We start from the raw sequence: 72,089 nt of genomic DNA, 5'->3' as shown, positions 1-72,089 counted from the left end.
CTATATTGTCTGTTATTGGAAGTATATGGGGTGGAATTTCAATTGTTTACATTGGAACGTTAATGGAAGAAATTAGAACTTCCTTTCTATTTTAGCTGGATCATCTCTGGAATATACAACCAATTGGACATGAAGAAACGGGTTTTTGCTGGAATAGAGTCCATTCAAAATTAAATCCCCAGTGAAGCAATATATAAGTAGAGTCGGAACAACATGATGCAGGATACATAGCACCCTCAATAAGCACAAACAAACAAGAAGAAAAAAATGCAAATACAAGAAATAATGAAAACACAAAAAAAAGCACTACGAAGCTTCACTCAAAACATATGTTAAGGGTGTTTCCTCTTTCGCAGATCAGTCAGCATCTGAAAACTGTCCCAAAATTTATCACTATTTATCATTTTAAAGGTGTTTTCCTTCAATCCCCATGCAGCTCCACATTGCTACCAACATAAAATTTCACAAATCCATGATGTCAGCAACCAGAAACAATGATACATGTTAATGAGACAGTTCTTCAATCATTCTGAACAAAATGCCCTGACCAGAACGGACGACAGGTTGGGGAGGAACAAAAGCAGTGGTGACCTTGGAAACATTAACATTGCATTCTTCAGAAGTAACACATAGGCTGTGTGTCAAAAGAAGTAGTAAAGATGACAACCTTTTGAAGACCCAAAGATTTATAATCCACAGATATACATATTATAGAACAGTAATGAAAAACTTCAACATTTGATATGATCTGGAAGAATGTGGCAGAGCACGAACACAGGAATTCATTGCCGTATTCAGTCTTTCGAGTCTCTCTAGGTTAAATCCATGGCTAATAAATTGTTTTCCATTCAGGGTCTTTAAATGTCAAACGTTTGCCAATAATACAACTTCACAATGCAACAATCTACTGTGATGACAGAATATCTTCTTACTGTACAGAATAATATAGTACTATGACATATTATTCTTCTCCAGCGGGAAGATTTTCTTCAATTCTTTTAATGAATTTCAGTCTGATTTCTGTTACATTGTCACCCTTGAGTGTGTCCTGGACAAATTTCACATCGATTGCCATTTGAACCTGTAAGAAAGAAATGGTTGAGGAAAGAATAATCAGTACTATTGATTCCACTAGCTTCTTGGCTGAAAGTCAGAATTGTTCGTTTCCTTTCAACTCATGGTCAATTAACTTCAGGATATCTCATACTTACAGCATTACAACATCAAAAACACTTGATCATAGTTTCATCCATGATTTAACCGTTCTTTTATATACACATATGTCTTTAAAAGACTCATCCTGATTTAATGACAATTTAAAATATTTGTTACTGAAAAATGAATAGACTATTCTGAAATCAATTCGTGGATATTCAATTTATGTTATACATCACACAAATGTAAACAACCAGCTGAATAAATTGCTTTCATACAGGAACTTAATTTATTGGAATAACTATTCAAATAGGCAGGAGAATTATTTAAAAATAAGAGAAACTTTTAAAATGGTTTTGATTCAAAGTTAATTCATATCACAGTAACTAGCAAGGAGAAAATAATTTGCATGTAAACTTCAATCCTACTGTACAGGGTCAGTGGAAGTGGAATTGTATTAGGCATTTGAGAAACAGGTGTGATCAAAAGAAATTCTGACTGTGGAAATTTTAAACAAAAACAAAAATTGCTGGTGAAACTCAATGTCTGGCAGCATCTGTGTCAGCACAAATTTGTTAGAATAGATTAGATTAGATTAGATTCCCTATAGTATGGAAACAGGCCCTTCGGCCCAACAAATCGACACCGATCCTCCGAAGGACAACTCACCCAGACCCATTCCTCTACCCCATATTTACCCTTGACTAAATGCAGTGATGCATCAGGGATAACCACTGAGCCACCATGCCACCAAAGAGGCAGAAAAAGTGACTCAATAGATTGATGAAGGCAGTGCTGTTGATGTGATTTTCATGGACTTCAATGAGGTCTTTGACAAGGTCCCACAGAAAGCTGGTCCAAAAGGTAAGAGCACATGAGATCCAAGGCAAGTTGGCAAACTGGATCCAAAAACAGGCTTGCAATTAGAAGGCAAAGGTTTTTGCATATGGAAGCCTGGGACTAGCAACATACCATGAGGATAGGTGCTGGGACCCTTGCTGTTTGTTAGATTTGAACATAGAATGTATAATTACTAAGTTTGCAAATGACAAAAATTGGTGATGGTGTGAATAGTTAGGAGGATGGTCTCGGGCTAATCTGATATTGATCAGCTGGTAAATTGGACAGAGCATTAGCAGATGGAATTTAATGCTGGTGTGAGGTGATGCATTGTCAGCAGTTTGATAAGGTAAGGACATGCACAATGAATGGTAGGTTCCAAGGGAGTACTGAGGAGCAAAGGGACTTTTCTGTATAAATCTATTTTTCTTGAAGGTATCAGCACAGACAGACAGGATGCTTGTTTTCATAAACCAAGGACCAGAATATAGGGTAAGGAAATCTTGCTACAACTTTATAAAATATTGATTAGGCCAAAGATGGAACACAGTGTACATTTCTGGTCGCCACATTACCACAAGGAGTGACTATACTGGAGGGGTGCAGAAGAGGTTCACCAGGATAGTTCATTGGAATGAAAAGTCTCAGTTATGAGGAGAGACTGGATAGGCTGGATTTGTTGTCTTTGATGCACAGGATCTGATTAAAATATACAAGAATTACGAGAGGTAGAGGCAGGGTAGAATCTTTTCCTCATATCTAAGAACAGTGGGCACAAGTTTAAGGTGAGGAGTAAGTGGTTTAGAAGAGATTGGAGGTGAAACCTTTTCACCATGAGGGTGATGGAAATATGGAGCACGTTGCCTGACAGGATGGTGGACGCAGGTTCTCTTAACATTTAAGAGGCACTTAAAACACTTAAAATGCCAACACACAGTAGGCTGTGGATCAAATGCACATAAGTAGGATTGGCGTTTGTTGGTCGGTACTGACATAGTGGGCTGAAGGGCCTGTTTCTATGCTGTATTATTCTATGAACATTTCAGGTCCAGTGACTGTTCTTCAGATATGTTCTATTCTGGGCCAAACTACATAAGTGCATGCCAAATTCACTTTATTGAAACGATCGACAACTTTTCATAAGATAGTGCCTCTTGCATTGAAGAAATTCCCAAGGCAATTTGGCATGCCAAATTAGACAAAATAGGATACCAAACCAAAGATGATACTGGATAGTTAAAACCTTATTCAGAGAATTGAGGATTGAAGGATGGCCTTATAAATTGGAAAAAATTCAAGAGGCATTACAACAGCTTCCGGCTGAGGTGGCTGTAGTTATGGCTGCCAGTGGAGAGGGGGAATGTCTAAGCAAGGCCAGTACTTTTTGATCATTCCTGCTTGCCCTTGAACTTCTGGTTCTCCAGACGATTTCAGAGGGCAGTTGAGTTAACCACACCGCCGGAGTCTGGTGTCAAATGTAGACCAGACCAAGTAAAATTGCAAGTTTCATTCCATAAACTAAGTTTTTTTTTAAAACAACAATTGACAATGGTTGCTTGGTGATTAATTTCACTTTTAATTCCAATTTTTTTTTAAAATTGAATTTACATTTCACCATCTATCTTGTCGGATTTCAAGCAATTTCTCCAAAACTTTGGCTTGAGTTGGTGTATTACTAGCCCACTGGCATTAATACAGTGTCAGCACCTCCCCCAGAAGTCAACAAAGCAGCAAGAGTCAGAAAGCATTAAAATGAAGTTAATTATAAGGATAACAATTTTAAGGAGAGGCAAGGACTGATTAGGGATAGTCAGCATGGTTTTGTAGATAGGAATTCAGAATGCCTAGTTTGGAAGAAGGCTATTCGCTTATTGAGACCACCCCACCCCTCTGAAGAACAGCCCAGCCATGACCGCGAACCCCGCGCCCCCCACCACTCCAGATACCTTTGTGCATAATCTAATTTAATGCTACATTGCAGTACTAAAGAGGTGCTGTTTGTCAGAAGTGCTTCCTTCAATTTAGATGCTCAAAGAAGGCCACATTTTCTCCAAGATCCTGTGTACAAATATTGCTTACAAGCAAAAAATAATTATGTGGTCCTTATATACTTGCTGCTGCTTCTAACATCATGCATGTTAATTACCACATACTGTTCTCTAGTTTACAACACCATGAACTACTGAAATGTGATCATTAACTGTGAAATGTTTTAACACACTATATCAATGTAACTCTTTCTTTTGTTCATTAATGCATGAATCAAGTTAAAACACAAGCATGGTCCTACTGCCTAAATAAACTCATATGGAATCAGACTTGGCTAAATGAGCATTAAGTGTTAAACTGTAGATGCACTCACCATTTCCAATGCACCTCTCAGAACTCCGCAGAGAAGATTAGAATAGATCAAACCAGAATGATTATCAGGCAATTCCACAAAGTCAACAAGTGGATTATTTTCCAGAATTAATGAAAATTCATCCCCGGCTGCACTCCAGTTGGTCACACTGGGAGTTATACCCAGGTACATTTTAAAAGCAACCTGTCAGCAAGTTAAAAAATTGCAAGCAATAAATCAACGTGACTACCTGATGACATTTTTTTAATAAAAGGCTACGATTTTACATATATAATAATTGTGAAACAAACAGCTCTCTACATTATGGAGGAAATCAAATTATAACATCTGAAGCACACACTTGCATGGTCAAATATGAAAATCCAGATTTTGCAGTCCAATTGCCATTCTCCTCCAAAGGCTATACTATTACAGTACCTCAGTATCAGAACACATTCAACTGTGTGAAGTTGAAGTACTTGCACATTATTTATCAACTAAAAACATCACACGTTAAGCCTGCTGCAGTAAAGTAGAAGTTAATTATAATTATAGTTTTTTAAAAAAGTGTGGTTAATGATTATACTGTTAAATAACTTCATTGCCCACAAAGCTTAATTTTACAAGATATTTTACAAGATAAAACTCATTTGCTGTATTCATAAGCTATTAGTGAAGAATTTTAAATTTAAAATATATTAATTGAACTTTTCCTATCCACTTAACTTTTACTTTTAATTCAATTTTTCACATCCAATCTTTATTTGCTATCTTAATTTCAATTTTTTTGTTGCACTCCATAACCTTTGACTTCAGTCCAATCAGCCTTGAATATATTAAATGATGCAGCCTCCACTGCTCACTGTGGGAGAGAACTTCAGATATCAACAAACCTCAGGGAATGAGTTCTTCCACATCTCAGTCTTAAATGGGAGACTGCTTATTTTTAAACTGCGCCCTTCATTTTGAATTCCCTTACAATAGGAAATGACATATCAACATCTATCCTGCTGAGTCCAATCAGAACCATATTTCAGTAAGTTCATCACTAATTTTTCTAAAATCCAACTTGTACAGGTCCAACTTACTCAATCTTTCCTCATAAGAAAGTGCCTTCTTTCCAAATATTAGCCAAGCAAGGCCTCTAATGAATGAGATTCTAAATTAGAAAAGATCTCCATTTAACAGCCCATGAAAAATGTACAGGCAGTTGTTTGCTTATGTCTTGCTACAGCTGACTACAAAATAGGCTCAATAATTTTCACAAGGGCATCTTACAAATAGCCATGTAAATAAGTCACCTACATAATAACTTTTGTAAAGTAGATACCCCTGGATATTACCAGACGCAATTTCCAGCCACAGCATCAATTAACATAGTACCAAACATACTAGTTATAGAATTGCATTTGCTACAAAACATAGCAAATTCTAGCCAAGGCTTGGAATTGTGTTATGACTGCAAGGTTTTAAGAAAGGTATTGATTTAGACACTCTCTTTAAAATCGTATCAAGTAATTTAGAGTAAAGAAGAAAAACATGATCTGTTGGCAACATCTGCCCAAAATCAGCCTATTCATAGCTTGCTACCATGGGTTCCAGGGTCCTAGATAAAGTGCTATTGAAATTCATGCCTTGGATTTAAAATCTGAACACAACGGAAGGGACATATGTACTTGCTATTGTAGACTTCTTGTCTCAGATTTTAAAAATGAAAGAGAAAAGCAAAGGGAAAAGGCTGGTTTTATTGTTAGCTATGAGGCAAAGTGTTGGTCATGTGATTTTGCCTGGTCAGAGACAATGTTTGTGGACATAGAAGAACTCAAAAATTCCTTCTAGTATGGCCAGGACAAGAATTATAGGAGTGCACCATGCTGCTGGAGGTCAGTTTGGGACACTGATGGAAAGGACATTCAACAGTCACTGACTCAATATTACAACACAGTCTAACAGAAAAAGGTGAACAGAGAAGTTGGGACTAAGTTTTACCTCTTAAAAACATAAGATGTATGTGAATGTGTATGGGGTTATTATAGTTATGACATTAATAACAGTTATCTTCTTAATACCTCTACTATGTAACATTTAGTTTATGCTGATTTTAGGTTGCATTTTACTGTGTTAATTTGGAAATTTGCCAGAGGATTCTTTTAAGATGGTCACAGGAAATACAATTTTTTTTATAAAAGAAGTTTCTGTCTCAAATGTTATAATGTTGAAACTTTTGATATTGGATTACAGCCTTCACAACATATACTAATATTTAAAAATACATATACTTACTGATTCTGTAAAAACATGATTCTGAAGCGGTTTTAGTTTTGCAAGTTCTAATAATATTGCCCATTTCTAACAGGTTTTGCTTCATAAGATGACCATCAGCATTGAAAGGGTATTTAATTTGAGTTAATTCATGTAAAATTCTAACTCACCTTTGCAATGACATCTGCAGTTTCACGAAAATCATGACATCTTCCAACATTAGAACGAGCCAAAAAATCTTCTATCAGTCTGACTCCAATGTTGTAACCCCTTTGTTGAAACATAAGACAAACCAATATTGTTTATTTAGTAGAAAATAATTATTTTAAAAGAAGTCATATAAAACTCTTCAAACCCGGGTCTCCTTTGTAAAACATTCAAAGTAATCTTTAATTAGAAAATAATTTTTAGATATAAGAGAAAAGAAATTTCCATTGCTACCAAAAGATGCACTTATCAGCTTGTCAAAACTCAGAAACGCACATCATCAACAGAAAGTACACTTAGTAACAGTCAGGTGTTCAGAACACTTGAAGCTTACATTTCTTTTGGAATATGCTTTGTTAATAGGAACAGAATGCAGAATTCCTAACCAATTCACTTTTGTTCAATCTCTTTAAAATTCTAAGCTTAATGCAATCACTGCATTGAAATGTACTTAACTTCCTCATTTAATCTCTTCAAACATTCTGTACTGGAGACCTCTTATCTCAAGAGGGTTGGAATATAAAAGCAGAGATGTACTACTAAGACTTTATAAAACTCTGGTTAGGCCCCATATGGAGTACTGTGTCCAGTTTTGGTCCCCACACCTCAGGAAGGACATACTGGCACTGGAACGTGTCCAGCGGAGATTCACACGGATGATCCCTGGAATGACAGGTCTAACATATGAGGAACGGCTGAGGATACTGGGATTGTATTCGTTGGAGTTTAGAAGATTAAGGGGAGACTTAATAGAGACGTACAAAATAATACATGGCTTGGAAAAGGTGGATGCTAGGAAATTGTTTCCGTTAGACGAGGAGACTAGGACCCGTGGACACAGCCTTAGAATTAGAGGGGGTCATTTCAGAACAGAAATGCGGAGACATTTCTTCAGCCAGAGAGTGGTGGGCCTGTGGAATTCATTGCCACAGAGTGCAGTGGAAGCCGGGACGCTAAATGTCTTCAAGACCGAGATTGATAGATTCTTGTTGTCTAGAGGAATTAAGGGCTACGGGGAGAACGCTGGTAAGTGGAGCTGAAATGCGCATCAGCCATGATTGAATGGCGGAGTGGACTCGATGGGCCGAATGGCCTTACTTCCACTCCTATGTCTTATGGTCTTATGGACCTCAAACTTTCACCTTGGCTTCTCAATCAAGAAATAAAATGTATCAATGTTAAAATCCAAATATTGCATTTCTGATAAATTAAATGCAAGAAGGATACTCCAGATGGTGGGGGCGTTTCAGATACAGGAGTCATAGTTTAAGGAGAAGGGCTAAACCATTTAGAACCGGACTGAGAAGAACTTTTTTTCATCAGAGAGTGATGAGCTGATAAAATTCACTACCACAGAAAGTGGTTGAGGCCAAAACCTTGTGGCTTCAAAGAGGTGGTAGATATAGCTCTTATGGCTAAAGGGGTCAAGGGATATGGGCATTGATTGAGCTCAATGATGAATCATAGTAATATTCAATATCAGAGTAAGCTCAAGGCATTGAATGGCCTACTCCTGCTCCCATATTCTATGTTTCTATGTAACAGGCTGTTGCATTGCTCCAGAAAAGAATGAACCATGGAAACAGACAAATGTACATGCATCATCTTCCTCATGCGTAAGTAGTGAGAAAGTTTAATCCTTCAACTGAAGACTCACACAGCTAGCTAAAGTTTAGTGTAGAATCATTATATCAGACATGGAAATACTACAGCAAATCTGGCAACTACAAAGGGAAGCGCTGGCCTTGCATATATTGACTAAAGCATTCAAATAGACTTACATTTTATCCAACTGCTTATTAACATCTTCATCATTTTCATAATCTTTACACAGTTGTGTAACTAAAGCTCCATAAGTCAGAGTGAATAACTCTGAGTTCTGTTGAGGAAGGGAAAGAAATTTAGCAAAGTATTTGGAAACACCAAGAACTGCATCAAAACATTTTACAATTCTTACCCCCATCTGAAGCTGGTTGTTGATAAAGGAGATCAGAAGTTTGTTTAACAAGTTTGACAACATATTGACTGCATTTTAAAAACATGAACGAGCAACTTGTTCCTTGACCAAATGAAAAAAAAATATTGATTCATATATCAATTATCATTAGATACAGCCACTGCCAAAGAAAATGGCAGCAAGTGAGAAGTGGAAAACAGGTTAAGCAATACAAAATAAACAATTTTAATTTCTAGTTTCATTTTTGAAATTTTAAAGTATCTATTTATGGCACATGCACATCATTGCTTTGGCCAGCATTTGTTGTCCATCCAATTACCCTCGACAAAATGGTTGCAAGCGGGGTTCTTGAACAGGATGTAGACATACCCAGGTTGCTGTTTGAAATGGGTTTGACCTAATATTTTGACACAGCAATCATGAAGGATGGTGAAATAGTTCCATGTCAGGATGGTGTGTGGCCTGGGGGGGAATTTGCATGTGGTGTTCCCACACACCTGCTGCTCTTGTTGGTCTCAGGTGAAGGAGGTTGCAGGTTTGGAAGGTGCTGTTGAAGAAACCTTGGTAAGTCACAGCTGTGCATCTTGTAGTTGGAACAATGTTGAATCCACTGACCAAACGTACTGTCCAATGTTTTCAATGAGATCATGCAAAATAATCATGAGTAAGTCCACAGAAATTTTATTTTCAAGCAACTGATCAGATCAAACCAGTTAATTAAAAATAAATGCACCTTCACTGAACTAGTTACAGTTATTTTAATTAATGTTTTTGACAGGTTATGACACATCTCCTGAGAGCTAGGACTTGAACCCAAACCTTCAGTCACACTAATGTGCTAACTGATATTATTAATAACTTTCAGAGTATCACAAATGAGCCTCATTGACAACTTTCAAGCTTCAGTAAATTGGCACAAAACTGCAGTGTTCATGTGCATTGTCAACTAAACAAATTGAAGAAATGCACTTCAAAACATACTTTATATTCTAAAATGGACCTGTAATTTTTTTTTAAATATTTGATTTATAATTTTTTCTTAGACATTATTTCCATGCAGTATGATTAGATGTTACATCAGACAATTCATGGCCTATTTGACTTCAGCAGTCTTCTGGATATTAGAATAATTCAAATTGATGGGGACAAATTAATGGATAACGATTCCAGTATAGACTGAGACAGAGCAATGGATGACAATATCGGAAATGGAAATATATCTTGGTGACGACAGCCCATGAATAACAGCTCAAGATCAAAGGATTAAAGTAACCCAACTTCAACTCAGCATTTACTGACCATTCCAAACTGCCCAAGAGAAGATGGTAATTAGCCACCTTCTTAAACCACTGCAGTCCATGTGAAGTTGATACACCCAGTGCCATTAGCGAGCAAGTTCCAGGATTTATGCCATCGCCATTGCTAGGTCAAAGATACGGTTCCAAATTAGGATGGTATGTGGTTTGGAGGGGCATATATAGGCAATGTTCCCACACTTCTGCTGCCTTTGTCCTTCGCAGAATTCACTGGTTTGAAAACAACCGTCAAGGAAGCGTCAGTGAGTTGATTCAGTACATCTTGTACATGGCATACATGCTGCATTGATGGTGAGGAGAGTAAATGTTGAAGATGATAGATGAGATGATATATGGGCTTCTTTGTCCTGGGTGGCGTTGCACTTGTAGCACAATCTAATGATGTAGGAGCACCGGTAGACCATTTGGTCCCTCAAACCTGCTCCACCATTCAGGATGATCAAAATAGTCTAAATAAATTGATTAAATATTATTTCCACTTCATGAAACCATGCACAGTCTTCCTCATTACCTCTCACTCCAAGTGTGTAGTTAATCTCTTCAATGATCAATTCTCGCACCTTCCCCACAACAGACGTCATGCTCACTGGCCCACAGTTTTCCAGCTATCTACCTCCCTACCTTCTTGAATAGAGGTGTAATATTTGCTACTTTCCAGCATGATGGAACCTTTCCTAAATGAAGGAACTTTGGAAAATTAAAACCAACACATTTACTACCTCATATATCATACCTTTTTAAGATCCTAGGATGACATCCATCTGCACCTGGGGTCTTGTCAGCCTGTAGCTCCATCAGTGTGCTTTATGCTGCTTTCCTGGTGATTGGAATTTTACTTAGTTCTTCTCTTCCTTCCAACACCTGATTTACAACTAATTTTTTTTGTTGGCTTGCTAGTAAAGAAGAAAAATGTGTTTGTTTCATCTCTCATTTCCTAATTGTCCATTAACCTCCTCTCTCCCTCCAGGGAACCACTTATTCTTTTGCTTTTTAAGTACTATGGAAACTCTTTCCATATGTGTTGACATTTGTAACTAGCTGCCTCTCATACCTCAATTGCTTCATCCAGATTAACCTTTTTGTCCTTTTCTGCCGTCCTTTATATTCTGACCAATCACTTGTCATTCAGCTTTGCGCAAATTTATACTTTTTCCTTAAGTCCGATGCTTTCCCCAACTTCTTCAGTTAACCACAGATGGTGGGTCCTCCTTTATATTTCTAAATTGTCAGATGTTTGCACACTTGTACTCATCCAGGTAAATGGATAGCATATCATCACAATCATGATTGTGCCTTGTAAATGCGAGGCAAGATTTGGGAGAGAGATGAATGATTCACTAAAGAATTCCCCGACTGTGACCTGCTCTTGTAGCTATTGTTTTTACACAGTTCATTAGTTCAGTTTCTGGTCACTGGACCCATGATGCTGATAGAATCACAGAGATATATAACATGGAAACAGAAGCTTTGGTCCAACTCATCTATGCCAATCTTCTTCATTATCCTATCTACTTGCAACTCCACTTTCAAGGAAGTATGAACCTGCAATTCAAGGTCTCTTTGTTCAGCAATATTCCCAGGACATTATCATTAAGTATATAAGTCATGCCCTGATTTGTCGTCCCAAAATGCTGGAGAAAGTGAGGACTGCAGAAGTTGGACAGCAACTTCGAAACGTCAACTCTCCTGCTCCTCGGATGTTGCCTGACAAGCTGTGCTTTTCCAGCACCACACTTTTTGACTCTTTCCAAAATGCAGCACCTCACAATTATGTAAATAGTAGGGATTCAGAACTATTAATGCAATTAAATGTCAAAGAGAGATGGTTAGATTGTCTCTTTTTGGAGGTGGTCATTGATGTAAATAAGTGCCAAGTAAATATGTTAGTTGCCACTTAGCAACCTAAGCCTGAATGCTGTCCACGTCTTGCTGCAAATGGACATGGATGCTTCAATATCTGAGGATTTGCAAATGGCAGTGAGTACTGCGTGCAATTGTTGTGAAACTCGAAAGGGTTTAGACACGATTTACAAGGAAGTTGCCGGGTTGGAGAGTTTGAGCTATAGGAAGAGGTTGAATAGACCAGGACTACTTTCAATCATCAGTGACATCCTCCTTCTGATTTTAATGACAGAGACAGTTTTGTTGAAACAGCTGAAGATGATTGAGCCTAGGTCACTAAAGTTTCCATGCACTCACCTGGAACTCAGTAGCCCTCATTGGAACACATTCCACTAATAATTTGAAGATTTATGCTAGTGGTAAAGTCCAATCTTACAACCTTCATCTGCCTGAGGATGGGCCAGAGAAGATGTGTCCCTTTGCTTCACAAGTGGACGGTGAGCAACAGCTCAAATTGTGACTGATCATTTATTGTCAGGCCATCACCCACATACCAAACATATGCTCATGAGCATTGTTCCTGGTAGTAGCACAACAATTTTGTCAGCTGAAGGCATTGAACGAATTGTTAACCTTGACATCAAACTGAAACTGCTTCCCCAGACATACACGTTTTAAATATTGCCAAAAATTAGACAAACCTCTATACATTTTTCATGAATTTCTACAAAAGGCAAAAAATTCAGGTTGAGCAATTTGAGCCAATGCTTGAATACTCGCACAATATCACTATAGTGATATAAGAGACTGGAGCAGCTCAAGAATATGTAATTGTCATTTTACTAATTTTTATTAACTTTATGAATTTATTTACATATCATTTTAACCCTAGTAGAAAAGTAGTATTTCAGTTTCACGGTAGTTAAAGATACATTGTTCCAGGTTTTATATAACCTCTTGGAAATGTGAGTATAAACCTTCCTATTGCTATTTATGAAACACACATGAGAAACAGAAGCCTTCATCAAGAAAATATTCATTCATTCAAAATAATGGAACAAAGCTAATTAATCCACCTATCCAGAGAACATTTTCAGGAACTGGACTTTGGTAGGCAGAACCCAATTACTAAAAAAACGTTATCCATAGTAAAACTTACTTTGAAATGTAAAGTTCCAGAAACCTTTTAGAACAATAATAATGCTTTAATATCTCCTTCCTAATTGTTAGTTCAAACAAGCAAGAACAATGTCACATGTTACTACTTAAAACCTTACTTTATATTTCAAGAGAATGAATGTGAAAGCTTAGAAGATCAAAATGGTAACAACTTTTTTTAAAATCCATTCAGGGAATGTGGGCTTGCTGGCTAGGGTAACATGCATTGCTCACCCCTAATTGGCCTGGAGAAGGTGGTAATGAGCTACCTTTTTGAACTGTGGTGGTCCATTTTGTGGAGGCACACCCACAATATTGATAGGAAGGGAATTCCAAAATTTTGGCCAGGCAAAAGTGAAGGAATTGTTATTTTTCTTGGGGGTGTGTGGAATTTTGCAGGTCTGGATGCTTCCATGCATCTGCTGCCCTTGTTCCTCTAGATGGTTGCAGTCACAGATTTAGAAGGTGCCAAGGAGCCTTGGTGAATTTCTGCAGTATCTTGGTGAAGGCAGTAATGTTTGTGGATGCGATGTCAATGAAGTGGGCTGCTCTGTCCTGGATGACATCAAGCTTTTTGAGTGTGGCTGAAGCTGCACTCATCGAGTCACGTGAGGAGCATTCCATGATAGTCCTCATTTATGCTTTACAGATGGTTGCACTCTGATCTGCTCTTGCAGCCATGGAGGTCAGTTAGCTCAATTGGCTGGATGGCTGGTTTAGAATGTAGTGTTGCCAACAGCATGGGTTCAATTCCCACATTAGCTGACATTATCATGAAGTCCCCTCTTTCTCAAGCTTGTCCCCCTGTGGTGACCCTCAGGTCAAACTCAGCACCAGCTGTCTCTCTCTCTCCCCCTCTCCCCTATTGAGAGAACATCCAATATCCTCTGGGACTATGACATCCATATTTCTTGGACTATAATATTTATATAGCAAAGACATTTCAGCTTCTGGTCAATGGTTACCTGCGGTGTGTTGATGTTAGAGGATTCAGCAAAGGTAATGTTGAGGGGCAATGTTTAAGTTCTTTCTTGCTAAAGATGGTCACTGCCGGGCAATTATCATTCATGTTACTTGCTACTCGTCAGCCCATACCCAGATATCATCCAGGTATTGACACATGGGACGTAGACTGTTTTGATATTTGAGGAGTTGTAAACAATGCTGAACACTCTGCAATCACGACCAAGCATCGCCACTTCTGCCCTAATGATGCAGGGAAGGTCATTGATGCAGTAGCTGAAGCGGGCTGGACCGAGGATATGCCTAAGGAACTCCTTCAATGATATTCTGGAATATGACACATAAGTGGGTCAGAGGTGAAATCTATGTCCTTGCATCACTCAGGGAAAAAAATCAAACTGGCATATTTTGCTGAAACCAGTGTTTGTTTTCTTTTTCTCTCTCATCTGATTCATGGGTGGAAAAATATTTTCATAGTTGGAATTTTTAAATCCATTTGCATCTTATCTAATAAAGTCATGGATATTAAAATTGAAAGACAAAATCAAATGATTAATACAGACCAATTGCAGGATTTCCACAATATAAACCTAATGTTCACTTTATTCCCATTGCTGAGTGCTTCCAACTAATCTGGTTCTGCAACCATTTTAGATCAATGGGATCATAAAACACAGAACTTTAAATTTTTACTTGTTACAGCATTAGTTAATGAACTGAATGCATTGTATTTTGAATAATTGTCAACAAATGCTGAGGTGCAGCAAGCAAAAGCTAAAAGCAGCATTGTGGTTAATATTTCATTTCACCTTTTCCTCTTTTTATACAGTCTTCTAGAGCAAATGATCAAACAGTACTTCACTCAATGGTCAGTGGTAAGTAAGTCTCAACATTAGATCCTGGCAGACTAATTAATTTGGTGATCTTAATCCAACAGGTATATGTACACAAAAACACACACACAGAAACAGTGTCACATGCCCAATACTTCCCTTTCTAATTCAGTGCCTAATGACTGACATTCATTCAGCACAAACCAGGAATCAAGGATACAACTCCCCTGTTCAATTAACTCAGCCTTGCACTCAATAAACTCACATCTTTTCATCAGCCTTAGATTCTTTCCCAACTTCTTTCCTTATCCCACATACAAAAGGAAAAGATCCTTTCTATTGACTCTCTTCAGTTCCATCAAATTTCGCAGCCAGGTAAAGCATCCCCCATCTACCAGTAATTCTAACCTCTTTGGGAAGCAATACGCAGGGAAAAAAAACTGCAAATATTTTATAATTACTCCAGGAAACCTCTTTGGCGATAGCCCCAAAACAACAAAGCAAACTCCTGAAAATAAGTGATAGTTATTCTATAAAAGCTACTGCACATCCCTTTGCCCTGTTATACTCCACACCAATTACTTTGAGACCATGGGGCTTCACAACATGGCAAATAAAATCGTCAGCTATCAAGAACTGAAGGTGCAAACTCACATTTAGTAGTTCAACACTTGCACTTCCTCCTCTTAACTATTTAACTGGGTGAGAAAGAGTAAAATAGGTGGGGGCGTTGGAGGGCTGTAGACAATCTAAGTCAAAGCCCAACTCAATCTTCCTGCCAATATCTCTACAAATAAAGGCATACTACCATTCCAGTAGAATGTTAACAAGGAGCATGCACTTAATTTTTTTTTAAAAACTCTCCTTCGACCAGAAATGTAGTTTCCATACTGTTATAGATATATTCAGGATAGTTGAAGTATAAATCAGCAATTTTGGTCAAAGTAATTCAAACACATTCCTTTAATGCACAGAACAAACCTTCAAACAATGATTGTCGTCTTCATGAAATAATCTTAAATAGTTTCACAGATACTAGAAATCAGATCATGTTTTGAATTCGGGTTATAAATTTCACCTTCCACTTCATAATCCAAGGAGAAATTTTTCATCACACAGAAATAGCCATGAAGCAAATCAGAAAGCAAAATGAAAACATGCAATGCAGCAAACCAATTTTCAAAGAGATTAGTATTCCTAACACCTACCATGAGATGCAGAGATGCAGAAGGTGAAATGAATGGCAAATACCAGTACTACAGAATGAGTGCGTTAGGCAGAGGAGACAGGAAAAAGACAGAAGTGAAATTTAGTGACATCAGACAATTTGTACATAATGAAGTACACATTGCAAGAATGTATTATTTAGATAAAACATAACAGAACTCAACCCAAGATGCACATACAGCCAACTAGGTAATTCATCAAGCTTAATTCCAATACAATGGAAATTTGTTTCTGAATGTACAATCAAAAAGGTATTGAGAGATGTTTATCAATTTTATCTGGATGAAAATTTCAGCAAAACCAGTTTTGATTTTTTAAATTATTTTTAAAAATCATGCTTGAACTGACAAAGCTGATAGAAAATAATCTGAACTTTGAAGTTTTCAAACCAACATCATGCCAACATACTTGAACCTGTGCCAAGACAGTCCCCTCAATCTCCTGAACCACACAAAATTGACAGGCATTTATGGATTTTAGCAAGAGTAATTTAGCTGCTGTGTGCACAGGGCCACAAAATTCAGAGAAACATGCTCAACAGTAGTAACATAAATAGGACTTGAAACTTATGCATTGATTAATTTGTGCCAAAGAATATCTTGTGCAAAAATGAAACTAATGCTGAAAATTTGAGATGAACTCAAGTCATTCTGAACAGAAGCGCGTCCAGTGGATGCATGTAAGAAATAAGGAGGATCATTATCTAAGTTATCAGATAGCCCTCAAATTGATTTGTAGTGCACTACGATCGAAACCAGATTCTAAATAAGCAATTCAGTGTTTGTCGAACTATGAAAACTCGCAAAGATCAAAATTCAGAATGGAAGTACTTGTACTGGATCTAGCTTAACTCTGAGTGATGTTATGTCTTGCCCACACAGGCATAGATAGATTTGGGATATGAATTCACACATATGGGAAGAAATTTGTCAAAAAATTGTGATAGTAATCTGAGTGTCTATATCTGTCTGGTCACAATCACATGATATGATAACCTAATGGCTGTTTATAAAAATTGTTTTATTTCTGCTATTAGAAATATTAATTTAGCAGACTACAAACTGTGAACCTGAAGAGGTCACAGTGCTTATAATCTTCCTAAATTGGCCTAAGTTTTTAACCATTTATGTCATCAGCCTTCTGCCCTGCATAAAAGCTCAACACTGTGCAACCAATTGTGAGTACTGACCATATGAGAACTGCTCCATAATGTCAAAATTACTTATTAGTTCTAACAAATCCAGTCATTTTCACACATTTGTTAAAAAAAACTCCATTACTAATTTAGTGTTTAAAATATAAGACTGTAAACTATAATGTTCATGATTATGTTTTTAAAGAAAATCCATGAATAAAAATAAAGCAACATGTGATTTGACCAATGATGTATTATGAGTTACAGTCCAATTATATTACTACTGAATGCAATCCAATCTCCAGTAATATCCTTTGTCTTGACAAACAAAAAAGACTACTAGTTTTGAGTATAAGGATGATTTTTATCTTCAAGTAAAGCCATCAGGCTCTTCATTCATTCAAAGTGGACTCAATTCTTATATCAGTTACAATTTTAATTCAATCAATGATAAATACAGCGGATTTGGAATTCTATCCAAGTGTGAAAAATTGAACTTGCAAATATAGCAGTGACAGGTCACTCAATACTTCCTCTGTACATTACATAAATATGACCAAATTACACCCTAAAATACAATATTGCATTGAAGGAAAATTTTTTGACTAATTTTATAATGTACTAAATTCAAAACTAAAAACTGTTTTTTTTCCTCTTACATTTTAAAAATCCAAATCAAAGGACAAATGGTCTTTGGCTTCCAATGCTATGTCTTTTTCTACCTTTGATGTGGAGGTGCCAGTGTTGGACTGGGATGGACAAAGTTAAAAATGACACAACACCAGGTTATAGTCCAACAGGTTTAGGGTGTAGGTTTGCTCGCTGAGCTGTAGGTTTGATATCCAGACGTTTCTTTACCTGGCTAGGTAAAATCATCAGTGGCGACCTCCAAGTGAAGCAAAGCTGTTGTCTCCTGCTTTCTATTTATGTGTTTGTCCTGGATGGGGATCCTGGGGTTTGTGGTGATGCCATTTCCTGTTTGTTTTCTGAGGGGTTGATAGATGGTATCTGGATCTATGTGTTTGTTTATAGCGCTGTGGTTGGAGTGCCAGTGCCAGGAATTCTCTGGCATGTCTTTGCTTAGCCTGTCCCAGGATAGATGTGTTGTCTCAGTCGAAATGGTGGTTTTTTTCATCCGTGTGTAGGGCTACGGGGAGAGAGGGTTGTGACTTTTTTTTTGGAAGTCCAAATAAATCTCTTGGATTATAACCTGGTATTGTGTGATTATTAACTTTTTGTATCTTGCACTGAGCCCCAAACATTGCGGTGGAGTCAGTGCTCGTAGCTATCTCATTTACAAATATAATTCATGCTTGAGACACATTAGATGGGACAAGCTAAAATGCACTTCTTTACATTTAAAATTTAAAATGAACTGAATTTAAGGAACTCAAGGGAAAATGCAAATGATGGCTAAGCATACAAAACCAATACAGATCAAGAACAGACCCTTCAGTACACCAAGCCTGCACTGATTCCTAGTCCTTGTTTAGACCGGCTAAGCATTACCCATACATGGTTTCTATCCCCGTTTACCTTCCATTCATATGTCTATCAAGATATGCCTTAAACATTGTTACTTGCCTGCTTTCATAACCTCTAATGGCAGTGTCCTCCATGCACCCACCACCCTCTATGTGAAACATTTTCCCTGCACTTCTCCTCTGCTCACCTTGAATCTGTGCCCTCGTGCAGTTCACCTTTCCACCCTGGGAAAAAGCCTCTGACTTTCCACCGTGTCTATGACCCTCAATTTTACAGACTGCTATCAGCCTCCGTCTTTCCAGTGAAAACAATCTTGAGTTTATTCAACTTCTCCCATAGCTAAAACCCTCCAAGCAACATTAGAAGTGGGTGGGGGGTTAAATGTTCTCTGCACACCTGTCCAAAGCGTCCATGTTCTTCTGGTAGTGTGGCAAATAGAACTGCACACAATATTCCAAATGTAGCCAAACTAAAGTTTTATACAGCTGTAACATAGCTTGCCAACATTTTTATTCAATGCCCAAGTCGATGAAGGCAAGCATGCTGTATGCCTTCTTGACCACCTTATCCACCTGCATTGCCACTTTCTGAGATGTGAACCTGTATGCCCAGATCCCTCTGCACGTCAATGCTCCTAAGGGTTCTGCCATTTACTGTATAATTTGTACTGGAATTTGATATTCCAAAATGCATTACCTCGTATTTGTCTGGACTAAACTCCATTTGCCATTTCTCTGCCCATATCTGCAACGTACATCCAACTGTATCCTTGGACGATCCTTCTCACTATCTGCAAGTCCGCCAATTTTGGTGTCATCCACAAACTCATTAATTAGATCATCTACATTTTCCTCCACGTCACTTAGATATATATTACAAACAAGGTCCCAACACTGCCCTGTGGAACATCACTGATTACTGATCTCTATTCCAAAAAGCACCCCTCCATCACTGCTCTATGACCAAGCCAAATGCATGTAGCAACAAGATTGGATTAGGCAAATTTTGAGAAAAGTCAGAAACATTAATTGGATCATATTAAAGCTCAATACATTACCACAATACAGCTAGTTTCTATTTGTTTTCTAGTTGTAACATATTGGAATTTAAATGCAAATAAAAAATGCAATCTGTGTAAATGCTTTAATTTCAAAGGAAAATTTGAAAACAAACTTGATTATATTTTCAAATTATAGATACCTTTGGCTTAGGAATTTTGATAGGTGAATGAGCCTTTTCTGTCTAGCAGAATAAATCATAGCTTGTTATTTCATGTGCTATCCAAGCAATAGGTTTAACAACAAAAACATGGTCACAAGCCAAATCATTTTGTTAAAAAAACAAGTGCCTTAAACTATTTTCAAAGCCATAACCCTGGTGCTCACGCTCATGCTTATTTGATGATGGAATATGGGCATCGCTGACTGCAGCATCAGATAATTGTTGCCCGTCCCCAACTGTCCTTGAACTGAATGATTCGGAAGGCCATTGCAGACAGCAATTAAGAATTAAGTATTTTTGCAGAACAAAAGTCCCACATTTGAGAGAAGATTTGTAGCTCGGGTGCTCGTTGTTGTGGTTCTGTTCGCCGAGCTGGGAATTTGTGTTGCAGACGTTTCGTCCCCTGTCTAGGTGACATCCTCAGTGCTTGGGAGCCTCCTGTGAAGCGCTTCTGTGATCTTTCCTCCGGCATTTGTAGTGGTTTGAATCTGCCGCTTCCGGTTGTCAGTTCCAGCTGTCCGCTGCAGCGGTCAGTATATTGGGTCCAGATCGATGTGCTTATTGATTGAATCTGTGGATAAGTGCTATGCCTCTAGGAATTCCCTGGCTGTTCTCTGTTTGGCTTGTCCTATAATAGTAGTGTTGTCCCAGTCGAATTCATGTTGCTTGTCATCTGCGTGTGTGGCTACTAAGGATAGCTGGTCGTGTCGTTTCGTGGCTAGTTGGTGTTCATGGATGCGGATCATTAGCTGTCTTCCTGTTTGTCCTATGTAGTGTTTTGTGCAGTCCTTGCATGGGATTTTGTACACTATATTGGTTTTGCTCAGGCTGGGTATTGGGTCCTTCGTGCTGGTGAGTTGTTGTCTGAGAGTGGCTGTTGGTTTGTGTGCTGTTAAGAGTCCTAGTGGTTTCAGTAGTCTGGCTGTCAGTTCGGACTGACAGCCAGACTACTGCGACCACTAGGACTCATAACAGCACACAAACCAACAGCCACTCTCAGACAACTCACCAGAACGAAGGACCCAATACCCAGTATGAGCAAAACCAATTTAATGTACAAAATCCCATGCAAGGACTGCACAAAACACTACATAGGACAAACAGGAAGACAGCTAACTATCCGCATCCATGAACACCAACTAGCCACGAAACGACACGACCAGCTATCCTTAGTAGCCACACACGCAGATGACAAGCAACATGAATTCGACTGGGATAACACTACTATTATAGGACAAGCCAAACAGAGAACAGCCAGGGAATTCCTAGAGGCATGACACTCATCCACAGATTCAAGCAATAAGCACATCGACCTGGACCCAATATACCGGTACCGCTGCAGTGGACAGCTAGAACTGACAACCGGAAGCAGCAGATTCAAATCACTACAAATGCCAGAAGAAAGATCACAAAAGCGCTTCACAGGAGGCTCTCAAGCACTGAGGATGTCACCTAGACAGGGGACGAAACTCCTGCAAAACAAATTCCCAACTCGGCGAACAGAACCACAACAAAAGTCCCACATAGATCAGACCAAGTAAGAAAAGCAGTTCGCCTTCTCTGAAAGACATTACTCAGCCCATGGTTTTACCACAGTGTATTCTAGTTTCGTGATCACCAATACTGGGATTAGGTTTTAATTTTAGATTTCATTAACTGAATTTAAATTCCACTAGTTGCCATATTTGGATTTGATCACATCCCAAGAACATTAGCCTGGGTACCTAAATTGTTCATTCAGTGTATTCATTTAGAATTCCAATTCTTAAAGCACTTGAAGAGGTCCGTATTCACACCAACTGGCATTGTCAATAAAGTTTATTTTAAGCTTGTAAATAAACACAAGTTGCTGCACTTGTAGTAAAATTTCAATCTCGTGATGTTGCACAGAACAATATCGTGTATTTAAGAGGTCCAAACTATTGGATGATACAGTTTCAAAGAAGTTATATGGTGTAATCAGAAGTGCTCAAATCTGTCAATGTTGGGCTAGGGGCAATGGCAATGATCAGGATGTGACAGACTCCAAAACAAAAACAGGAATTGCTGGCGAAACTCAAGAAGTCTGGCAGCATCAGTGGACAGAAAAAAAAAGTCTGGTGAAGAGTGACCGGATTAGGAAGGTTAACTCTGCTCTCTCCCCACAGATGCTGCCAGACCTGCTGAGTTTTGCCAACAATTTCAGTGTTTTTGTTTCAGATCCCTAGTTCTCTGCGGGGCACACTCGAAACTCACTGCAGAGTACATTTTTAGGTGTACGTCAAGCAAACTGAACGCTTCAAACACATGGGGTTTGTCCCGCCGCCTACTGTGACAGTCTGTAAGAAGTAGAGTATGAGGGGCCTGTAGCGGCCATTGAGTTAGTCACCAACTCGGGAGCAGGCCCACAGCTGACAGACTTAGCACTTGATTCGGTTCGAGTTTTGTTTTCCGTCCATGTTAAACGCAGAAATTCTAAGCCACAAATTACCATTTTCTTGCTCTCGGTACCTCGGTTCGCCTGACGAGACATCTTTCAGCCGACTCGAAGCTCCGGACCGTCCCTCAGCTTCTTCGCGGAACAAAAAAACTCGTCACCACAAGACCCCAGGGGAAGGAGGGGGCGGGGCGGGGCGCGCGGATTCTCAATGCCTGCTGGGAGATGTAGTGTCTTCCTGCGAAACCAGCAGACCGTTAGCAGGAAGAGAAAGGCAGCAGAAGACTACAACACCCCGAATGCACCGCGGCAGCCTAGCTAAGCCGTTGGACTACTGGAACCAGAACTCCCAGCGACTTTTGGGGAAAAAAAAGCCATAACCTCAGAACAGGAGGCTAATCAGGTTATTGTGCTGGTTCTATCACACAGTGCCTTGGAGATGTGCCACATATATAAGAGGGTTAGAGTTTTATGTCATCATTATTCGTAATCTGTGGTTAGAATCTATCTGTAATTAAAAAGTAATCATTGTTAGCAAATGAATTTCTGTAAGGCTATGTCTAAAAATCAGATAAATTGGGGGGGGGGGGGTGATTTTACGTACATTTATAACATTTTTAACCTTTGTGGTGGCTGTGGGAATAGATGGATTTGATTTCCAGGGGATACTCCAATGAGGCATAATTTAGATTAGATTAGATGAGATTCCCTACAGTGTGGAAACAGGCCCTTCAGCCCAACCAGTCCACACTGACCCTCCGAAGAGTAACCCACACAAACCCACTTCCCTCTGTCTAATGCACCTAACACTATGAGCAATTATAGCATAGCCAATTCACCTGACCTGCACATCTTTGGGTCGTGGGCAGAAACCGGAGCACCCAGAGGAAACCCACACAGACACGGAGAGAATGTACAAACTCCAGACAGACACTCACCCAAGGCTGGAATTGAACCTAAGACTCTGGTGCTGTGAGGCAGCAGTGCTAACTACTGAGCTTCCGTGCTGCCCTGAATAATATTGATCACTACCCCACAAACCCGTCAGCTATTCTTCCTGGCCAAATCTCACCTTGTACACTTTCATGATGCCCAACGCCCCACTGTTTGGCCAAATCAGTATAAACATGGCCTAGAATTAATTTCAGTAATTTGTTCTTATTAAGTGTCCAAAATCCTTAGTTTTAAAATAGCCCTTCTCTCATTTCAGTCCATGAAATGCTGGCAGAGGAGTAGAGGAGAAGGTGGTTCCATCATATTGAAGTAGATGAAAATGATGGAAGAAGTTCCATTTATTTGATATCCATGTAATTTATAGGTTGCATTATTTGCTATTTCTTGGAGGATTCCTTTGCATCCTCCGCATATGTGTGAATTCTGTTCGTTGTACTATTTTAGTCCTGTTCCAAACAATTTATGCAGTTCAACCACAGGCAAACCTCCAATAGCTGATTTTTAAAATCAAGATAAAACTGCTAGACATTTTTTTTCAAAACTAGTAGCCGCGAAGACTTTTTCTCATTTCCCTGGATTTCAATACTTTCTTCAAACCAAATGTTGTGGAAAATGGCAACACTGTCCTCACTTCATATCGACCTGTCCCTTGGTACCATCATAATGCCTAGTTGCATATGCCCATTCACCAGTTTGTGAGAATAGCTCTGCATGCGGGCTTTCTTAATGCTGCTTGACTTCAGACAATCAAGGTAAATTTGGAATTGTGATGCTCTTGGATCACTGTCCAAAGACCTCATTTGCTGTAATCCATCCTAATTAATCCAGTTGTCTGCATTTTGTTATTATCAGCCTTTCTTCAATGCATATACTATGACAAATTGCCCAGAGTATATCTTATTGGATCATGCAGACAAGATGAAGATAGTTGTGTTATGACCAGTACCTGGGCAAGGATCTGTAATTTGTTCTGTTTCCAGGTAGATATCTGAAAATGGTTATTATACTCCTGGTGAGGAGGGAACCCTTCAGAGTTCAACCCCTCGCTTATCACAACATAGAGTAATAGAGATGTACAGCATGGAAACAAACCCTTCGGTCCAACCCGTCCATGCCGACCAGATATCCCAACCCAATCTAGTTCCACCTGCCAGCACCCGGCCCATATCCCTCCAAACCTTCCTATTCATATACTCATCCAAATGCCTCTTAAATGTTGCAATTGTACCAGCCTCCACCACATCCTCTGGCAGCTCATTCCATACACGTACCACCCTCTGCGTGAAAAGGTTGCCCCTTAGGTCTCTTTTATCTTTCCCCTCTCACTCTAAACCTATGCCCTCTAGTTCTGGACTCCCCGATCCCAGGGAAAAGACTTTTTCTATTTATCCTATCTATGCCCCTCATAATTTTATAAACCTCTATAAGGTCACCCCTCAGCCTACGACGCTCCAGGGACAACAGCCCCAGCCTGTTCAGCCTCTCCCTGTAGCTCAGATCCTCCAACCCTGGCAACATCCTTGTAAATCTTTTCTGAATCTTTTCAAGTTTCACAACATCTTTCCAATAGGAAGGAGACCAGAATTGCACGTAATATTCCAACAGTGGCCTAACCAATGTCCTGTACAGCCGCAATATGACCTCCCAACCCCTGTACTCACTACTCTGACCAATAAACGAAAGCATACCAAACATCTTCTTCACTATCCTATCTACCTGCGAATCCACTTTCAAGGAGCTATGAACCTGCTATGAACCCAAGGTCCCTTTATTCAGCAACACTCCCTAGGACCTCACCATTAAGTGTATAAGTCCTGCTAAGATTTGCTTTCCCAAAATGCAGCATCTTGCATTTATCTGAATTAATCTCCATCTGCCACTTCTCAGACCATTGGCCCATCTGGTCCAGATCCTATTGTAAACTGAGGTAACCCTCTTTGCTGTCCACTACACCTCCAATTTTGGTGTCATCTGCAAACTTACTAAGTGTACCTCTTATGCTCACATCCAAATCATTTATGTAAATGACAAAAAATTGAGGACCCAGCACCGATCCTTGTGGCACTCCACTGGTCACAGGCCTCCAGTCTGAAAAACAACCCTCCATCACCACCCTCTGTCCTCATGGTTAATCAGAACAAATCCCTTCCTTGGAAATACCTTTTCCCTCGTCAAAGTGTTTTTGTTTTGAAAGGAACCAAATTAACCAGGATTTTCTAGGATAAAAAGTTTATGAGATACTACATGTGAGAAAAGAAAGTTAAATGTGACACACACAATAGAAATATAAATTGAGTAAAAAGGTAATGACTAAAGTGATATATAAATCAGTCTCTGGTTTCTGAGATGTGTGATTGCTGGAATGTATCAGATGTTAGATTGGATGCTACAACTGACTAACCAGCTACGGGGGTGGCATGGTGGCTCAGTGGTTAGCAGTGCTGCCTCAGAGCATCAGGGACCTGGGTTCAATTCCAGCCTTAGGTAACTATCTGTGTGGAGTTTGCACATTCTCCCTGTGTCTACGTGGGTTTCCTCTGAGTGCTCTGGTTTCTTCCCACAGTCTAAAGGTGTGCAGGTTAGGTGAATTGGACATGCTAAATTGCCCATAGTGTTCAGGGATGTGTAGGCTAGGTGCATTAGTCAGTGGAAATGTAGAGTGATAGAGGTAGGGGAATGAGTCTGGGTGGGACCCTCTTCAGAGGGTCAGTGTGGACTTGTTGGACCAAATGGCTTGTTTCCACACTGTTGGGATTCAATTATCTTTCCAAAGTATTGCTGATGTTGTCAATGATTTCAAAATTGTTAGCTGACACAGTTACATAGTGATGAAGGTTGGGAAATGAATTTTCAGGATATACAATATTTTGAAAAGGTAAAGCAATGGAGGAATAGTTGTGCTAGTATGGAGTGACATAAGGATATTAGTAAAGAAGGATTTGGGCTCAGAAGATCTTGAAGTAGAATCGGTATGAGGGCAGATTAGGAATGGCAAGTTTCAGAATTAATAGGTGGGAGTAGTTGATAGTTTATAAGAGTAGTTTCATTAAGAAATTATTTATTATATCACAAGACCATGCAATAATTGTAGGGAATGTCAAACTTTGTGTAGGTTGGATAAATCACATTGGTACATCATTGTGTAGAATGTTTTTGTGACATTTGTCATAAGGATTGAGTGGTTCCATCATCTATGCTAATATCTCAGAATTTTGGACTGAAATATTTTTAAAAAGTAACCAAAAACACTGACTAAAAATGGATATGTGCATTATCTGACCACATAGGTTGGCTAGGTTTCATGAAACAGATGTGGATTAAACGAAATATTGCCACTCCGTCAATATATACTTGATTATCAATGAACTGATGACAGGGTCATCAACAGTGCTGTCAAGCAGCACCTTAGGTAACAGTGATTATCTTCAACATTAAGGCTGCACTCGACCATGTGTCATCGAGGAGACCAAATTAATATAGAGTCAATGGGAATCAGGGACAACTCTTCACTGGTTGGAGTCATATCCGGCAGAAAGGAACATGTTTGTGGTTCTCTGCAGGAATTTCTCAGGGTAGTGTCCTAGCTCCAATCGTTTTCAGCTTCATCAAAAACCTTCCTTCGAACATAGGGATGTGCTCTAATCAGGGAAGAACGTTCAGCATCATATGCCACTTTTCATATGCTAAAGTAGGCCACATCCAACGTTGATAATATGCAAGCTTGGATTGAGAAGTGGTAAGTAATTGACAAATGTCAGCTAATGATGATTTCCAAAAAGAGACAGAATCTAACCATCGTCCCTTTACATTCATTGGTATTACCTTTGCTGAATCCTCCATCAACAGCGTATTGGTTCTCAAAAGCTGAATTGGGCTAGCCATATAAATAAAACAAAGAACGGTGGAGGCTGAAGATCTGAAACAGAAATTGCTGGAGAACTCAGTAAGTCTGGCAGCATGTGTGGAGAGAAAACAGAGTTAATGTTTTGAGTGCAATGACCCTTCTTCAGAAGCCATACAAATACTATGCTTACAAGAGCAGGTTAGAGACTAGGAATACTGCAGCGTGTAATTCACCTCTTGAATCCCCAAAGTCTGCTCACTATGTACAACGCAGGAATGTGATAGAATACTCCTTATTCACCTGGATAAATGCAACTTCAACAACTCTTAAGAAGCTTAATAGCATCAAGGGGAAGCTGCCTACTTGACTGATACCATATGCACTCTTTACACCATTAACACAGTGGCAACAGTGTGTACCATCTGAGAAGCACTGCTGCCAGTCACTAAAGTTTCTTAGTCAACATCTTCCAAACCCATAACCCAACTGCCATCCAAAAGGATAAAGTCAATTGATGTATGGGAACATAAACATCTGTAGATGCCCTCCAAGCAACTCACTATGGTGACTTGGAAATATATTGCTCCTCACTACTTATCAAGGGCATTCAAGGTTGAACAATCTATGCTGACCCAGCCAATGATGCCCACACTGTGGCTGTGTCAGAACAAGGAAGGTGGAGTTTTGATTATAGAATTTTAAAAAGGCACTCTTGCATGTTTTTTGGCTGTTTCTCACTGTCTGTCTCTTTAAAGTATTTTTGTTGGTGAAGGTAGGTGCAGGATAGAGTTGGACTTCCTGCTCCCCCCGCCCCTCCTCCACAGCCTAGAGGCTGCTGAATGAGCTGAGCAAAAGGCCTGCAAGAGTTCCTGGAGCTCCATCACAGTTTCAATTAAATTTTAGTCTTTTTAGCTTTCACACAGCCATACCGATTACCACCAGCAAACACCCATATGATTCAATACCAACTCCTGTCCTCCACCCATCCCATGTTTTTTTAACAGCACTGTGACAATGTATTGCCAACCCACCAACCACCCTTGTCCATTCCCATGCCAACATACCCATCATCCACCATGGGCCGACCTCAGGAAACATCTTGAGATGAAATAATGCAGAAGTCTAAATTTTGAACTTCTTTAGATTAAAGAAACAGTTCCATTCATGAAAGCCTATTTAAATATTTAAATCTCAAAGGTTTAGTTCCTTGTAAAAACAAACCTCTATTCATAACCTAACAGCAAAGGCAGCTACATCTTTAATAAGATAATTGATTTGTAATTACAATGAATTTAGAATTCCCTGATCAGATAATTATAGCTGGTGATAAAAGTAAAGTATCAGTGTCCTTTAGTAAATGCTAACAAACAACTATTCCAACAATTGAAACCGAGTTTTTCCAATCTCATTGACAGATAGGAAAGAAAATCTTTAAAAAGAAATTAAGAGTTTGGGATTTAATAACCTCATATCATGACAGTTTTTAACCAATCAAGACCATTTATATTTGTACTATAAATCTGTGACAACAAATCAGTGGATTAAGGGTCTTGCTGCTGGAAATGAGGTATATACATGAACTCAACATTGAGCATTCAGTTTTAATGAGCTGAATGAGTTTGGGTTTCTTTCTGTGAGTCCCCCTTTCCTCCACAGCAAAAAATAATGTGATAGGTCAGAACAGAGGGTGGCACTTCCACATCCAGGTACCACCTGCCATTTTAGAGTTTGTGGAGTTCTCAATATTCCCTGAAAATCTGACAGTAAAATCACATTTCAGTTTCTAATTTTGATTGAAGCGTCATCCTCCATGAGAAAAAAGCATGCATGTATGAATCAATTTACAAGAATGACGCGAACAATTTATAAATGAATATATTATTTATTCTTAAAATACATCAAGTGCAATACGTAAGATAAATGATCAAGTAATTATTGAAGTTTTATGGAGTAGTAATATTGGAGAATCACTTAAGTATTCTATAAGGAAGAGAAGTTTATTCGTGCTTAGTATGGCAAGACAATTTCTCACAACACCTCATCAATGTCTGAAGATTACTCTCTTGGCTAACATTATATCAAAAGACTATAATGAATAGAGGAATTGTTCTGGGAAAACAGCCCAAAAGTATATTAGCCTGTAGAAGTTGGCAAACAAGATAAATTGTGAAGTCGAAAAAAATCCTCCAAATGCAGGGATCGATTTATACACCAAGTATACAAGAAACACTCCCATGTATATGAGTGGTCACCTTTTTGAAGTATAATTGGCATTCAACTAAAGGAGTGTCGTGATCAGTCGTTTCTGCAGATTTTCACAAAACAACCCACATTGCTTGATAGGGCGCTTGCATCTAATTTGAAGTACCAGGAAGATAAAACATATATTGTCAGATGAAAAATTGAGACTGGCTGCTAATTATGCGAGGTTGATGTGTCCGAAAAGGAGGTTGAGTTATAGAGGAAATGCAAAAATAGGATTTCAGGCGCCCGAAAGGTGAGTACATCTTATCTGCCAGGTTGTCTTAAGCACTACAATTCACGTCACTTTAAATTATATATTTTATTTATACATGAGAAATTTAAATGTATTGACAGAGATTTTGCAAGTCACAAATGTACTGCACTTGGTTTTCATTTCATGTACTCTTGCCTGCAGTCTTTTCATGAGATTTGTAATCATCGCATCTATTATGAATTTGACATTGATTGATATATATATATATCACACTCTGTGTGTATTTGGACTATATATAACAGCTATTAAGGTCTAAATATATGTATATCAGTGAATAATTGAGACTAATATGTGTAAGTATTGAAGATAGCAGTTTAAACTTAGAGGAGATTATTAGGGTGTTTACATATTAGAAGTTTGGTGTTTAGCTAATCATGAAAGAAAGCTGTAGATTTCAGAAAGATATTAATTGACTGGTCAGCAACACTCAAATACTTGGGAAAGTGGAAGAATTTCCCTCAAAGTCCTCTTAAAAGGTCTGGCAAAATTTTGTCACCGGGACAACAATTGGGAGTAAAGCTATCCCATCAACAGAATGGACAATATCTGTGAGGAGCTGCACTTCCAATCACAGGCTGGTTCTGTCTTAGAAACATGGGAGAGAAACAGTGTACAATCAGATCATCAGTGAGGTGAGTGGGAGCAGTCAGTAAGGATGCCAGGCAGAAGACTGTGGCAATGGAAGATGAGGCCAGGGGCTGGAGAGCAAAGTTATCAGTCCTAGAGTCTGGAGGGAAGTATAGATGCAAAGTGGCAAGAAACTGAAAAATGGGGGTGGAAGGAAATGCAAAGTCAGGGTGAGGAGCTATAAAAGGGTGGGGGAAGAGGAACTCCAAATTTACATCTTTTACCTAGTGAAGCTATAGTAATGAACATGGTCAATTGGCTAATTTAACATTAAACAGTTTTATTTCTGTAAAATACGTCTTTTTTTTATTACTTAAGGTGAAGTGACTGAGTCAAAAGCAATCATGCAACTGTTTAGTTGTGACCTCATCAGTCTATTGAAAGATTGTTTAAGGTTTTTTTTATGTAAAACAGTATGTGCAAGCTATTCTTTAAAATAGAAGACTGATGTTGCTAAAGTATGCCTGTTGTCTCATGCCAATTTCAATACTGCAGTGCTGAGGAAATTAATGATTTCCTTATATGTTGTGGCTTTAAGTTTATGAGAGTTAAGGATACTTGAGAATGTTGTCGAATTCTCTTAATTGAGAGTCCAAATACACCAAACATCAGCAAAGATATCCCAGACATTAAGATAAATCAAAAGTTAATTTGTGACCTTATCACCTCAGAAAGAAATCAGTGAGCATGAGAAAGGAGCCCTTGTAAAAAGTGACCCACAAAACACAAAAATTCGTCAATAAGAAATTCTGAAGAGAAGCCCTTGAAAAATAAAATATTTTGACACTGGTCAGATGAGCAAATGGAATTCAGTTCGGAGAAGTGTTATCTGCAACAGTGTTTTTGGATAAAGCAAAGAAATACTCTACAAATGGTACTGAGAAGTTTCTAGAAACAGAAGAACCTTACAGTGTTTATCCACAGGTTTCAGAAGATGTCTGGGCAGATAGTTAAAGTGGTTAAGAAGGGATGCAAGATATCTTTCTTTATTATCAGGCGGAGGCAGTGGCATAATGAAAATATCACTGGATTAGAAATCCAGAGGTACAGGCTAATGGTCTGAGGACATGGGTTAAAACCCCACTATGGCAGCTGGTGAAGTTTGAATTTAATATAATCTGAAATTAAAAACTCATCTAATGGTGGCCATGTAATCATTGTTGATTGTGGTAAAATCCACCTGGTTCACTAATGTTGTTTAGGGAAGAAAATCCATTCTCTTTAACTGGTAGCCTACATACAACCCGAGATGCACAGTAACATGGTTAACGCTGAAGTAGCCTGGAAAACCAGTCAGTTCAGGAGTTGTAAGGGAAAGGCAACAACTGCCAGCCTTACCAGATTTGGCATATGTGAGGGAGAATTTTGAGAAAGGGGTTTATTGAGGCAAAGAAACGGAAAGCCAGTAAGGAATTCCTTGGAATTGTTGTGTCTGGAGACAAAACAAAATTCTTGGATCCAAAACAAAAGTTCTTGTTTAGTGCAAAAGGAAGTGAATACAAAGAAGGGAGGTCATTCTTCAGTTATACTGGCTGTTGGTGAGACCATATTCAAGTACTGCGCATAGTGCTGGTCACCTTATTTAAGGAAAAATATAGATACATTGGAAACAGAACAGAGAAGATTTACCAAAGCAATGCCTGGTTTCATGAGCAAACATTGAATAGGGTGGACTCGATCCAGTGGAGTTTCAAAGAATAAGAGGTCATTAGTTTGAACAGTACAAGATCTTGTAGGGTCTTGTAAGGTTTGATGCAGCATAGATATTTCGCGCTATGGGAGAATTTAGAGTTAAGGGTCTTTCTTTAAAAATTATTTAGAATTTTTATTTGGAATTTTCTTCCTTTAAAAGGCAGTGGGACCAGAGTGAATATTTTTAAGTCAGGGTTGGAAGGATTTTTGATGAACAAGGGGGGTGAAAGATTATCATGGTTCGGCAAGAATGTGAGTTTAAGATGACAATCAGATCAGCTACATTTTTATTAAATAGAGCAGGCTTGAAAATCTAAAATGCAGACTTCTGTTCCTACAACTTCTTTGCATGCCCTTATAGGATATATCAGGAAAAGCTCGATAGAAAGGTATTGGAGAATCACACAGTTTGCAATTTTAAAATGACAAATTATTCGGGAATGAAGTCTAATCAGTCACATATTGTCAAACTTCAGAGGGAAATCTCCCATTTTCTCCTGGTAGATGGAATCAAACCACTCATTCTGAGACACAAGAAAGTAATTCTTCCAGTCTCCAGTAATTCCTAAGAGCAGAACATCAGGGATTAAATATTTAGTGAAATGTGCTCGACACATAGACAAAGAACAAAGAGACCTTGGAGTGCAGGTTCATAGCTCCTTGAAAGTGGAGACGCAGGTGGATAGGATAGTGAAGAAGGCGTTTGGTATGTTTTCCTTTATTGGTCAGATTATTGAGTACAGGAGTTGGGAGGTCATGTTGCGGCTGTATAGGACATTGGTTAGGCCACTTTTGGAATATTGCGTGCAGTTCTGGTCTCCTTCCTATCGGAAGGGTGTTGTGAAACTTGAAAGGGTTCAGAAAAAATTTACAAGGATGTTGCCAGGGTTGGAGGATCTGAGCTACAGGGAGAGGCTGAACAGACTGGGGCTGTTTTCCCTGGAGCGTCGGAGGCTGAGGGGTGACCGTATAGAGGTTTATAAAATTATGAGGGGCATGGATAGGATAAATAGACAAAGTCTCTTCCCTGGGGCAGGGAGTCCAGAACTAGAGGGCATAGGTTTAGGGTGAGAGGGGAAAGATATAAAAGAGACCTAAGGGGCAACTTTTTCACGCAGAGGGTAGTACGTGTATGGAATGAGCTGCCAGAGGATGTGGTGGAGGCTGGTACAATTGCAACATTTAAGAGGCATTTGGATGTGTATATGAATAGGAAGGATTTGGAGGGATATGGGCCGCGTGCTGGCAGGTGGAACTAGATTGAGTGGGGCTATCTGGTCGGCATGGACAGGTTGGACCGAAGGGTCTGTTTCCATGCTGTACATCTCTATTACTCTATGACACAGTATATAGATAAGTCTAAATTTGAAATTAGTAATAGATTAATAATTTCAACAGAATTATGCATTTACAATGTTGCACAACAATTCAAATCTGAATCGGAAACACAGATTGAATGGTTCTGTGATAGACCATTACTATTGAGGTCATGATTTGAATTGCAAAATTGAAAAGCATGGGGCATCAAAATTATTATATCCATGGAGTGTCACCAGGGAGTTCCTGAGATGGCGTCTTTGTGTGTGTAATGTTACTGCAGGAAGAATTGGAGTTTGGAATCACCCCTATGGAGTGCAAATAAAGATCTACTGTGAAACCATTCCCGCCTAATTTGAAACATTCAACATTAACACTAATACTGTTTTTTCTGTTAAGCAATTCTGTTTCTCAATTTCAGGTAAAATCTATCCCAATTTCAGATACTCGCTGGAAACTACAAGCACTTAAGAAGTCTAAGACAATATTCAAGGTTTGTGTAGAGATTTGTCACTCAGGTGCCGATTGTTGTGGTTGTAGTAGTGGATATGTTCGCTGAGCTGGGAAGTTGATTTGCAGACGTTTGTCCCTGTCTCGGTGACATCTTCAGTGCTTTGGAGCCTCCTGTGAAGCGCTGCTATACTGTGTCTTCTGGATTCTATTTGGTTCCATTTCTGCTGATTCCGGTTGTCCATTGTAGTGGCCGGTATATTGGGTGTAGGTCAATGTGCTTGTTGATAGAGTCTGTGGCTGAGTGCCATACTGGCCACGACAACAAACAACCGGAACCAGCAACGAGTAGCAGCAGAAACGGAGCCAACTAAATTCCAGAAAGTACAGTACAGCAGCGCTTCACAGGAGGTACTGAAGATGTCACCTGGACAGGGGACAAAATGTCTGCAAATCAACTTCCCAGCTCAGTGAATATAACCACATCTAAGAAACCATCCTTGAAGACCATTAATGGTGAGAATGCACAATTAAGCCAATTATTTTTACATACTTTCTATTATTTTAAAATCCTTCTCAGTAAAAATAAGGGCTGAATAGATACCAATCTTCCAAGCAACCATAAAGCTGATTTGTATTAACCTGCTTATGATCACTGCATTACTCACCTTTTCGATAAAAAGAGCCACTCTCAGAATTGAACAGGTCTGATACATCTTTGTAGTTTGTTTTTGGGTTTTCTTTCATATGTTTAAATGTACATTGATTCAAAATTGACTCCAAGGTTTCTTCGTCCAATTTTTTATTCAGAAAAGATGCAACTTTTTGGACCACACTCCGGAGATCCTTCAACAAGTCAAAACAGTAAGTTATTCAAAGATAAATCTAAAACATAATTATTTTATAACATTCATAAATCTGACTAGCATTCTCTTATGCTCAAGATACACACGTCGACTAACAAATTTTATTGTTGAGATCAGAAAAATTGTATTCTGTCTCATAATGACCATAATTCAAAGTTTTTCAACATCATCATGATAAGTGCTACAGTAAATCATAGCCATTGTGGGCCAGAGGCATTCACATCTGTCAGGCATTAATGGGTTCAAGCCACACTCCAGAAACTTGAGAACGCAGTCCACCTTGCCAATTCAATATAATGGTGATGGTGCACCACACTACGAGAAATGGGGTCATTGATAGACTTGTTACAGCGAGGTCTTGTTTCTCTCTTTAGGTGATATAAAGGATCCACAGAATTATTTAAAGAAGAATATGGGAATGCTTCTGACTCTCCAAATAAGTTATGTGAGATAGCCCAAACTTAATTTTTCTCTAAATTTGCATTGTCCCACTGTACATTCTGAATGTGAGATTCAGGCGAAGAAGAAAATGACTCCGGTTTGGCTGAAAAGTAGATTGTACACCATGTTTTCCAGCCATTTCAGGTCAAGACCTAGAATTATCAATTTGACTTGTTCTCATTATAGTTATCACCAAGGTTTACTGTATGAGATTAAACAAAACGAAAGAGCCATTTGATCTTACTGTTCGTGAGAAGTACTCAAAATTAATCTCACTTTCTACGCACTCCTCTCCGCAAGATTCCATTGAGCCAGGGAGATCTCGCCCACTGTTTCAATCAAGTTGCCTCTTACTCTTCTAAATTCCAGTGAATATGAGTCTAGTCTGTCTACCTTTACCCAAGAGAGAACCCACACATTCCAGGTATTAGTTAGCAAACTGTCTTTGAACTGTTTCCAACTGCTTCTTTGATACCTTCCTTAAATAAGAAAACCAATTCTGTACATGATATTCCAGATAATGTACATGATATTCCGATTCCAGATAATGTCTGAACAATGTCCTGTATAATTGAGGCTTAACCACCATACTTTGTTTCTTGTGAACTACCAATCTATGTCTAGGACAGTACATTGCCACTGAAACTGTGGGCTTTAATTTTCTGTAATAGCATTGGAAATGGCACTTTACCAAATGCGTTTTGGAAATCTGCAACAAATATAACCACTGATTCCTGGTTATTTCCAGCATGTGTTACTTCTTAAAATAACTCCAATAAAACAATTAATACTAAAATTGTATTAATTTTGCCTGATTATCTTAATCATTTCTAATTGCCCTGGTATAGTGTATTTATTAATAACTTCTGGTGTTGTTCCAGTGCGTTAAGGTGCCTGCTGTGGGTAATTCACATTTCAGCTCCATGAGGAATGTGGGAAGGACAATGGCTTTGTAGACCAGAAGTTTAGTCTGAGCCTGTAGGTCATGGTCTTCAAACACCCTTCTTCTGAGATAGGCACAGGCTCCACTGGCACAGCTCAGGTGGTGTTGTATTTCTGCACTGAAGTTGGCCTTGGAGGAGAGAAGGCTGCTGAGGTATAGAAGGTGATCCATGTTTTCAAGGAGATGGTCATTGGCCCTTGTTGTAGGAGAGGTGGAGAGATTATTGATGGAGTACTAGAGTGCTTTTTATGTTTAAGGCTAAGGCATTGGAGCCTTATATTCCTTGGCAAAGCCATCCAAGATTCACTGCAGACCTTCCACAGAGCGTGCTGTGATGGCATTGACATCAGCATTTTGAAGGTAATAGAGACCTTGCCCTTGGCCTTGAGCCTATTATGGTTGAACCTGTCATCCATATGATAAATGATTTGAATTTCCTTGGGCAGGTTTTGGCCAGTGAGATGGAGGGTGGCATCAATGAAGGTGGTGAAAGGAGTGGGTGTGATGATACAGCCCTGTTTGACCCTGTCTCCACGGTGAAAGGCTGAGTCTCCAATCCACATTTGCTAAGCACTATCGCAGACATGTCAACATGCAGCTGCCTCAGTATCCTGATGAACTTATCAGGGTGGCTGCATCATGACAGTATCTGCCAGAGAGCCTGGTGGTTGACCATGTCAAACGCCTTAGATTGGTCAATGATGGCCTTATAAAGCAGTTGTTTCTGTTCCTGATATTTTTCTTGTAATTGGTGTTCTGTGAAGATCACATGTATTGTTCCTCTGGATGGGCAGAAGCCACACTGTAATTCTGAGAGTATTTCCTCACAAAACAGCAGAAGTCTGTTGCCAGTGGTTGACAGAAGGGAAATAACTTATGTAATTCCTACAGTCAGCCCTGTCACCCTTTTTGAAAATGGTCACAATCAGAGCAGCTCTGCGCTTCAAAGGGAGTTCTTCTTAGAGCCAAATCTATAAGAGCAAGATATGCATGTGTTCATGGAGCTGTAGGCCATCCTCCTTTAGGAACTCGGCAGGAATCCCATCAGGACCAGCAGCCTTGTTGTTTCTTTCCCACGATGGAGAAAATCTTCCTTTTCCCACCCTTCTCTGCCTTCTTCAAGGACTGTTCCCTTCGGTAATCCTTGGTTCGTGCCACTGTCCCCACCAACACCACCCTAACCCCACCTGAACCCAAGATACCTTCCGCTTCAACAAGAAAAGATGCAAAACCTGCTGGCACACCACTCCTGTCCCCTCCACCCATGGCACCAAACAGTCCTTCCAGATGAGACAAAAGTTCACCTGCCTCTCCTACAACCTAGTTTACTGTATCCGATGCCCCTGATGTGGTCTTCTCTACATTGGGAAGACCAAACGTAAACTAAGGGAATGTCTTGCCGAGCACCTCAACCGGGGGTTGACTGAACCTCCCAGTCGCTGCCCATTTTAATACCCCTTCCCACTCCCTTTCCGACATGACCATCCTTGGCTGCCTCCATTGCCACAACAAATCAGATCACAAATTGGAGGAACAACACGTCATCTTCCGCCTGGGTAGTCCACAGGCCAAAGGACTCAACATTGAGTTCTTCAGTTTCAAATAACCTTCTTCTCATTACCTGACTCTTTCCAGCCCCTCTCTCTCCTTTACACTCCTTACAGCCACCAACCGGATTCATTCCTCCTTCCAACCAGGTTGTACCCTTTATCTGTGTTCACTTATCCCCACCTCACCACCTTTTCTCTGTTACACCCACCCCCAGTCCTGAAGAAGTGTTACACCCAAAACATTGACTTCTCCACCTCCTGATGCTGCCTGGCTTGCTGTGTTCTTTCAGCCTTCTGCTTGTCTATCTTGGATTCCAGCATTTGCTGTTTTTTTGTCTCCAACCTAGTTTTTGGCATCTGTCCCACTTTTTCTGATGGAACCTTCTCCAAATCTAGGGAATTTTGAAAATTAAATTCAATGCATCAACTATCTCTCAAGTCACTTATTTTCAGAGCCAAAAGGAAATGAGGACCCTTTTTCAGACCCTTAGGACCCAGAGACTTGTCAGCCTGTAACTTCACCAACAATTTACTCTCTACTACTTCTCTGATGTTTGGAATTTATTTGAGTTCATCACTCCCTTTCATTTCCTGATTTATCATCTCCTAAATAAATATATTTCGCTCTTGCTATGTCTCTAATCTTTGATTTATCACATTTTCATTATTATGACCCCGTGCCATCATTATTTCATTTAAAAACTTCTCTGCTTCCCTACTTGTATAGCTCATTGGAACATTGGTTCTACCAAGATTCAAATATGGACCATCACAATGGGGCAACTCTCACTTTCCCTAGTCCTGATGCCAGTCTCATGAAGCATGGTCCATGTGTTAACATTACCCAGCCATTTTACCCATTCATATTTGCTTTATATTTCTATGTCCACAAACTTGATCAAGTTTTTTGAAGAAGTAACGAAGAGGATTGATGAGGGCAGAGCGGTAGATGTGATCTATATGGACTTCAGTAAGGAGTTTGACAAGGTTCCCCATAGGAGACTGGTTAGCAAGGTTAGATCTCACGGAATACAAAAAGAACTTGCCATTTGTATGTAGAACTGGCTCAAAGATAGAAGACAGAGGGTGGTGATGGAGGGTTGTTTTTCAGACTGCAGGCCTGTGACCAGTGGAGTGCCACAAGGATCGGTGCTGGGTCCACTAGTTTTGGTCATTTATGTAAATGATTTGGATATGCGCATAAGAGGTATAGTTAGTAAGTTTGCAGATGACACCAAAATTGGAGGTGTAGTGGATAGCGAAGAAGGTTACCTCAGATTACAAAGGATCTTGATCAGATGGGCCAATGGGCTGAGAAGTGGCAGATGGAGTTTAATTTAGATAAATGTGAGGTGCTGCATTTTTGGAAAGCAAATCTTCGCAGGACTTATTCACTTAATGGTAAGGTCCTAGGGAATGTTGCTGAACAAAGAGACCTTGAAGTGCAGGTTCATAGCTCCTTGAAAGTAGAGTCGCAGGTAGATAGGATAGTGAAGAAGGCATTTGGTGTGCTTTCCTTTGTTGGTCAGAATATTGAGTACAGGAGTTGCAAGGTCATGTTGTGGCTATACAGGACATTGGTTAGACCACTGTTGGAATATTCCGTGTAATTCTGGTCTCCTTCCTATTGGAAAGGTGTTGTGAAACTTGAAAGGGTTCAGAAAAGATTTAGAAGGATGCTGCCAGGGTTGAAGGATTTGTGCTGTAGGGAGAGGCTGAACAGGCTGGGGCTGTTTTCCCTGGAGTGTCAGAGATGAAGGGGTGACTTTATTCGAGGTTTATAAAATTATGAGGGGCATGGATAGGATAAATAGACAATGTCTTTTTCATGGTGTGGGGAGTCCAGGCCGAGAGGGAATAGGGTTAGGGTGAGAGGAGAAAGATATAAAAGAGACCTAAGTGGCAATCTTTTCACGCAGAGGGTGGTACGTGTATGGAATAAGCTGCCAGAGGAAGTGGTGGAAGCTAGTACAATTGCAACATTTAAAAGGCATTTGGATGGGTATATGAATAGGAAGTGTTTGGAGGGATATGAGCTGGGTGCTGGCAGGTGGGGCTAGATTGGGTTGGGATATCTGGTCGGCATGGATGGGTTGGACCGAAGGGTCTGTTTGCGTGCTGTACATCTCTATGATTCTATGTGGAAAAGATTTGCTGATTTCCTCCTCGGTTATTGTTTAACCAGCAGCACTGTCAACTAAACATGCTGCCAAATATCTCTTCTAGTGAGATAGTTTGAAGAAAACAGCTCCCACTTTTCCCAAAATGATAGCCATTCTGACTTTCTTTCATTCATTCATTAATGGGTTGGGAGCACTGGTTGCTAGTTTGGTCGGCAGATGTTGCCTGTCCAAAATAGAATTGCCCATTCAATTTGCATACTTAGAATTTTGAGCATGTTCTTCAAAGTAAACATTCTGATTTATAGAAAACCTGGACTCTGAAAATTTAATGACACATTCCCTGCTTTAATTGTTTTGGGTCCACATAGTTCATGATTTATTCATCATCTTTAGTTCCAAACATAAACAAATAAAACTTACATTTTTCATATCCTCATATGCCACAAACAAGATGTTGAGTTCATCTTTATGACTGTGCCAGTCTCTGATATGTTCAAACCAAGATCCAAAAAACACTTCAAAAAAGAATAAATATAGTGAGTCATCCACAAACATTCACTTCTGTCATTGCATGTCTGTTAATATTTATTGTAAATAATTGTGGTTAGTACTGATCCTGTGCCGCTCAACTTTTCACAAGTTACGATTCTATAAATGCTTCCTTTATTGCAATGTATTTTATTAGCCACTCATCTGTTCATGCTGATGCACTATCTCCAATACCATGGCTCTTATTGAGTGGCCTTATATGTGCTGTGCCTTATTGAATGCCTTTTTGAATCCCAAAAATGTCAGATCTACTGGTTCCCTTTTATCTCACCTGCTTGTTACCTCGAGAAAGCACACTAATAAATTTCCCAGGCATCATTTTCATCTCGTGAAGACATGCTGACTGTGCTTGGATATATCGTGTATTTCTAAACCCTCTCGTATTACACAAAAGACTTTATTGTTTGCCCAATGACAGTTAAAGTTTTGGAATAAAAGTAAAATACTGCAGATGTTGGAAATCTGAAATAAAAAAAAGAGCTAGGTAAACTGAGCAGATCTGGCAGCATCTGTGGTGAGAGAAAACTGAGATGATTCGAGACCAATATTACTCTTCTTCAGAAATGAAAGGAACTGGAAAGTTGGGGTTGCCAGGATGTTGGCAGAGGGGGAGCAGTTTTGGGTGCGACAGATTGTGAGGCGATCCCCAGCAAAACATAAGATTGCTAATGATGATAAAGTGAACTAGAGATCTAAATGAAGGTATAACAAGGAGAATATGTACCTGTTTTGCCATCAGCAGTCAACAAGAATCGAAGATATGGCCAGCAGAGGGATGTAAGAGAAATGGAGGATAGAGGCCATGGAGATGTCAAAGTACCGAAGAGGAAACCAGTGTTAAGCTAACTGGGAGATAGTTGTCTGTTTTTTTTTTCCCTCTCCTTCCGTTTTTGAATAAGTGTTTCCACCGGCAGTTTTCTATTGCAGAACCTATAAATTCCTGTTCAACTACTACCAGTATGTCCACTATCTCTGTGGCTACTTCCTTTGAAATCCTTGCACCCATCAGTTCCCTTCCCCACCTTTTCCTCCACTACATCAATGATTGTAGCAGTGCTACCTCGTGCTCTCATGAGAAGCTTGAACAGTTCATCAACTTCACAACTACCTTCCGCCCCAACTTCAAATGCACTTGGAGTATCTCAGACACCTCCCTCCCCTTCCTGGACCTCTCCATCTCCATTGCAGCGACTGACTAAACACAGATGTTTACTACAAATCCATAGACTCCTACAGCTACCTGAACTACACCTCGTCCGCTCTGCCTCCTGTAAAAACACCATCCCCTATTACCAATTCCTCTGTGCTCTGCAGCATCTGTTCCCAGGATGACCAATTCCAGCATAGAAAATCCCAGATGCCCTCCTGCTTCAAAGATTACAATTTCCTCTCCCATGTGGTCAATAATGCCCTCCACCTCATCCCCTCCACTTCCCGCACCTCTGCACTTGAGCCCAACCCCTCCCAATGCAACAAGGACTGAACCCACCCCATCCTCAGTCCTCACCTTCCACCCCACCAACCTCCATATACATTGCATCATCCTCCACCACTTCCATCACCTACAGATTCCACTGCTAGCGATACATTTCCCTCCCTGTCCCTATCAGCATTCTGGAGAGACCATTCCCTCCGTGACTCCCTTGTCAGATCCAAGTCCCCCCTCCCCCCACCAGCTTTCACCCCATTCCCAGCACCTTCCACTGCCACCGCAGGAAGTGCAAAGTACGTACTCAGACCTCCTTCCTCACCTCTGTCCAAGGCCTCAAAGGATCCTTCCACATCTAACAGTAATTTACCCGTACTTCCACACACATCATCTACTGTATCCATTGCACCCGATGTGATCTTCTCTACAACAGGGAGACAGGACACCAACTTGCGGATCATCTCTGGGACATCCGCCCCAATCAGTTCCACCGCTCTGTCACTGAACACTTCAACCCCACCCTTCCACCACCAAGGACATGCAGGTCACTGGGCCTCTTCCATCACCACACCCTTACCACCCGACACCTGGGGGAAGAATGCCTCATCTTCCGCCTTGGGACCTACAAACACATGGGAATAATGTGGATATCACTAGTTTCTTAATTTCCCTTTCCCCCACTTAGATCAGTCCCAAGCCTCCAACTCGGCACTGCCCTCTTGACTATCCATCATCTTTCTCATCTGTCCACTCCACCCTCATCTCCAACCTATCATCTTCTCCCCTGCCTTCATCTATCTATTGCATTCCAGCTACCTTCGCCCCCACCCCAATCCCATTTATCTCTCAGCCCCTGCCCCCCAAGCCTCATTCATGATGAAGGGCACATGCCCGAAATGTCGATTCTCCTGCTCCTCAGATGCTACCTGACCTGCTGTGCGTTTCCAGCACCATACTCTTTGACTCTGATAGTTATTATGTGATATTTTAGCCTTTGATTATTTCACATTTTGGGAATGCTATTCATGTCTTCTACTGTGAAGATTGTCACAAAGCATTATTCAACTCCTGAGCCATTTCTTGGTTCCCCATTCTTATTTTTCTAGTCTTCTTAGAGAAAAGGGCCTTTTTTAAAACATATTTAAAAAAAGCTTTTATTATTTCCTTTTACATTACTTGCTAATTTGCCCTCGGTTCATTTTCTCCCTAAATTATTTTTTGGCCTTTTAAACTTTCCCAATCCTGTGGTTCACCACATTGTCTTTCACTCAGATACTAACCTTAACTTCCTTGGTTAATCAGGATCCATTTATTCCCTTGCTTGGATTATAGAGAAGTGACTGGTGGTGATTTAACCTAAGTGTTCCCAGATCTCAGGCGAGAGAAGAGGTTGAGAAGGAGAATCCTTCATGGTAACCTCAAACTGGTGATGGGAATTGAACCCACACTGTTGGCATCACACTGCTCTGTAAACCCACAATCCAGCCAACTAATTCCCAATGCACATAGTATTTTGAAGAAAAGAAATGAATTAATGCTACAAATAGACGTTAACGTGTATGATCCAACAATAATTACAGAGACATTGTTGCATGGAGATCAAAGCTACAAACTAAATATTCAGCCGTAGCTGCCTATTGAAAGGTCAGACAGGAAGGGAGGTTAGATTACTTACAGTGTGGAAACAGGCCCTTCAGAGCACCCAGAGGAAACCCACGCAGACACGGGGAGAATGTGCAAACTCCACACAGTCAGTCGCCTGAGGCAGGAATTGAACCCAGGTCTCTGGTGCTGTGAGGCAGCAGTGCTAACCACTGTCACTGTGCTGCCCACGTTGGTGAGACTTGTTTGATAGTACACGAATGATAAATGTAGTAACAGGAAATTCTCTAGGATTGGATGGTATCAAACTTACATGGATGGAGGGAGGAATTAACAAGGGAAAGAAGACACTAAGTGGTAGTTTTCTGCAGGCCTTCTAACAGTTGGTGTTCTGAACAGAATTAATCAGGATATAATAAGGGCATCGGTTTAGCTCAGTTGGCAGGATTGTGCGTTTACAGACCAGTGTGATGCTAACAGTGTGTATTCAACTCCCATCGCTAGTTTGAGGTTACCATGAAGGACTATCCTTTCCAACCTCTTCTCTCGCCTGAGGTCTGGGGGCACTCAGGTTAAATCACCACCTGTTGCTTCTTTGTAATAAGAGAGCCCCTATGGTCTGCGAAGACTATGGGGACACAACAACTATATGCATTTAAGTAAACAGCCATTAATTTTGTCTTTTTGCCAGCTGTCTCTTCTTTGACCATAGTTGCTTACTTTTAAATGCTTGTACACTCTGTCCCACGCTGGATACCATTGTCACTATAATTTCCCTGTAATACCATCATATCATTTTGCTTTATAAGTCGACATACTCCCCACCCAAGCCGTCCTCATCATTTGTTGTTGGTTGACACTCGAAACATATGCTGAAGTTTGTGGAAAATGGACCGTTTCAACAAATATGGCGGAGAAAGCTGGAACAGCTGTTTGATGTCATGATATGACGAGCTGGGAGGCTTCAGGTCTATGCACGTATGTTCATTCCTGTATACGGAGTAGAGTAGGACCACATCAGGAGCAGCTCAAAGAGCTGTGTTCATCCCTCTGAAGGTTTTGGCTTTTGGAGCTGAATTTCTAGCTCAGAGAATCTTAAACAATTTGATTATTTAAAATATTTGATAAGTCCAAACAAAACTTTTCAAAAAAAAACATACCATTCCCTTCAACAAAATTCTCTAAGAAATCCTGAAAATTCTTTGGTGCCTCCAAGAAACGACTATATTTGTGAAAGTGATATGATGACACAATCACATCCTTGGGATTTCTGGTGACATAAATGATCTGGATGGGAAACAATAACAAGAACAAATACAAATTAGTTGTCAGCTGCTGCTCATTTCGTAATGCCTATACTGGGCAATAATCAATCCAAACAATTAGGTTTAGTGCAAAAGCAAAAATTGCTGGAAAAGCTCAGCAGGTCTGGCAGTATCCGTGGAGGGAAATCAGTTAACAATTTGGGTCCTTGCTCAGAACTGGACCTGAAACGTTAATTCTGATTTCTCTCCACAGTTGCTGACAGACCTGATGAGCTTTTCCAGCAATTTCTGTTTTTTCTTTCTAATTTGCAGTTCTTGATTTTTAATTAGATTTAGTGCACTTGGTTTCTCAGTGCTTGTTTCATTCCTCTTACTTTGATTCAATACTTCTATACCTTTTTCACATCTTAATTGTATTGTGACAGAATGCATAAATAACGCCTTTTACTGCACAATCATCACTGTGTGTAGAGGATAATAAGCCGTTAAAAGTCATTTCCCTGATCACAACATATAGATTAGGAAGGAGATTTTTCTTCTGGCAGCCAGAAAGAGCCACACAGCATCCAAGTGACTGCCAGTCTTTTTAGTGACTGTGTGTGAAAAATATTTCCTCTGGTCTGTCCTAAATTTATCATTCTGGATCAGTGGTGCTGGAAGAGCACAGCAATTCAGGCAGCATCCGAAGACAGGCAAAATCGACGTTTCGGGCAAAAGCCCTTCATCAGGAATAAAGGCAGAGAGCCTGAAGCGTGGAGAGATAAGCTAGAGGAGGGTGGGGGTGGGGAGAGAGTGGCATAGAGTACAATAGGTCAGTGGGGAAGGAGATGAAGGTGATAGGTCAGGGAGGAGAGGGTGGAGTGGATAGGTGGAAAAGGAGCTGGGCAGGTCGGACAAGTCCGGACAGGTCAGGGGATCGAGTTGCTGGAGGTTAGAAGCTAGGATGAGGTGGGGGAAGGGGAAATGAGGAAACTGTTGAAATCCACATTGATGCCCTGGGGTTGAAGTGTTCCGAGGCGGAAGATGAGGCGTTCTTCCTCCAGGCGTCTGGTGGTGAGGGAGCGGCGGTGGAGGAGGCCCAGCACCTCCATATCCTCGGCAGAGTGGGAGGGGGAGTTGAAATGTTGAGCCACTGGGAAATTTGGTTGTTTGGTGCGGGTGTCTCGGAGATGTTCCCTAAAGCGGTCTGCTAGGAGGCGCCCAGTCTCCCCAATGTAGAGGAGACCGCATCGGGAGCAACGGATACAATAGATGATATTAGTGGATGTGCAGGTAAAACTTTGATGGATGTGGAAAGCTCCTTTGGGGCCTTGGATAGAGGTGAGGGAGGAGGTGTGGGCGCAGGTTTTACAGTTCCTGCGGTGGCAGGGGAAAGTGCCAGGATGGGAGGGTGGGTCGTAGGGGGGCGTGGACCTGACCAGGTAGTCACGGAGGGAACGGTCTTTGCGGAAGGCGGAGAGGGGTGGGGAGGGAAATATATCCCTGGTGGTGGGGTCTGTTTGGAGGTGGCGGAAATGTCGGCGGATGATTTGGTTTATGCGAAGGTTGGTAGGGTGGAAGGTGAGCACCAGGGGCGTTCTGTCCTTGTTGCGGTTGGAGGGGTTGGGTCTGAGGGCGGAGGTGCGGGATGTGGATGAGATCCGTTGGAGGGCATCTTTAACCACCTTCACCATCTCCGCCTTCCGCAAAGACCGTTCCCTCCGTGACTACCTGGTCAGGTCCACGCCCCCCTACGACCCACCCTCCCATCCTGGCACTTTCCCCTGCCACCGCAGGAACTGTAAAACCTGCGCCCACGCCTCCTCCCTCACCTCTATCCAAGGCCCCAAAGGAGCTTTCCACATCCATCAAAGTTTTACCTGCACATCCACTAATATCATCTATTGTATCCGTTGCTCCCGATGCGGTCTCCTCTACATTGGGGAGACTGGGCGCCTCCTAGCAGAGCGCTTTAGGGAACATCTCCGAGACACCCGCACCAATCAACCAAATCGCCCAGTGGCTCAACATTTCAACTCCCCCTCCCACTCTGCCGAGGATATGGAGGTGCTGGGCCTCCTCCACCGCCGCTCCCTCACCACCAGACGCCTGGAGGAAGAACGCCTCATCTTCCGCCTCGGAACACTTCAACCCCAGGGCATCAATGTGGATTTCAACAGTTTCCTCATTTCCCCTTCCCCCACCTCATCCTAGCTTCTAACCTCCAGCAACGCGATCCCCTGACCTGTCCGGACTTGTCCGACCTGCCCAGCTCCTTTTCCACCTATCCACTCCACCCTCTCCTCCCTGACCTATCACCTTCATCTCCTTCCCCACTGACCTATTGTACTCTATGCCACTCTCTCCCCACCCCCACCCTCCTCTAGCTTATCTCTCCACGCTTCAGGCTCTCTGCCTTTACTCCTGATGAAGGGCTTTTGCCCGAAACGTCGATTTTGCCTGTCTTCGGATGCTGCCTGAATTGCTGTGCTCTTCCAGCACCACTGATCCAGAATCTGGTTTCCAGCATCTGCAGTCATTGTTTTTACCTCTAAATTTATCATTGTCTATTTTAAACTTGTGACTGCTTATTCTACTCCAAATTAAATGGAAAGTATCTTTTGAAATTTACCACCTCCAGTTGTTTCACTTTGTAACATTCCTTTGTAAGATAAAATATCAAAAAAATATTTTACGGGCTAAGTGCTGGCAGGTGGAACTAGATTGGGTTGGGATATCTGGTCTGCTTGGATGGGTGGGACTGAAGGGTCTGTTTCTGTGTTTTTCATCTCTATGACTCTTTTGCAGTCTGAAAATGAGAAATATCTCCAAGCTTCCCTTCTCACTTAGATCTCTACCAAAACTATCATCAGCTTTATACGTTTCTTCTGCTTCTTCATATATACTTCGTCCAATTTATGACATGATTTTTTAGATGGTCATTCAATTACATTTTCTTTTCCTCTCTTTGAATGCATACATAGTCCCAGATGGCCTCCTTCTTCCACGATTGCAACATCCCTTCCCACGTGGTTGACGATGCCCTCCAGCATATCTCCTCCACTTCACGCACCATTGCCCTTAAAACCCACCCCTCCCAATGCAACATGGACAAAACCCCCCTCGTCCTCACCTTCCATCCCACCAACCTCCGCATACCATGCATCATCCTCCATCACTTCTGCCACCTCCAAACGGACCCCACAAACAGAGATATATTTCCGTCCCCACCCCCGTCAACGTTCTGAAAAGACCATTCTCTCTGCGACTCCCTTGTCAGGTCTACGCACCCCCACCAGCCCACACCCCACTCCTGGCACCTTTTCCTGCCACTGCAAGAAGTGCAAAACCTACGCCCACACCACCTCCCTTACCTCCGTCCAAAGCCCCAAGGGATCCTTCCACATCTGTCAGAAACTTATCTGTACTTCTACCAATGTCAGCTACTGCATCTGTTGCACCTGGTGTGGTCTACTGTACATCAAGCAGACAGGACGCCTTCTTGCAGATCATTTCAGAGAACATCTCTGGGACACTCGAACCCACCAACCACACCCCTCTGTGGCTGAACACTTCAACTCTCCCTCCTACTCCATCAAGGACATGCAGGTTCTGGACCTCCAGGCATCTGGTGGTGTGGGAGCGGTGGTGAAGGAGGCCCAGGACCTCCATTTCCATGGCAGAGTGGGAGGGGGAGTTGAAATTTTGGGTCACAGGGTGGTGTGGTTGATTGCTGCGAGTGTCCTGGAGATGTTCCCTAAAGCGCTCTGCTAGGAGGCATCCAGTCTCCCCAGTGTAGAGGAGACCGCATCGGGAGCAATGGATGTAATAAACGATATTAGTGGATGTGCAAGTAAGACTTTGATGGCTGTGGAAGGCTCCTTGAGGGCCTTGGATGGAGGTGAGGGAGGAGGTGTGGGTGCAGGTTTTGCAGTTCCTGCGGTGGTAGGGGAAGGTGCCAGGATGGGAGGGTAGTTTGTAGGGGCGGCGTGGACCTGACCAGGTAGTCACGGAGGGAACGGTCTTTGCGGAAGGCGGAAAGGGGTGGGGAGGGAAATATATCCCTGGTGGTGGGGTATTTTTGGAGGTGGCGGAAATGTGGGCAAATGATTTGGTTTCGCATAAACCAAATTATCCACCGACATTTCCGCCACACCTCCTCCCTCACCTCCATCCAAGGCCCTAAAGGAGCCTTCCATATCCATCAAAGTTTTACCTGCACAACCACGATGATCATTTATTGCATCCGTTGCTCCCGATGCGGTCTCCTCTACACTGGGGAGACTGGACGCCTCCTAGCAGAGTGCTTCAGGGAACATCTCTGGGACACCCGCACCAATCAACCACACCGCCCTGTGGCCCAACATTTCAACTCCCCCTCCCACTCTGCCGAGGACATGGAGGTCCTGGGCCTCCTTTACTGCCGCTCCCTCACCACCAGACGCCGGGAGGAAGAACGCCTCATTTTCTGTCTTGGAACACTTCAACCCCAGGGCATCAATGTGGACTTCAACAGTTTCCTCATTTCACCTTCCCCCCCACCTCACCCTAGTTCCAAGCTTCCAGCTCAGCACTGTCCCCATGACTTGTCCTACCTGCCTATCTCCTTTTCCACCTATCCACTTCACCCTCCTCCCTGACCTGTCACCTTCATCCCCTCCCCCACTCACCTATTGTACTCCATGCTACTTTCTCCCCACCCCCACCCTCCTCTAGCTTATCTCTACACGTTCAGGCTCTCTGCCTTTATTCCTGATGAAGGGCTTTTGTCCGAAACGTCAATTTTGCTGCTCCTCGGATGCTGCCTGAACTGTTGTGCTCTTCCAGACCACTAATCCAAATTCTGGTTTCCAGCATCTGCAGTCATTGTTTTTACCATATTCTTGAACCAGTTAAACTCTTTGTGGTGTTGATACATCCATGGTCTGTTGGGAAGGACTTTCGACCAGATAATTTGGTCTTATCAGTAAATTTGAGAACTAAGTGCAAACCAAGTTATTGGAGAAATATTAGCCACCCAATGTAGATGAGTGTTTTTGCGAAGAGCAAATTAAAGTGAACAGAAATCTGTGGCATGCCAAGAAACAGGCAGGAACTTGGAGATTTTTGCATTTAACCAAAGCATCTTTGCTAATGTGGCCATTGCTCAATCATAAATGATATTTTAACATGTTGACATGCAATTAGAATGAGTTATAACCTTGGATTTGGTCTTCAGCTCTATGCACACAGCTTTCCAGGACCACCTGAAAGTCCCAGGTAAAGCAGTGGGGATTAACAGGGCTGAACAATTGACAGGCAAGAATGGCTTTAAATACTAACATGTGACATTGCTTCCTAACTTATGTAAAAGAGCTTTGCTCACAAGTCTTGTTCTCAGAGTATTTCATCACTCCATGGGAGGTGATGTCAAACCTTTGGAGGTCATTTGCACTATTTAGCTTTTTTTTTGCCCTTGGCCTGCACTTTCCAGCTGACAGCCTTGTCATCAGCATGGCGGGTGTTTAGAAAACTCTATCTTAACAACTGTAAAAAAGGTAGCTTCCCTTTAACTTCACACCTCTGCATAAAACAAAAAGAATGAAGATCGAGCACTATCTTACAGGAGACAAAACCTTCAACAGTGGGCATACTGGCAGCAAATTAAAATCTTGCACAAGGTGGAACCCCATGTTTAAGGAGACTCAGACATTCTGCTTGCTGGTTGCTGTTAATTGCAAATGGGCCACTAAACATGATTAGTTTCAATTCAAGCTCCAGTACAGTTTAGGCAAATTACAATGCAAATGTTGAGACCATTCACCGTAAGACTCCCCACCGGAAGAACAACCTGGGGCTAATTGAAGGCTGGAGGCTGGTACTCTGCCAATGAACAAAGTCAAAAGCAGCCAATGAACAAAGTCAAAAGCATTCCCTCTGACATACAGGTTACAATTCAGCCAAGTCCCTTCAATGCACATATGAGTGAGATCCAAACCGAGGTAGAGCCAGGAATAGTTTTGTTTTTGACATCTCTCTCAAAAAGGCCTCAGACAACTCAGCTGATTGACTTTGACCACACCACAACAAGAAGGCTCAACAGCTGCCAATCTGATGCCAGCTGATGAAGGAATCCAAACAGGCACAAATGCTGTTGAGATCCTGAAAAGGTTCAGACAAGAGCAATAAGATTTCTGAAGGCTGCTCCATGACACAGAGAGCGGTGATGCAGCTCATGCTTCCTAAAAGCCTCAAGTGGCAAGAGTTAATTGGGGTTCATGATCAAGCACAACACCAAGCAATGGGAAAAATTACTGCCCTGATCAGAGAGCAGTGTTACTGCTTCTGGATGGCTGCTGATATTGAGGAATACTGATGAAGTTGAGAGAGGTATACTTTTGCCAAGCAGCAATCAACCTCATCCTGGCATGGGATCCCTGGTGATCAAAAGACCTCAAGAGGTCCTTGCAGTGGATTTTCCAGACTTTGACCCCAGCAATTAACAGGGCCAAGCAGATTCTCATACATATGAATGTCTTCAAGTTTGTACAGGACATTCCCACCTATGACAGAGAGCCTAAATTATTGCCAAAATATTACTGTGTGAGTGGTTTCTCTGTTTCAGAGTTCCATGTTGGATTCACAACAATCAGGAATGCAATTTCAAAAGCAAGATCCTACAGGAGCTTTGCAAGGCCTACGACATTGCCAGAGGGTAATCGAAAGTGCCAACTATTCAACCACACGGTACAAGCTGGTTTATGAATCTGTTCAGACACAGCTCTGGACCAGGAGAAAGTGAGGACTGCAGATGCTGGAGATCAGAGCTGAAAAATGTGTTGCTGGAAAAGCGCAGCAGGTCAGGCAGCATCCAAGAAGCAGGAGAATCAACTTTTCGGGCATAAGCTCTTCTTCAGGAATGAAGAGAGTGTGCCAAGCAGGATAAGATAAAGGTAGGGAGGAGGGACTTGGGGGAGGGGCGTTGGGAATGCGATAGGTGGAAGGTGAGGGTGATAGGCCGGAGAGGGGGTGGGGGCGGAGAGGTCGGGAAGAAGATTGCAGGTCAAGAAGGCGGTACTGAGTCCGAGTGTTGAGACTGAGATAAGGTGGGGTGAGGGGAAATGAGGAAGCTGGAGAAATCTGCATTCATCCCTTGTGGTTGGAGGGTTCCTAGGCAGAAGATGAGGTGCTCTTCCTCCAGGCGTCATGGTGCCATGGTCTGGCGATGGAGGAGGCCAAGGACCTGCATGTCCTTGGCGGAGTGGGAGGGGGAGTTAAAGTGTTCAGCCACGGGGCGGTTGGGTTGGTTGGTGCGGGTGTCCCAGAGGGGTTCTCTGAAACGTTCCGCAAGTAGGCGGCCTGTCTCCCCAGTGTAGAAGAGGCCACATCGGGTGCAGCGGATGCAGTAAATGATGTGTGTGGAGGTGCAGGTGAATTTGTGACGGATATGGAAGGATCCCTTGGGGCCTTGGAGGGAAGTGAGGGGAGAGGTGTGGGCACAAGTTTTGCATTTCTTGTGGTTGCAGGGGAAGGTGTCGGGAGTGGAGGTTGGGTTGGTGGGGGAAATGGACCTGACGAGGGAGTCGCGGAGGGAGTGGTCTTTCCAGAACACTGATAGGGGAGGGGAGGGAAATATATCCTTGGTGGTGGCGAAAATGACGAAGGATGATATGATGTATCTGGAGGTTGGTGGGGTGGTAGGTGAGGACCAGTGGGATTCTGTCCTGGTGGTAATTGGAGGGGCGGGGTTCAAGGGCAGAGGAGCGGGAAGTGGAGGAGATGCAGTGGAGAGCATAGTCAACCACGTCTGAGGGGAAATTTGGTATTGGAATTGGTCCTCCTGGGAGCAGATGCAGCGGAGGCGAAGGAATTGGGAATATGGGATGGCCTTTTTACAGGGGGCAGGGTGGGAGGAAGTGTAATCCCCAAGGGATCCTTCCATATCCGTCACAAATTCACCTGCACCTCCACACACATCATTTACTGCATCTGCTGCACCCGATGTGGCCTCCTCTACATTGGGGAGACAGGCCGCCTACTTGCGGAACTTTTCAGAGAACCCCTCTGGGACACCCGCACCAACCAACCCAACCGCCCCATGGCTGAACACTTTAACTCCCCCTCCCACTCCGCCAAGGACATGCAGGTCCTTGGCCTTCTCCATCGCCAGACCATGGCAACACGACGCCTGGGGGAAGAGCGCCTCATCTTCTGCCTAGGAACCCTCCAACCACAAGGGATGAATGCCGATTTCTCCAGTTTCCTCATTTCCCCTCCTCCCACCTTATCTCAGTCCCAACACTCAGACTCAGCACCGCCTTCTTGACCTGCAATCTTCTTCCCAACCTCTCCGTCGCCACCCCCTCTCCGGCCTATCATCCTCACCTTAACCTCCTTCCACCTATCGCATTCCCAATGCCCCTCCCGCAAGTCCCTCCTCCCTACCTTTTATCTTAGCCTGTTTGCACACCCTTCTCATTCCTGAAGAAGGGCTTATGCCCGAAACGTCGATTCTCCTGCTCCTTGGTTGCTGCCTGACCTGCTGCGCTTTTCCAGCAACACATTTTTCAGCACAACTCTGGACCAGGTGACATTTGAACCAAGGACTCTTGATCTGTTTAGAAGTTGATAGTCTGAGAGTAAAGAACAGTACATTCAAGGAAATTGCCTCCCTTTAAGACATCTTAAATGTTAATGCCACAACCATGGCTCAACTTTTAATTTATACAAATGAAGTAAAATATATTGGCTGAGCTAACTTAGTAAGTTACTGCACTTCAGTTGAGTGAGTAACACTGAGGAAATGTCTCTAGCATAGACAAGTTCCATACTGGGGGTTGAGCCACATTGAGCCACTCTATACTTAGCCACAATAGAATGATAGTTTTAGGTTTTTACTTACTTGAGAAAAAAAAATCACGTTCATGAAAGAAATATAACTAATATGCTGCTAGAAATTAGAGATCTTGTATGGTTAGAGCTTATTTTCTGTATATTTGAACTTAATCTGAAAGATTGAGTGAAACAGGTAAGTACAATTTCACTATACCAAATATCTTATTGAACTGCAATTATATTTAAAGTTAGTTTCAAACACACCTTGAACATTTTGTTTTTCACACAGTTTGGCACCATTTGGTAATTTAAGTGTGTTGTCAATATCTGATAGTCCATGATTTCAAGGTTGAATCGAACACTCTCCATCCATGGGGCTCTCTCGTAGAGGTTTATCACTTTTTTCGAATCATTGTCATTGCATAAAATCAGACTCATAATCTGCTGCATCCAAGTTGTTCCTGAACCAGGGAGATGTAAAATTGTTAATTAATAGAAAAACAGATTGGAAAAAGGTGCCTTAACTTCTCTATCTTGTTCACAACACGGGGTAAACCCCTCTGCTCATTTAACCCACTTCGCACTGTAATCTGTTAACTTTCAAGAGGCAAAGAACTACTCCAGATTTTACTATTTAAAGTAAAAATTAGCAATTTTATTCTTTTAAGTCCTACAGAGAACATTAAAACAACAACTATTTGCAACTGCTTTCTCTTAAACCTATCTTTTACCTCCCACTCTACAATACTGGTCCGATTGAAACAAAAATAACCCTGATTAAGATTTTTTTTAAAAATCCACTTTTCAAAACCAGCCAGCATTGTCAATTTTCCTCTGTATTTTCCAGGGTTATCTTCGGTATTCAGCTGCACAAATTTCTTATGGATAGGTCCCTTTCAGAGAGCTATTCTGCTGGCAGTCTTGGTGCTTGGCTGCTCTTGCCAGTTCTCCCCCTAACTGTTCAAAATGTCCAAAACTTCGGATCATTTCATTGGCTTGATGTGATCCCATACAGTAAAAATCAAATTCCGTTGAATTTTGAGATCTGGGCATAATTTAAACTGATTGGCCAAATTTGAATTTGTTTTTGTTCCATGGCAATGCAACTCCAGCTATTTGTTTCAATCAAATGTTACACTGTTAAATTGTTCAGCACACTCAGTGCTTCCAGTCAGTCCTTGTTAGCTTCCTCTCTCTCTCAAAGGTACAGTACACACCTACACCTTCATAACACCTCCCCCTTAAGGAAAAATGAACCAGCACAATGAAAAGATGCATTCATTTTTTTCCTCTCTCTATTGCTTAACCACATTACCGTGACATACACATAACTTTAATCTAAGGTCATATTAACTTCTTTCCACATATATAAAGCATTGAATAGATACCTATCTCATCTATACTTCATCAATTAAATCCGTGATAACTCATCTGAGATTACATTCTTACAACCCGCAACATGTACGATTTGTAATTTAAAAGTCTGTGACATGAAACTGCAAAGAAATAGTTTCATATTCTCGTCTTTAAATTGTTCCAAGAATGTAAGTGGATTGTGATCTGGGTACACAACCGTCTCCGACACATTGTTCGTGACGTACACATTAAAATGTTATAAAGCCCGTACCAAACTCAATAGTTCTTTTTCAATCGTGGAGTATTTCTTCTGATGGATGTTGAGTTTCTTTGAAAAGTAACCAATTGGCAGTTCAATCCCATCCTCATCTTCCTGTAGCAGTACAGCTCCAACTCCTATGTCACGAGTATTGATGGGAACTTTGCAGGATTTTGAAAGGTTTGGTGTAGCTGAAACTGGTGCGTGGTTAATATTGTTTTTAACTGGTCGAATGCCTCCTGGCATTGTTCTGTATATCAAAAGCTTGTGTTCTTCTTCAGAAAATCTATTATCGGTGTTACTACATTGCTGAGGTTTAGAACAAACTTCCAACTGAATCCGCTTAGTCACAAAAATTGAAACACCTCTTTCTTTGAGGTTGGTTGTGGAAATTCCTCAATGGCCTTCGTCTTTGGATTTCGTGGGGTCAACTGTCCATAACCAATGTTATGTCCCAAGAACATCACCTCTGCTTTCGCAAATTCAGTTTTGTTAAAGTTTATTACCAGTTTTGCTTCTTGTAGTTGTTCAAGGAGCTCTGCCAACTGTACCATGTGACCTTTCCAGGAATTACTAAAGATCACAACATCGTCCAAATGCTGCACCATTTGTTAACCCAGCCACAACTCTGTTCACGAGTCTTTGGAATGTGGCAGGTGCATTCTTCATTCCAAAGGGCATGACTTTGAATTGATAGTGCCCATTTGGGGTTACAAATGCAGAAATGTTTTTCGCTGTCTCTGATAAAGGTAGTAACCATGCAATAAGTCCAGCTTGGTGATATAACTGGCTTGTCCAACTTTCTCGATACAGTCCTCCAATTTCAGTACTGAATATGAGTCCAAATTTCAACGGCGGTGACCTTTCAGTAATCCACGCAAAATAGTTGAGTTCCGTCCAGTTTGGGAACAAAAATGATCAGCGAAGTCCACTTGCTCTGGCTCAGTCCGATCACATCCTCATTGTGCATGGCCTCCATCTCCTTCTTGACCTGTCAGCCTTTGAAAGGATTATGCCGCTAGGGTTGTTGTTTTATCGGAGCAGTATTCCCTACATTTACTTCATGTGCAGTAGCATTAGTCGTCCCCATCTGATTCTTACATATGCCCCTTTACTGCAGTAATGAACCTTTCAACTACGTCCTTTGCTCCTGAGACAGATAGTCTACTAACCTATCCCATTCCTCAAGGACTTTTTGATTTTTTTAACAAATTTTGAGGCAAATCAATAGCCACATCATCTGGATTTGATTTCTCACTCTGCAGGGCATGAACTAATACCTGTTTCTCCAGTTCTTTCTCTCTAGTATAATACGGTTTCAACATGTTCACATGACATAACCGATACCATTTTTTCATATCTGGCATCTTTACTAAATAGTTCACCTGACTCAACTTTTTCTCAATGTGATAGGGACCACTAAACCTGGCTTTGAAGGGACCTCCTATCACTGGTAACAGTACCAACACCTCATCCCCTTGGGAAAATGTCGGCGCCATAAAGCTTTTATCAGCCACCTGCTTCATTCTATACTGTGCCCTCTTTGCGTGCTGTTTGACTAAATCACCTACTTGATTTAATCTCTCCCTCACCTCCGACTTATAATCTAAGTTTGAGATCTCTGACTTTGGTCCTGTAAATTTCTCTTTGATTAGTTTCAAAGGGCTTCTCACTTCATGCCCGAACGTTAACTTAAAGGGAGTAAACTGATTGGATTCATTTGGGGTATCTCTTATGGCAAACAGTACAAATGGGATACCTTTATCCCAATCATTCGGGTAATCCTGACAGTATGCTCTCAACATGTTCTTCAAGGTCTGATGCCACCTTTCTAAAGCTCCCTGAGATTCAGGATGGTACACACTTGATTTAAAGTGCCGTATACGTAAGCTAGCCATGACCTCCTTAAACAGCCCAGCATTAAAATTAGATCTTTGATCTGACTGGATCTCTCTGGGTATCCCATACCGTGTGAAGAAAGCTACTAACTCCTCTACCACCATTTTTGCCTTGATAATGCACAATGGAATTGCTTCTGGAAATCTGGTAGACACATTCATTATGGTTAACATGTACTGGTTCCCACTTTTAATTCTCGGGAGGGATGTACACAATCAATTATAAGTCACATGAAATATTCTTCAAATGTGGGAATTGGCAGCAAGGGTGCTGGTTTTATTGCCACCTGTGACTTACCTACCATTTGGCATGTATAACATGCACAACAAACGTTAACCATATCCTTCTGCATTCCAGGCCAATGAAAATGTTAACCAGAGTCTTTCGTAACCTCCTCCAGGTTGTTCATGTGCTACCCGTAACTCCTCCTGTCTGTATGCTACCAGTAACACAGTCTGGTGCACTTCAGCCCATTTCTCCTCTGCACTAACCTGCTGTGGTCTCCAGTTTCGTCTTAGGATTCTATCTTTCAGATAATATCCCTCTGGAATATTCTCTGCCTCCTTTTTGTACCTTTTATCGTCTTGTCTTGCTGTTGCAAGTCCCTTGGCCTTTCAAGACTAAACACTTCTGTCTGACCTTTTGACAGTTCAGGGTTTTCCTGCACCATTACATCAAACAGAGTGTCCTCTCCTGGCACTCATTCTCAGATTCAATCAATAAGCACCCGACCTGGATCCAATATACCGACCACTGCAACAGACAGCTGGAACTGACAACCGGAAGCGGCAGATTCAAACCATTACAAATGCCGGAGGAAAGATCACAGAAGCGCTTCACAGGAGGCTCCCAAGCACTGAGGATGTCACCTAGACAGGAGATGAAACATCTGCAACACAAATTCCCAGCTCGGCGAACAGAACCACAACTGTGGTAAACACTTACCAGTGCTCTCTACTCTTGGTTTCACAGTGTAGGATCTCCCCTTCTTCCAACTTCTATCCCTTACAGGCCGAAGTTCTGGTCGGAAACTTGTCTGATGTACCAACATGTATTCATCTGCTAATGCTGCTGCCCTTCTTACTTCCTGAACTTTCTGTTCATGCGTGTGAATTCTTACCATCTCTGGACGTGCATTTTAATTTCCTCCAGCAGAATAATCTCTCTTAGAGTCTCATAGGTCTAATCTATCTTCAATGCTTGCATCCATCTATGAAAATGACTATTCTTTCCAACTCAACAGAAGTCTGACCTGGTTCCTTCTTTGTGTTTCTGAACCGCTGTCTATATGCTTCTGGTACCAGTTCATAAGCATTTAAAATAGCCTGTTTGACCCCTTCATAATCTCTTGAATGCAACGCTCCCCCCCCCCACCCCCATCTGACAGCTTAGCAAATACCTCACTGGCTCTGCCTACCAGTTTAGTCTGAATAAGCATTACCCATAAATACTTGGACCACCCCATCTACCTAGCCAATTTTTCAAACGAAATGAAGAAGGCTTCAACATCTTTCTCATCAAAATGTGACGGAGTTTTAACATATTTGTAAATATCATTACCTTCTCTTTTAATCTCCATCCTGTTACCTTGACTTTGCTGACTAAGTCACAACTTCTCAAATTCAAATTCTCTCTCTTTTCCTCCCTCCCTTTCTTCTCTCTCTCTTTGCTCAGTTAAGCACTTTCACTCTCTTCGATTTTCCTCTCTCTCTTCTCCCTTTCTTTATCTCTCCTTGCTCTCTCTCACTTTGTTTACCTTCTAATTCCATCTTCCTCAATTGTAATTTAAGTTTGTCTAACTCAACTGCACTTGTCTGTTTCTCTGACACAGCTAGTATTCGGTTAGTTCTCTTACAATTTCCATTTTACTTTTGTCCTTAGTTAAACCTCTTTGCTAATTCTAAGAGTATGGTCTTTTTCTTTTCTAAACTTTCTTGGCAAATTTGGGAATCATCTTCAAATCCCACAACCTCTTTAGTCATTTTCAGAGGTATTTCTCTCACTTTTAACTTAACTAACCACTGCTAACCGAAATTATACAAATTGTCTCACCTACGTTTTATTTAAAGATCTAGGACACTAATCGGCAAGTGTTTAAATGTACTGGGCTTTTCTCGTACCCCAAATCTATTCAAGTCTGGGTAAATCTCAGAATGGACCTGTCTAAACATGTTCAAATTACGGACGAGAGCCTCCAAACTATTATGACACCGGGTTTGCCCCTCTGCAAATTTAAACCCAACGTACACATAAGCTCACCTCGCATCGTAATCTGTTAGGTTTCGAGAAGCAGAGAACAATCCCAGATTTCACTATTTAAAATAAAAATTAACCATTTTATTCTTTAACTCCAACAGAGAATATTAAAACAACAACTATTTACAACTCCTTTCTCTTAAACCTATCTTTTACGTTTCACTCCGATATTTAAAAAAACAACCCCGATTAAGATTTGCAACATTTTAAAACCATCCAGCATTGTCAAATTTCCTCTGTAGATTTTCCTCTGTATTTTCCTGGGTCATCTTCATATTCTGCTGCACAAATTTCTTATGGATAGGTCTCTTTCAGAGAGCTATTCTGCTGGCAGTCTTGGTGCTTGCTTGGCTGCTCTTGCCAGTTCTCCCCCCTAACCTTTCAGAATGTCCAGTTTTATACCCCAAAACATCAGATAATTTCATTGGTTTGATGTCTTCCCAACAGTAAAATTCAAATTCCATTGAATTTTGTTATCTGGGGCATAATTTAAACTGATTGCCGAATTTGAATTTGTTTTTGTTCCATGGCAATGCAACTCGAGCTATGTTTCAACCAAATGTTACATTTTTAAATTGTTCAGCATACTCTATGCTTTCAGTCAGTCCTTGCTAGCTTCCTCTCTCTCAAAGGTACAGTACACAACTACACTTTCATAACAACCCTCGTGTGGCAGGTTCATTACGCAATTTCTTTGTGACTTTACTCATAAAATTTATGAACTTACTACCAACTCAAATGTTATCAAATAAATAGCAACTCTTGTGTTCATGAGTGACTGTTCCACTCTTTCTGTCAGGGGACACACATGCACTCAAAACAGGAGAATCAGAATACACGGGGGAATGTCATTGTTCTGAAACTGTCAGCAGCACACTGTCCACTGTGAAATAATTGAAATGCAACAGATATTCAACATGCTTGAACAAAATGGATTATGTCAGTCTCAGTCAAATTTTAAAATTCTTTCCATTATAGATTTAAGGGTTGCTGCCAAATTTAATTATTTATATCCTGAACAAACACTGGCTCCTAGCATCATCATATGAGATTAAGGTTTCCATTTACATTTCAAGTATCTTTAATAATGTGGAATTAATGTACTTTAAGCCACATTAAGTTATAATTGCAATCTACAATGAGGTCGTTTCTTCGGAAAGAGCATTGTGGGTTCAATTCCCATCAGCGATTTGAAGGTACTATGAAGGGCTCTCCTTTTCAACCTCTTCCCTCGCCCTCAGGTTAAAGCACCCCAGTCGCTTGTCTCTAATGAGAGAGCAGTCCCTGTGATCTGGTAAGACTATTGCAACACAATCACAAAAGTGTCTGAAAATTTGGCAAGAGCACTGTACTTAGATGAGAGAAGTTAACAATATTGTACATGCATCGTGGACATCCAGTAAAAGAGAGAATGGAAACGCTGTGACATGCATGTGGAGGTCAGAAGGCAACTGGACAGACCAGCCCAATCTATCAGATATTGAAAGAATTTTGGGCCAAAACTTCTGTTAATGCTATGCCTTGTCTGTCAGCTTCTAGGTTTGGTCAAGGAGACCAAGGCTGAGAAAATTCTGATGTTAAATAGATTCTTTATATTTGTTTGCATTTGTTATCAACCATAACCTATTGTCAGTCAAAGTGACATTCTTTTGAGGGTCTCAAAAGAGAACTGATAATTATCTGAAAAGATCTTCACAGTTACTGGAAATAAATAGGGAATGAGACTTGGTGAATTGCTCTTGTGACACTTTGTGATATTCTCCATCACGGACTGGCACTGGTTATCTAAGCTAACAAGGACAAAGTAAATACCTGGGCAGCACTATAGGTCCTGCAAATGTGATCAGCAGACACTGATTTCTGCTGCTTTCTACAACTCCATTTAAAATGAGGCATTCTGCATACCAACCAAGCCCAAGCGATAACAGAATTCAGTTTTTATGGGAGGCTGATATATAAAGAGTATGAATGTATTTTTATCACAGATTCACAGATCACCTTCATTCATGGATTCAACCCTCACAGGGAGAAGCTCACAAACAGAAGAGAAAATTAAAAGGCATAAATACATGTTAAACATTCTTTTGAAGTAATTGTTCAGCAATTCTGGACACAACAACATTAAATCACAACGGTTTCTCACCAGATTTCGGGTAAGTAATAAGGACTGGAATATGTGGATCTATGTTGAAATCTTTCAGCCTTTCAAGTCGTTCAGCTGAATGGAACGGTGAACAGAATATGATGCCATTATGACGAAAGTACGTCATCGGTTCTTCACTGTTTTCCATCGTGGAATTTTTATCTAAAAAGAAAATATTTACTTTAGGCTTCATTTTGCATACATTAGCAGCAGGCAATTGCAAGATCAATCCAGAATTCTGTAACATATTACAAGAATTATTATCCACGCCTTTGCTTCAACAACTTGTGCCTTCTCTCAGCACAAAGTCAGGAAAAATGAGTGGAGGTTCAAATCTCTGCCCCTTCTGTGTTACCCAAAGATTTCCAGGAATTTATCTGAAAGCCGGATAGGCTTGTTTTCCCCACCTTCCTGCCCCACAGCCATCCTAGTCACCTGCCACCCACCTGTCACCCACCCACGACCTACTAGCCACTTGCTTACTCACCCACATCTACCATTTTCTTGCTCACCCAGCCAGTCACTCACATGGAGTACCGGCCGGGTACAGTATCACACAAGCCCAAAAGATAAAATGGTGCCATATGTACACTAGTGAAGCTAGCCATTTCATTTTTCTATCATGCAATAGGAACATGTGGTATTTTCCAATAACTGGACCAGGAATATATCACGTGTCACAGAACTGATATGATGCAGAAGGAGGCTATTCAGGTCTGCAATGACTGTCTTTGATTTATTGTCAATTTCCTGACTTATTCTTCTATCTCTGGGCATTGATTATTCAAACCAATTGATTATTTCACGTTCCATATCATAATTCCAAAAACAAATTTCACCTCCAGACTCTGAGACCTCAGACTCTGCTTCTCCCTTTTACGACTGGATCCTAAACTTCCTGATCTCCAGTCTGCAATCAGCAAGAATAGGCAACAATACCTCCTCCACGATAATTCTCAACACTTGTGGCCTACAAAGCTATGTTCTAAGCTCCTTACTATCCTGCTTATGCACTCTCAAGATTATGTGGCCAAATTCCGCTCTAACTCCATTTAAACATTTGCTGATGACCCCACCATATAGTGGGTTGGATCTCAAACAATAACAAGACAGAGTACAGGAAGGAGATAGGCACCTTAGTGGCATGGTATGAAGACAACAATCTCTCCCTCAATGTCAGCAAAACAAAGGAGCTAGCCATCGACTTCAGGAAGTGGAGTAGAGGTCATGTTCATGTGTGTAAATGGTGCTGAGGTGTAGGTGGTTAAAAGTTACATGTTTCTTGGAGTAAATGCCACCAATAATCTATCCTGGTCCATGACTTCAACGCTAATGTCAAAACAGCAGACCCGCCTTTACTTCCTCAAAAGGCTAAGGAAATTCAGCATGTCTGCAATGACTCATCAATTTTTCACAGAATTATGTATATATATATATATATATCAATATCAAAGTTATGGAGTTTCAAGTGGAAAAGTGTGTAGTGATTCACTTTGGAAGATGCAACAGGAATAAAGAGTATTGGGTGAATTTTGGGATTCTTGTTAGTGTAGATGAGCAAAAGAGATCTTGGTGTCTATGTATGTAGATCCCTGGAAGTTGCCACCCAGGTTGATAGGGTTGTTAGGAAGGCATACGGTGTGTTAGCTTTTGTTAGTAAAGGGATTGAGTTTCGGAGTCACGAGGTCATGCTGCAACTGTACAAACCTCTGGTGTGTCTGCACTTACAGTATTGCACGGAGTTCTGGTCACTGCATTACAGGAAGAATGTGTAAGTTTTGGAGAGGGTTCAGAGGAGATTTACTAGGATGTTGCCTGGTCTGGAGGGAAGGTCTTATGAGGAAAGGCTGAGGGACTTGAGGCAGGTTTCATTCGAAGAAGATTGAGAGGTGACTTAATTGATACAAGATAATCAGAGGGTTAGATAGGGTGCCTTTTTCCTCAGCTGATGATGGCTAGCACAAAAGGACATAACTTTAAATTGAGGGGTGATAGATATAGGGCAGATGTCAGAGGCAGTTTCTTTACTCAGACAGTAGTAGGGCATGGAATGCACTGCCAGCAACAGTAGTAGGCTCGCCAACTTTAAGGGCATTTAAGTGGTCGTTGGATAGACATATGGATGAAAGTGGAATAGTGTAGGATATATGGGCTTCAAATTGGTTCCAGAGGTTAGCGTAATATCGAGGGCTGAAGGGCTTGTTCTATGTTCAATAGAAAGCAACCTTTCTGGATATATATATGGCAATTCGGCTGCCCAAGACCACAAGAAATTATAAAGAATTGTAAATACAGCCACGTTCATCACAAAACATCGCCATCCTTCCATTGACTTCGTTCCACTTCCAGCTGCCCTGGGAAAACAGCCAACATAATTAAAGACCCTTCTGACCCCGGTTAGACTCTTTTCCACCCTCTTACGTTGGATAGATGATGCAAAAGTTTTAAAACACGTATCAAAGGATTTAATAACAGCTTCCGCCCTGCTGTTATCTGACTTATGAACGGACATCTTATATATGAGAGTTGACCTTACTCTGCACCTTCTCTCTAGTTTTAACATTAAATTCTGCATTCTATTCTATTACCTTGATATATTTATGTAAGGTATGACTTGTCTGATTAGCACATAATACAATTCCTTTCACTGTATCTTGGTACATGTGACAATAATAAATCAAAACAAAAATAGAAACATTGAAAGCCATCTTGAATGCCTGAATTCAACCACAATCCTAAGTAGTGCATTCCTTACCCTAACTACTCACTGTGTAAAAAAAAACTGTTTCTTTCCTCACATTTGTATCTTGATCCTTTTACAAGTGGGAAAAGTTTCTCTCTATTTACTCTGTCCAGGCTCATCATGATTCCATAAACTTCCATCAAATCTCCTCTGAGCTTTCTCAAATCCAAGCAAAAATGATCCAATTTTACCAATCTATTTTCACAATTGAAGTTTCTCATCCATGGAATCATTTTTAGGATTCTTTTTCTTCACTCACTCCAATGTATTCACATCCTTCCTAAAGGTGCAGTGTGCAGAAATGTACACAGTACTCCAGCTTAGGTTTAAGTAGTATCCCATAAGCATTCAAGATACCTTCCCTGCTTTTGTACTCTATGCCTCTACCAAATAAGCCTAGAATACTCTCCTCTTTATGAGCAGCTCTGTCTACCTGTGCTGCCACCTTTAAAAATGTAATCACACACAATCTGGTCCCTTTGCTTATGCACAACCTTTAGAGTAGAATCTTTGATTGTAAACCATCATTCTATATTCTTTGGATCAAAAAGCATCACATTTTTGCATTGAAATTCATAAATCATCCGTCCGCCCATTTCACCAAGTTCCTGTGGTCTCACCATATTTCTGAGATCTTACATTTTGATTTCTTCTCTGAACAGAGTTCTCACTCTCTCAATCGCAGCAGCAGGTTGCCTCTCTCAATGGCAGCTGAACTCTTCTGGCCTCCCATCCTTCCTTGCACTGTTTTTTAAATTCACGGCCTTGAACTTACCCCTTAGTCTCTATTCATTTCAGTGAATATTCAGTCAATAAAAATACTGTGGGTGTCATTGCCCATTTCATTCAATTTCCCAATTTGACCAAAGTACAAGCTACAGCGAACAATACAACACAGAACTTGTTTTTCAAAATAAACACCAGTGTAAAACAAGCAACCAGTTAAATACTTTCTTGCAAATCAGCCGTCCTTGTACTAGCCCTTCCAATCACTTGAAACCCAGATCTGTAAACACATTTTAAGCAGGTTAAATCTTGTAACTAACCTGAGACAGGAAATAGCATAAAGTTGCTTGAGTAGTCACTGTACCCTCATGCACAGCCAAACTGGATGACCAAAGCACACCCAACTCAATAGGACATTGAGCCATCAGGCACACAATATCACCAGGTAAAACAGCTTCTCTCATGGTAATGCCCCAACCTCTGGGCCAGAAATTCCAGTTACTTTCAAGTCATAACGTGTCATAACATGTCCCAACAAGTTGATGAAAATAACTATCACCAGACTAACTTCAGATGTCACAACATCCATTTTCCCCACAGTAAATCAGCCATGATTTGAAAATCCTCAGAGGATTACTTCTTAAAAGATATTAAAAGCTCCCTTAAACTCTGTCTTCAACTTTTCTGATTGTTCCAGCCAAAAGTCCAAATGATCACAAAGTAGTTTGTTTTTTCCAGTTAAAAAAATCACACAACACCAGGCTATAGTCTAACAGGTTTAATTGGAAGCAGTAGCTTTCGGAGCGCTGCTCCTTCAACCACCTGATGATGGAGCAGCACTTCAAAGCTAGTGCTTCGAATTAAACCTGTTAGACTATAACCTGGTGTTGTGTGATTTTTAACTTTGTACACCCCAGTCCAACACCGGCATCTCCAAATCACAGTTTCCCCAGTGACAGAATGATCACAAAGTAGGTTGTTTTCCCCAGTGACAGATCAAGTCAGTTGTTTACTATAAACTTTGTTCCAATTAAGTATTAGAAGGTAAACTTTGGACTCCAGACTTTTTGTATAATATTGGTGTCAATTCCTTCCAATTCAACATTCCTTAAACACCAAAAAAATTGCTGTTTGAAATTTGATCCATCCAGGAAAGATCATATTGAAAACAAATGTGGGCACGGCTACAAGCTTTACTCTCAGATTTCAATACAGATTAACTTAATGGACATTGACAATGGGAGTAGCTCTTAATGTGCACAAGTTTGATCATAATCAACAGAATTAACCTGACACAAATTTCACAATTTTATAACATCTGGATGATTCAATAGCTGAACAGCTCACTACATCAGAACCGTCCAAAATCACTTCAAACTACAACCCACAAAACAGCTGAAATTGCAATCCATGAGGGGTTTGCTCTCACTAGTTTTAGGAGAAAGTGAGGTCTGCAGATGCTGGAGATCAGAGATGGAAATGTGTTGATGGAAAAGCGCAGCAGGTCAGGCAGCATCTAGGGAACAGGAGAATCGACGTTTCGGGCATTAGCCCTTCTTCAGCCCTTCTCCTGAAGAAGGGCTAATGCCCGAAACGTCGATTCTCCTGTTCCCTAGATGCTGCCTGACCTGCTGTGCTTTTCCAGCAACACATTTCCATCTCACTAGTTTTACTCATGCAGGAAGAGAAAGGGAAACCTGCAGATTATCCCATTTTAAAAATTGGAGAAGCTGTTTCACGGATTAATTGTGAAATGGTGGAGAACTTTGAACTTAGAATGTAACCTTGCGTTACATGTAAGCACTAAATGGCAGCATTAGGAAAGAATATCAGCAATGTACGAATTCACGGAAATTTACAGGTTGTTCTGCTGTTGCGCACGTTTCATTAGCATGAATTTGCTACAATACGATTGACGAATTCGTTCCTAAAGCATGATGTTTTAAAGCTTGTACTGGTTATAACGTGATTCCAGCCCCATGAGTTTAAATGGTGCTGCTCTTACATGACTTTCTTATAACACAGGGTTGCCTGAGAACAGAACTACTGCTTTATAGCAGAACTGACTGGCTTTTCAATAAAATTAAGTGCAAAAATTTAATCTTTGGATTTAAAGACAGCTTGTTGCATGGTTTTAGGTTTTAATATGTTACACTGTAAGGAGATAATTTTGGGTTGTAACATATATTAGCCAGATAGAAAACAGTGCATGTGCACCAATCTGTTCAAATTGGTGCAGATCATTGAAGTTTTCATAGCCCAGCCTAATTTAACTGCAGTCGGACTTTTCATGCCATTCGTGCTGTCCAATGGACAATTCTCCACGTGGGGAAATCTGAAAGTTTTGAGTTTGCCATTAAGTAAAGGCAACCTGGAAAATTAAAAAGGTAGGTATACTTTTCTGTGATGTCCAATGGATTTTCACACTTAGGATTTTCAGAAAATTGACTTAAATCATTACATCAAATTTGCTACAATTCAGCTCCTCACAGATAAAAATCAATCAGAAGAGCAAAGTTTGTTTCCTTCCAACGGTTGGCATGTGGCTGGACAAATGTTTCTGCAGCAATAGATAAAGACCTCAGAAGTTGTAAAATCGTCTTTAGAATTATTCTCAGGACTTGTTCTTTGGGTTTAACCCTATCAGCATTGGCAGTGGAAGAATTTCCTTCATGTCACACACCATTGCATTATTATACTTGAATCACAAACCCACTATCAGTTCTGTGGTTCCCAAATCATTTTTCAATTATAACAAAATGCTTCATTGCATCTTGTTATCCTTGCACATTCTCAAAACCTCCTTGCATACTCTCAAACAATTCTGCCTCTTGGTTATGCCAGCAAATTTTTTCTACTGTCATGTATTCTGTTTTAAGCTGCCTCATAGAATAGGACAGACGCCAATCCACACATACTGCCTGAAAAACGGATGCACAACAGATTGGGTAGTAGAAGAAGAGAAGGCTTTGCTGCCTCTGACCCTGGTGTCTGTGGGAACATCTGCCACCATTCTGATTGACAGAGAGCAAGCTGGCAGCAGGGAGATGGTCTGAATGGAGGCGATAATCAGCAATTTGTTCATGAATTGATTCTTTCTTTTCACTTAACAATTTCATGCAGTCAGCCTGGTGGGCCATTGGACTGCCACTCTTTGCTCCTGCTTAATGATAGCATGATATGTTAACCTCGGCTTGTCCAGTCTTTCTTGTACGTGGGTGTCACATTTCATTTACACTGTCAGTTGGGTTTGCGTGCAGTGAGCAAATCTCACAAAGATAAGGTTAGCAACAACATGTGTCTTGGGAGTGGTGGAGGAAGACAATTTCAAAGTATGAATTGATCATTTAAATCAATAATTAACACAAATTACCATTCAAACATGCAAGGCATTCAAGCAAACTCACAAAGCCCCTTATTTTGTTTCGGATGCAAAGTGAGAATGAATAAACTTTAGGTCTTGACCATCAGAAAATGGTGCAGAGATAGAGGTTGCTGAGCTAAGGAGTAGAATAACCAGATACAGCCTGGTGGGGCAACCTCCAAACTTGCAGGCAGGGAATGCAAGGGAAGGATAGACGTGTACAGAACAATCCAAATCATTTCACCTGCCACTCCATCAGTAATTCACTCATCCATCAACATTTCTTTCCCAGGCATCTGCTCTCCGCACACACTTCCAGTTGCTCTCATTCACCAACCCACTCCAGTCAGTTTCTCACTCAGGGTCATCTACATCTCCCAGCCCCTCATTCACTGTGTCACCCACACCCTCCAGGCCCTCACTCACTCACCGAGTCACCCACATCTCCCAGTCCCTCATTCACTCACCGAGTCACTCACACCTCCCAGTCCCTCACTCACTAACCGAGTCATCACCACCTCCCAGCCCCTCACTCACTCACGGAGTGACCCACACCTCCCAGTCCCTTTCTCACTCAGCGATTCACCCACAACTTCCAGTCCCTTATTCACTCACCGAGTCACTTCCATCTCCCTGTCTCTCACTCACTTATGGAGTCACCTACACGTCCCAGTCCCTCACTCACTCACTGAGTTAACCACTCACCAAGTCACCCACACCTCCTAGTCCCTCACTCACTCACCAATTCACCCACACATCCCAGTCAGTTGTTTGCGTGCGCACAGCTCCCCTAATTGCTCGCCTGTTCTCTCATCCAGCCGTGCACCTGTCTTCATCGCTAGCTTAGCATATCACGCCTCCCTGTCAATTGCTCCTCCACTTAAGCTTGTCTGCTCACCCACCCTGTTATCCATTGCTCATGCATACACCAACAAAGTCACCCAGTACCTTCGATTTTCTGGCACACTCATCTGCACAGTCAGCTACCCTTCCCAGACCCTCACTCACCCACTCAACCAGTCACTTTGCCCTCCCACTCAGCCACCTTGCCATTCACTCACACATGCATCCTCCCTCCATTCACTAACTCACTGACTTTACCGTCTCACTCACTTGTTCACACGTTTCATTGGTTTACCAAAGCCACTCTCTCCACCATTTATGCCATCCTTCCCCCAGTTACCAATCCCTCCCATTCCTCTCACATCTACATCTGCCCCTCAGTCCCTCACACCAAAACCCACTGTTCCACTCTCTCACCTGCATGGATGTTTTGGAGGTCACTTAGATAATGATACACACCTCCAGATGCTCAGTCATGCACCAATCCTAGTCGGTGTGTCATCTGCTCAAACAGTCATTCATCTCTACCAATTTCTGTCCTGGTCACTCCTCCCCATTCCTCCCTGTCCCTTCTTCGCCATACCCTACACACCCTTCCTGGTCATTTGATCACTCATTTTCTACCTACCCCTCCTAATCACTAGTTTGCTCTCACAGTCACTCATTCATTCCCTACCCACCCTTCCCAGTCACTCACTTGCTTACCCCTTATGTATATATATTTCCCTATCACTTGCTTGCACTCTCCCTCACCTACTTTTCCTGGTCACTCACTTGCTCACTAGATACCCATCTCTCCCTGTCCTTCGCACATTCAACCCTACTCAACAGTCCTATTCACCCATTCACCCTCTGAGTCCCATGCTTAATCATGCGCTCCTCCCAATCACTAATTCAATGCCTCTTCATGCTTCACTCACTCATCTGCCCATGTTCCATTCACAGTCACTCATGACTCAACCCTCCCAACACTCTTCTGCTTATATTCATACATATACTCGCTTACCCACCTAATTAGTCCACCAGTCATTCACTCACTCTCCATCCACACTTCGCGCAGCCAACCAAGCAGCTGGTAACTCAGTTATTCTGCCAATCATACACTCACCTGGAATAGTTAATTATGGTTAATAGTGTGTGAATATGTGAAAGTGGGGAGCTTGTAGTCAATGGATAAGTTTTATGAAAGTTAGTTAACTGAAATAAAACTCTCACTGAAAGTGTGAACTTGGATTCTGTTCAAAACTGTTATCTTCAACTAAATAATGGTGGTAGCAGAGGATAGTGAGTGAAAATGTAACATTTCAGGGTATGATTGCCCACCTCTGTTTTCTAAAGATGCTCTTTATGACCAGTGGAGGAACCAAGTAATTACATTACTTTATAAAGTGGAAACAAGGTATGTCCCAGCTATTTATGTCTTCATGGCAGAACCTTTCAGTTGAGCAGTATTAGAAAGTGATGGATATCTACTGCATGTGGAATAGACTGGCTAAAATGCTACTTGGACTCTGAGGAAAAAGCATCAGGAGAAAGTTAAGCATTTGAAGAGTTCTGTCAGTTTCAGACATGAGGATAATGGCATAATAAAATCTTTTCAAGAGCAAACATTCTCTTTAATATACCCAGAGTCAATAATTCTAAGGTTGGTTTTTCAGACCATTGATCACTAAGTGTGTTTTCTCTTCCATCCTCTATGTTGAAACTTTATTGCTGGAACAGCACAGCAGGTCAGGCAGCATCCAGGGAACAGGAGATTCGACGTTTCGGGCACAGGCCCTTCTTCAGGCCTGTGCCCGAAACGTCGAATCTCCTGTTCCCTGGAAGCTGCCTGACCTGCTGTGCTGTTCCAGCAATAAAGTTTCAACTTTGATCTCCAGCATCTGCAGACCTCACTTTCTCCTCTTCCATCCTCTATACATTGGCGTGGTTATCCATAATACCAAAGTGTTCCTGACACAGATATGTTATGTATTGTCAGCTTAACAGGCCACAGGAAGTATCTGTGCCTGAACCACTCAGCAGGCAGGGGATATGGGGGAAGGGCAGGTGGAGCCTGCAGCTGATGGAGTGCAGTTTTCCCTCACTGGCAGTGTCTGCAGAGAAGGCTTTCTTAGTCACTGTTCCTTTGTGATAGTCGCTTCGTCACCACTATCTTACCACCCAACCCTCTCTAGCTGCCATTCTGCCTAATTCAACCATTTAAAAGTGAGTACAGGTAGACAACCTTGTATCTGAAATCCCGAAATCTGAAAAGCTCCAAAATCCAAAGATTTTTTTTGTGAAGTTTTTATTTCATTAACAAGGTTGTTTGGGATGCAGTTAATCCAACTCCACACCCACTCGATGCAAGTCACTCAGATGCGACTTGGGTGGGTGTGGCCCAATACTGGCAGACCTCAATTCTGTCTCAGGACTCGTTACTCACAGTGAGTCTACTGTTCAGTAAGATTTTCGATAAATTCCGAATTCTGAAAATCAGCTGATCCCGAGCGTTTCAGATAAAGGATTGTGTACCTGTACTGAAAAATAAGTTTCCAAATTGAATTTATGCAATATATTCTTTATATAGTCTATAGTTTGCATGATATACTCCTCTGTGTAATAAACATCTGTCTTTTTAAAAGTTCACACCTCATAAGTATTTAAAAGACTGTATTTCTTACAAATGTCAACCTATGAAATCTTATACAATATGCAGTCTTCATCACTGTCAAACCAATGGGCATTAAGTTCACACTTTTTTGCAGACTTTGTTTTTTGTCAGGAAATGTCTTTGCCAAGGCCAGCACTTATTTGCTCTTTAGTAAAACCATAACCAGAATAAACATATCCAATCCAGTGGTGGATAATCATGTCAACACTCGAAATGCATCGTCAGCCATTTGTCTATTACAAATGTAATTCTGATTAGTCTTCTGACCTTTTTTTAACTTGTTTTCAATCTTGACCTTGAGGCATCCATTTGTTTGTCCTGTGTAAAAGTGACATATAAAACAAAACAATGATACTTTGCTTAATAATAAGTTTATTCAGAGAATGCAATATTTGACACCTCTGTTTCCTGCCTTCCAAACCAGCTTCACTTTATATAAATATACAAATAAGGAACAAGAGTAGACCACTGGGCCCCTCAAGCTTTCTCCATCATTTAATAAGACTATGGCTGACCTGACTTT

At 41.2% G+C, this 72,089-nt stretch overlaps 2 protein-coding genes across 6 annotated transcripts in view; both read right to left on the bottom strand.

Moving 5' to 3' along the window:
• The window catches only part of trappc3 (trafficking protein particle complex subunit 3), a 24,231-nt gene extending 1,692 nt beyond the window's left edge, over positions 1-22,539 (bottom strand). The window contains exons 1-7 of one of the 4 annotated variants that reach the window (XM_043717622.2): positions 22,413-22,469; positions 19,922-19,963; positions 16,083-16,130; positions 8,587-8,684; positions 6,769-6,868; positions 4,358-4,540; positions 1-1,081 (exon numbers count right to left, since the gene is read on the bottom strand). The exon at positions 1-1,081 is cut by the window's left edge and continues 1,692 nt beyond it. In XM_043717622.2, the coding sequence (XP_043573557.1) occupies positions 962-1,081; positions 4,358-4,540; positions 6,769-6,868; positions 8,587-8,684; positions 16,083-16,130; positions 19,922-19,963; positions 22,413-22,454 (633 nt within the window). In that variant the 5' untranslated portion in view covers positions 22,455-22,469 and the 3' untranslated portion in view covers positions 1-961. Of the gene's footprint in view, positions 1,082-4,357; positions 4,541-6,768; positions 6,869-8,586; positions 8,685-16,082; positions 16,131-19,921; positions 19,964-22,412 lie in introns of all 4 variants that reach the window. The other 3 variants (XM_087976821.1, XM_043717623.2, XM_043717625.2) reach the window with 3 other exon arrangements.
• A 6,485-nt stretch (positions 22,540-29,024) lies between these two features.
• LOC122563631 (amine sulfotransferase-like) lies at positions 29,025-71,880 on the bottom strand. Of its 2 annotated transcripts, none has more exons than XM_043717619.2 (7): positions 71,834-71,880; positions 61,235-61,396; positions 53,586-53,782; positions 44,424-44,550; positions 40,104-40,198; positions 34,429-34,606; positions 29,025-32,558 (listed from the first exon to the last, which is right to left on the bottom strand). In XM_043717619.2, exons 2-7 carry the CDS (start codon positions 61,380-61,382, stop codon positions 32,449-32,451), a joined length of 855 nt encoding a protein of 284 aa, XP_043573554.2. In that variant the 5' UTR covers positions 61,383-61,396; positions 71,834-71,880; the 3' UTR covers positions 29,025-32,448. The 2 variants fall into 2 exon arrangements, with proteins under 2 accessions (XP_043573554.2, XP_043573553.2); XM_043717618.2 differs by lacking the exon at positions 71,834-71,880 and adding an exon at positions 64,617-64,758.
• Positions 71,881-72,089: the final 209 nt, after the last annotated feature.

The sequence above is a fragment of the Chiloscyllium plagiosum genome, unplaced genomic scaffold, assembly GCF_037043375.1.
Source record: "Chiloscyllium plagiosum isolate Xiang-an unplaced genomic scaffold, Cpla_swu_hap1 HiC_scaffold_30, whole genome shotgun sequence".
Taxonomy (NCBI): Eukaryota; Metazoa; Chordata; class Chondrichthyes; order Orectolobiformes; family Hemiscylliidae; genus Chiloscyllium; species Chiloscyllium plagiosum.
The sequence above is the reverse complement of the archived record's forward strand: the minus strand, read 5'-3'. Positions and strand labels throughout refer to the sequence as shown.

Excerpts from the sequence above, each read along its gene's own strand:
- LOC122563631 (XM_043717619.2), bottom strand. The coding sequence starts at position 61,382 with ATGGAAAACAGTGAAGAACCGATGACGTACTTTCGTCATAATGGCATC. Across the intron at positions 44,551-53,585 it reads TGAAAAACAAAATGTTCAAG|ATCATTTATGTCACCAGAAA; the intron begins GTGTGTTTGAAA and ends TTTCCCATCCAG. Across the intron at positions 32,559-34,428 it reads TGGCTCTTTTTATCGAAAAG|GAATTACTGGAGACTGGAAG; the intron begins GTGAGTAATGCA and ends TTCTGCTCTTAG.